This window comes from Pristiophorus japonicus, chromosome 3 (genome assembly GCF_044704955.1).
Source record: "Pristiophorus japonicus isolate sPriJap1 chromosome 3, sPriJap1.hap1, whole genome shotgun sequence".
NCBI classification, from domain to species: domain Eukaryota; kingdom Metazoa; phylum Chordata; class Chondrichthyes; family Pristiophoridae; genus Pristiophorus; species Pristiophorus japonicus.
Window position 1 is genome coordinate 317,562,308 of NC_091979.1, and position 72,089 is coordinate 317,634,396.

Here is a 72,089-nt window from a genome sequence, read left to right on the forward strand (position 1 = left end):
AGGGTTAGTTTAACACAGTCACAGACACATAGGATGTCATTTGTGACTTTGATAAGGTTCGAATCAGTACTGGAGGAAAACTGATTGTAGGGTTTCAAACATGGATCTGCGGGAATGATCAGCATGGATTTGGGAGGCGATGGCACATTCAAGGACATTGGAGAGGAAAGGATTTTGGAGATGGGTCAGTGGGTTGCAGGGACAGAGGTGTTAGGAATGATTTTTTTTGAGGAGAAGGATGATGAAAGCAGATGTGAAGGGCTGGGGGACAGTACTTGAGGAGATTTAACAATATCTGCTGTTATGGGGGCCAGGAAGGGAAGTTGGGCGGTTATCAATTTGGTAACAATGGGGTTCGAGTGAGCAGGAGGTGGGTCGAATAGACAAGGGGAGCTTGGAGTGGGCATGAGGTGAGATTGGGGAGAAATGGAGAAATATGCAAGTTCAGGGCTAGAGCAGAGGGAAACCATAGGTGAAGTTTGACCTGGTGGGCTCGGTGAAAAGACGGAAGCAGGTGATGCGGCTGAACGGATGGTTTCAATGTTTGTGACCAAAAAATCTATGACCTCCTCACACTTGTTTTTGAAGATGAGGGTGGAAGAGGCAGGAAGAGGGATTTGGGAAGACTGTGTGTCAATAGAATAGAAGCCAGGGGCTTTCAATGCCTTCCAGAAAGATCGTGGAAAGGTGAGCATTTTTGGCAGAGGAGCGCAGGGCCCGATAATACTTTATATGCTGCAGTCAGAGCTGGCAATGAATAGCGAAACCATTTGTTTACCATAAAAATTCATGTCTGCATCCCTTGGGCTTGAGGGAGCAGTGATGAGGGCCGTACCAGGGAGAAGAACCAGAGTGAAAGAGATTAATGGTTTAAATGGGGACAAGAGCATCAGAGGTGGAGGTGAGGGAGTGATTGAGCAGATCAGTAAATGAAGAAATGTTGTGATCAATGGAGGGACAAATGCGAGGCAGTTGAGAATTTGAAAGTGCAGTGTTAAGTGACTTGGGGAGAGTTTTTTTTACAGTGGCAGACACAGAACGAAGTGAAGTTGTGAGGGGAAAGAGGGATGTGTGTTGTGAGCAATACTAGGAAGTGATCAGAGATGGCCTTATCTGTGATTGACACGGGGGGAACAGCGAGGCCAAGTGAGGAGGCAAGGTCGAGGGGATGGCCATGAATATGGGTAGGGGAGTTTATATGAAGGGAAAGATTAAGTGAGGATATGAGGGTAATGAACTCAGAGGTGAGAGAGAATGTTGATTTAAGATGGAGGTTGAAATCACCGAAGATGAGAAGTCAGTTGGTGCAGAGACTAAGGGAGGAAAGCAGTGAAGATATCTCGGTAGAAATTTGGCTCTGTATTTGGCTGGGCATTAGAGAATGAGGATTTTAAATTTGAGAGAGGTAGAACAAAGTGGGATGGTCAAAGGGAGAGAAGATGCCAGAGAAGTACAGAGAACTACCTCGGTGTGATTTGGTGATAAGTATCACACCGCCACAGCGGTCGTTTGGGTGAGGCCAGTGGTGAAAGGTATAGCCTGGTGGGAAAGATTCACTTGGGGGAAGGCACCTTCAACCATCAGCCAGATTTCTGTCAAGACCCTGATGTCGCAGCAATCATCCACAGGGTTAGCATTGGGAGGGGTGAGTGGGACGGGATGGAGATTGGAAAGGTTAATGCCCAGCTCTCACACTGAGTAGTAAGCTCAGCGAAGAATAGGATGAGGCAGTTTGAGTTGTTGCTCATAAGGAGAGAATGGTGAGTGTCTTGTTAGGCTCTCCGGAGAGTGCCAAGCGAGGCACAGGGGGCAGCTGTAAGCTTATCTAAGATGCAGTCAAACCTGTGAGGGCAGCATGAGTGCAGGAAGGTGGAGGTGAGCTGTCAGATTGGAGTAGGGAATTGGGAGGGCCGAGTACCCGAGAGGGGAGAAATGATAGGGGACACGTCGACAGAAGTGAGGGATCAATGAGGGGTAAAGAGAAATAAAATAAAGTGTCAGTGAAAAGCACAAGTAGAAGTGATAGGTTCGGGTCCGGAGAGGCAGACAAAATGCTCACGAGAATGGACACAGGGAAACTCAAGTTCCATCGGCCTGGTTACATAGCAATTACCCCACTCCATTTTAACTGCCTGCCTGTCGGTTTTCGCCAGGTAGGGGGGGAGTTAAAATCGGGACCACAAAGTCAGTTACAAAGGGGGAACGGAGCCAACAACTGATTTGTTGTGTATGTTATTCTATTATCCAGATTATTTGTTTCCTGATTGTGAAATTAGAAACTTAACCTGTTCAACAAAACTAACCATAACTGTTTTGCAATCTGCCTTCTCACCAAATGAGAATTTAAAAATTGCCAGGCTGGGAGCCAATGTATATCAGTGAGCAAAGGGGTGATGGGTGAATGGGACGGTGTGAGTTAGGATACGGGCAGCAGAATTTTGTAAGAATTCAAGTTCATGGAGAATGGCAGATGGGAGGCCGGCCAGGAGAGCATTGGAATAGTCAAGGCCAGAGGTAACAAAGGCATGGATGAGGGTTCCAGCAGCAGCTGAGCTGAGGCAGGAGTGCAGTTGTGTGATGTTACTGAGGTGGAAGTTAGCAGACTTGCTGATGGAGCTGACATATGGTCGGAAGCTCATCTCGGTGTCAAATGTGACACCAAGGTTGCGAGTGGACTGGTTCAGCCTCAGACAGTTGCCAGGGAGAGGGATGGAGTCAGTGGCTTGGGAACAGAGTTTGTGGTGAAGATTCCCAATATTTAGTTGGAAGAAATTTCTGCTCATCCAGTACTGAGTTTTGGATAACCAGTGTGACCAATTAGAAACTGTGAATGGGTCGGGAGAGGTGGTAGTGAGGTAGAGCTGGGTGTTGTCAGCACAGATATGGAACCTGATGCTGTGTTGTGGGATGATTTCACCGAGGGGAAGCATGATGTAGAGTAAAGGAGGGGGCCAGGGCTAGATCCTTGGGGAGTCCAGAGGTAATGCTGTGGTAGTGGGAAGAGAATCCATTGCAGATGATTGTCTGACTATGATTGGATAGAGAAGAATGGAACCAGGAGAGTGCAGACCCACCCAGCTGGAGGAGGGAGGAGAGGTGTTGCAAGTGATATTGTGGTCAACCGTGTCAAAGGCTGTAGACAGGTTGAGAACAATGAAGAGGGTTAGGTTAACACAGTCACAGACACATAGGATGTCATTTGTGACTTTGATAAGGTTCGAATCAGTATTGGAGGAAAACTGATTGTAGGGTTTCAAACATGGATCTGCGGGAATGATCAGCATGGATTTGGGAGGCGATGGCACATTCAAGGACATTGGAGAGGAAAGGATTTTGGAGATGGGTCAGTGGGTTGCAGGGACAGAGGTGTTAGGAATGATTTTTTTTGAGGAGAAGGATGATGAAAGCAGATGTGAAGGGCTGGGGGACAGTACTTGAGGAGATTTAACAATATCTGCTGTTATGGGGGCCAGGAAGGGAAGTTGGGCGGTTATCAATTTGGTAACAATGGGGTTCGAGTGAGCAGGAGGTGGGTCGAATAGACAAGGGGAGCTTGGAGTGGGCATGAGGTGAGATTGGGGAGAAATGGAGAAATATGCAAGTTCAGGGCTAGAGCAGAGGGAAACCATAGGTGAAGTTTGACCTGGTGGGCTCGGTGAAAAGACGGAAGCAGGTGATGCGGCTGAACGGATGGTTTCAATGTTTGTGACCAAAAAATCTATGACCTCCTCACACTTGTTTTTGGAGATGAGGGTGGAAGAGGCAGGAAGAGGGATTTGGGAAGACTGTGTGTCAATAGAATAGAAGCCAGGGGCTTTCAATGCCTTCCAGAAAGATCGTGGAAAGGTGAGCATTTTTGGCAGAGGAGCGCAGGGCCCGATAATACTTTATATGCTGCAGTCAGAGCTGGCAATGAATAGCGAAACCATTTGTTTACCATAAAAATTCATGTCTGCATCCCTTGGGCTTGAGGGAGCAGTGATGAGGGCCGTACCAGGGAGAAGAACCAGAGTGAAAGAGATTAATGGTTTAAATGGGGACAAGAGCATCAGAGGTGGAGGTGAGGGAGTGATTGAGCAGATCAGTAAATGAAGAAATGTTGTGATCAATGGAGGGACAAATGCGAGGCAGTTGAGAATTTGAAAGTGCAGTGTTAAGTGACTTGGGGAGAGTTTTTTTTACAGTGGCAGACACAGAACGAAGTGAAGTTGTGAGGGGAAAGAGGGATGTGTGTTGTGAGCAATACTAGGAAGTGATCAGAGATGGCCTTATCTGTGATTGACACGGGGGGAACAGCGAGGCCAAGTGAGGAGGCAAGGTCGAGGGGATGGCCATGAATATGGGTAGGGGAGTTTATATGAAGGGAAAGATTAAGTGAGGATATGAGGGTAATGAACTCAGAGGTGAGAGAGAATGTTGAGTTAAGATGGAGGTTGAAATCACCGAAGATGAGAAATCAGTTGGTGCAGAGACTAAGGGAGGAAAGCAGTGAAGATATCTCGGTGGAAATTTGGCTCTGTATTTGGCTGGGCATTAGAGAATGAGGATTTTAAATTTGAGAGAGGTAGAACAAAGTGGGATGGTCAAAGGGAGAGAAGATGCCAGACAAGTACAGAGAACTACCTCGGTGTGATTTGGTGATAAATACCACACCGCCACAGCGGTCGTTTGGGTGAGGCCAGTGGTGAAAGGTATAGCCTGGTGGGAAAGATTCACTTGGGGGAAGGCACCTTCAACCATCAGCCAGGTTTCTGTCAAGACCCTGATGTCGCAGCAATCATCCACAGGGTTAGCTTTGGGAGGGGTGAGTGGGACGGGATGGAGATTGGAAAGGTTAATGCCCAGCTCTCACACTGAGTAGTAAGCTCAGCGAAGAATAGGATGAGGCAGTTTGAGTTGTTGCTCATAAGGAGAGAATGGTGAGTGTCTTGTTAGGCTCTCCGGAGAGTGCCAAGCGAGGCACAGGGGGCAGCTGTAAGCTTATCTAAGATGCAGTCAAACCTGTGAGGGCAGCATGAGTGCAGGAAGGTGGAGGTGAGCTGTCAGATTGGAGTAGGGAATTGGGAGGGCCGAGTACCCGAGAGGGGAGAAATGATAGGGGACACGTCGACAGAAGTGAGGGATCAATGAGGGGTAAAGAGAAATAAAATAAAGTGTCAGTGAAAAGCACAAGTAGAAGTGATAGGTTCGGGTCCGGAGAGGCAGACAAAATGCTCACGAGAATGGACACAGGGAAACTCAAGTTCCATCGGCCTGGTTACATAGCAATTACCCCACTCCATTTTAACTGCCTGCCTGTCGGTTTTCGCCAGGTAGGGGGGGAGTTAAAATCGGGACCACAAAGTCAGTTACAAAGGGGGAACGGAGCCAACAACTGATTTGTTGTGTATGTTATTCTATTATCCAGATTATTTGTTTCCTGATTGTGAAATTAGAAACTTAACCTGTTCAACAAAACTAACCATAACTGTTTTGCAATCTGCCTTCTCACCAAATGAGAATTTAAAAATTGCCAGGCTGGGAGCCAATGTATATCAGTGAGCAAAGGGGTGATGGGTGAATGGGACGGTGTGAGTTAGGATACGGGCAGCAGAATTTTGTAAGAATTCAAGTTCATGGAGAATGGCAGATGGGAGGCCGGCCAGGAGAGCATTGGAATAGTCAAGGCCAGAGGTAACAAAGGCATGGATGAGGGTTCCAGCAGCAGCTGAGCTGAGGCAGGAGTGCAGTTGTGTGATGTTACTGAGGTGGAAGTTAGCAGACTTGCTGATGGAGCTGACATATGGTCGGAAGCTCATCTCGGTGTCAAATGTGACACCAAGGTTGCGAGTGGACTGGTTCAGCCTCAGACAGTTGCCAGGGAGAGGGATGGAGTCAGTGGCTTGGGAACAGAGTTTGTGGTGAAGATTCCCAATATTTAGTTGGAAGAAATTTCTGCTCATCCAGTACTGAGTTTTGGATAACCAGTGTGACCAATTAGAAACTGTGAATGGGTCGGGAGAGGTGGTAGTGAGGTAGAGCTGGGTGTTGTCAGCACAGATATGGAACCTGATGCTGTGTTGTGGGATGATTTCACCGAGGGGAAGCATGATGTAGAGTAAAGGAGGGGGCCAGGGCTAGATCCTTGGGGAGTCCAGAGGTAATGCTGTGGTAGTGGGAAGAGAATCCATTGCAGATGATTGTCTGACTATGATTGGATAGAGAAGAATGGAACCAGGAGAGTGCAGACCCACCCAGCTGGAGGAGGGAGGAGAGGTGTTGCAAGTGATATTGTGGTCAACCGTGTCAAAGGCTGTAGACAGGTTGAGAACAATGAAGAGGGTTAGTTTAACACAGTCACAGACACATAGGATGTCATTTGTGACTTTGATAAGGTTCGAATCAGTACTGGAGGAAAACTGATTGTAGGGTTTCAAACATGGATCTGCGGGAATGATCAGCATGGATTTGGGAGGCGATGGCACATTCAAGGACATTGGAGAGGAAAGGATTTTGGAGATGGGTCAGTGGGTTGCAGGGACAGAGGTGTTAGGAATGATTTTTTTTGAGGAGAAGGATGATGAAAGCAGATGTGAAGGGCTGGGGGACAGTACTTGAGGAGATTTAACAATATCTGCTGTTATGGGGGCCAGGAAGGGAAGTTGGGCGGTTATCAATTTGGTAACAATGGGGTTCGAGTGAGCAGGAGGTGGGTCGAATAGACAAGGGGAGCTTGGAGTGGGCATGAGGTGAGATTGGGGAGAAATGGAGAAATATGCAAGTTCAGGGCTAGAGCAGAGGGAAACCATAGGTGAAGTTTGACCTGGTGGGCTCGGTGAAAAGACGGAAGCAGGTGATGCGGCTGAACGGATGGTTTCAATGTTTGTGACCAAAAAATCTATGACCTCCTCACACTTGTTTTTGGAGATGAGGGTGGAAGAGGCAGGAAGAGGGATTTGGGAAGACTGTGTGTCAATAGAATAGAAGCCAGGGGCTTTCAATGCCTTCCAGAAAGATCGTGGAAAGGTGAGCATTTTTGGCAGAGGAGTGCAGGGCCCGATAATACTTTATATGCTGCAGTCAGAGCTGGCAATGAATAGCGAAACCATTTGTTTACCATAAAAATTCATGTCTGCATCCCTTGGGCTTGAGGGAGCAGTGATGAGGGCCGTACCAGGGAGAAGAACCAGAGTGAAAGAGATTAATGGTTTAAATGGGGACAAGAGCATCAGAGGTGGAGGTGAGGGAGTGATTGAGCAGATCAGTAAATGAAGAAATGTTGTGATCAATGGAGGGACAAATGCGAGGCAGTTGAGAATTTGAAAGTGCAGTGTTAAGTGACTTGGGGAGAGTTTTTTTTACAGTGGCAGACACAGAACGAAGTGAAGTTGTGAGGGGAAAGAGGGATGTGTGTTGTGAGCAATACTAGGAAGTGATCAGAGATGGCCTTATCTGTGATTGACACGGGGGGAACAGCGAGGCCAAGTGAGGAGGCAAGGTCGAGGGGATGGCCATGAATATGGGTAGGGGAGTTTATATGAAGGGAAAGATTAAGTGAGGATATGAGGGTAATGAACTCAGAGGTGAGAGAGAATGTTGAGTTAAGATGGAGGTTGAAATCACCGAAGATGAGAAATCAGTTGGTGCAGAGACTAAGGGAGGAAAGCAGTGAAGATATCTCGGTGGAAATTTGGCTCTGTATTTGGCTGGGCATTAGAGAATGAGGATTTTAAATTTGAGAGAGGTAGAACAAAGTGGGATGGTCAAAGGGAGAGAAGATGCCAGACAAGTACAGAGAACTACCTCGGTGTGATTTGGTGATAAATACCACACCGCCACAGCGGTCGTTTGGGTGAGGCCAGTGGTGAAAGGTATAGCCTGGTGGGAAAGATTCACTTGGGGGAAGGCACCTTCAACCATCAGCCAGGTTTCTGTCAAGACCCTGATGTCGCAGCAATCATCCACAGGGTTAGCTTTGGGAGGGGTGAGTGGGACGGGATGGAGATTGGAAAGGTTAATGCCCAGCTCTCACACTGAGTAGTAAGCTCAGCGAAGAATAGGATGAGGCAGTTTGAGTTGTTGCTCATAAGGAGAGAATGGTGAGTGTCTTGTTAGGCTCTCCGGAGAGTGCCAAGCGAGGCACAGGGGGCAGCTGTAAGCTTATCTAAGATGCAGTCAAACCTGTGAGGGCAGCATGAGTGCAGGAAGGTGGAGGTGAGCTGTCAGATTGGAGTAGGGAATTGGGAGGGCCGAGTACCCGAGAGGGGAGAAATGATAGGGGACACGTCGACAGAAGTGAGGGATCAATGAGGGGTAAAGAGAAATAAAATAAAGTGTCAGTGAAAAGCACAAGTAGAAGTGATAGGTTCGGGTCCGGAGAGGCAGACAAAATGCTCACGAGAATGGACACAGGGAAACTCAAGTTCCATCGGCCTGGTTACATAGCAATTACCCCACTCCATTTTAACTGCCTGCCTGTCGGTTTTCGCCAGGTAGGGGGGGAGTTAAAATCGGGACCACAAAGTCAGTTACAAAGGGGGAACGGAGCCAACAACTGATTTGTTGTGTATGTTATTCTATTATCCAGATTATTTGTTTCCTGATTGTGAAATTAGAAACTTAACCTGTTCAACAAAACTAACCATAACTGTTTTGCAATCTGCCTTCTCACCAAATGAGAATTTAAAAATTGCCAGGCTGGGAGCCAATGTATATCAGTGAGCAAAGGGGTGATGGGTGAATGGGACGGTGTGAGTTAGGATACGGGCAGCAGAATTTTGTAAGAATTCAAGTTCATGGAGAATGGCAGATGGGAGGCCGGCCAGGAGAGCATTGGAATAGTCAAGGCCAGAGGTAACAAAGGCATGGATGAGGGTTCCAGCAGCAGCTGAGCTGAGGCAGGAGTGCAGTTGTGTGATGTTACTGAGGTGGAAGTTAGCAGACTTGCTGATGGAGCTGACATATGGTCGGAAGCTCATCTCGGTGTCAAATGTGACACCAAGGTTGCGAGTGGACTGGTTCAGCCTCAGACAGTTGCCAGGGAGAGGGATGGAGTCAGTGGCTTGGGAACAGAGTTTGTGGTGAAGATTCCCAATATTTAGTTGGAAGAAATTTCTGCTCATCCAGTACTGAGTTTTGGATAACCAGTGTGACCAATTAGAAACTGTGAATGGGTCGGGAGAGGTGGTAGTGAGGTAGAGCTGGGTGTTGTCAGCACAGATATGGAACCTGATGCTGTGTTGTGGGATGATTTCACCGAGGGGAAGCATGATGTAGAGTAAAGGAGGGGGCCAGGGCTAGATCCTTGGGGAGTCCAGAGGTAATGCTGTGGTAGTGGGAAGAGAATCCATTGCAGATGATTGTCTGACTATGATTGGATAGAGAAGAATGGAACCAGGAGAGTGCAGACCCACCCAGCTGGAGGAGGGAGGAGAGGTGTTGCAAGTGATATTGTGGTCAACCGTGTCAAAGGCTGTAGACAGGTTGAGAACAATGAAGAGGGTTAGTTTAACACAGTCACAGACACATAGGATGTCATTTGTGACTTTGATAAGGTTCGAATCAGTACTGGAGGAAAACTGATTGTAGGGTTTCAAACATGGATCTGCGGGAATGATCAGCATGGATTTGGGAGGCGATGGCACATTCAAGGACATTGGAGAGGAAAGGATTTTGGAGATGGGTCAGTGGGTTGCAGGGACAGAGGTGTTAGGAATGATTTTTTTTGAGGAGAAGGATGATGAAAGCAGATGTGAAGGGCTGGGGGACAGTACTTGAGGAGATTTAACAATATCTGCTGTTATGGGGGCCAGGAAGGGAAGTTGGGCGGTTATCAATTTGGTAACAATGGGGTTCGAGTGAGCAGGAGGTGGGTCGAATAGACAAGGGGAGCTTGGAGTGGGCATGAGGTGAGATTGGGGAGAAATGGAGAAATATGCAAGTTCAGGGCTAGAGCAGAGGGAAACCATAGGTGAAGTTTGACCTGGTGGGCTCGGTGAAAAGACGGAAGCAGGTGATGCGGCTGAACGGATGGTTTCAATGTTTGTGACCAAAAAATCTATGACCTCCTCACACTTGTTTTTGGAGATGAGGGTGGAAGAGGCAGGAAGAGGGATTTGGGAAGACTGTGTGTCAATAGAATAGAAGCCAGGGGCTTTCAATGCCTTCCAGAAAGATCGTGGAAAGGTGAGCATTTTTGGCAGAGGAGTGCAGGGCCCGATAATACTTTATATGCTGCAGTCAGAGCTGGCAATGAATAGCGAAACCATTTGTTTACCATAAAAATTCATGTCTGCATCCCTTGGGCTTGAGGGAGCAGTGATGAGGGCCGTACCAGGGAGAAGAACCAGAGTGAAAGAGATTAATGGTTTAAATGGGGACAAGAGCATCAGAGGTGGAGGTGAGGGAGTGATTGAGCAGATCAGTAAATGAAGAAATGTTGTGATCAATGGAGGGACAAATGCGAGGCAGTTGAGAATTTGAAAGTGCAGTGTTAAGTGACTTGGGGAGAGTTTTTTTTACAGTGGCAGACACAGAACGAAGTGAAGTTGTGAGGGGAAAGAGGGATGTGTGTTGTGAGCAATACTAGGAAGTGATCAGAGATGGCCTTATCTGTGATTGACACGGGGGGAACAGCGAGGCCAAGTGAGGAGGCAAGGTCGAGGGGATGGCCATGAATATGGGTAGGGGAGTTTATATGAAGGGAAAGATTAAGTGAGGATATGAGGGTAATGAACTCAGAGGTGAGAGAGAATGTTGAGTTAAGATGGAGGTTGAAATCACCGAAGATGAGAAATCAGTTGGTGCAGAGACTAAGGGAGGAAAGCAGTGAAGATATCTCGGTGGAAATTTGGCTCTGTATTTGGCTGGGCATTAGAGAATGAGGATTTTAAATTTGAGAGAGGTAGAACAAAGTGGGATGGTCAAAGGGAGAGAAGATGCCAGAGAAGTACAGAGAACTACCTCGGTGTGATTTGGTGATAAGTATCACACCGCCACAGCGGTCGTTTGGGTGAGGCCAGTGGTGAAAGGTATAGCCTGGTGGGAAAGATTCACTTGGGGGAAGGCACCTTCAACCATCAGCCAGGTTTCTGTCAAGACCCTGATGTCGCAGCAATCATCCACAGGGTTAGCATTGGGAGGGGTGAGTGGGACGGGATGGAGATTGGAAAGGTTAATGCCCAGCTCTCACACTGAGTAGTAAGCTCAGCGAAGAACAGCATGAGGCAGTTTGAGTTGTTGCTCATAAGGAGAGAATGGTGAGTGTCTTGTTAGGCTCTCCGGAGAGTGCCAAGCGAGGCACAGGGGGCAGCTGTAAGCTTATCTAAGATGCAGTCAAACCTGTGAGGGCAGCATGAGTGCAGGAAGGTGGAGGTGAGCTGTCAGATTGGAGTAGGGAATTGGGAGGGCCGAGTACCCGAGAGGGGAGAAATGATAGGAGACACGTCGACAGAAGTGAGGGATCAATGAAGGGTAAAGAGAAATAAAATAAAGTGTCAGTGAAAAGCACAAGTAGAAGTGATGGGCTCGGGTCCGGAGAGGCAGACAAAATGCTCACGAGAATGGACACAGGGAAACTCAAGTTCCATCGGCCTGGTTACATAGCAATTACCCCACTCCATTTTAACTGCCTGCCTGTCGGTTTTCGCCAGGCGGGGGGGAGGAGTTAAAATCGGGACCACAAAGTCAGTTACAAAAGGGGAACAGAGCTGGCAACTGAATTCCTGTGTATGTTATTCTATTATCCAGATTATTTGTTTCCTGATTGTGAAACTAGAAGCTTAACCTCTTAAACAAAACTGTTTTGCAATCTGCCTTCTCACCAAATGAGAATTTAAAGATTGAGGCGTTGCCAGACTGGGAGCCAATGTATGTCAGTGAGCAAAGGGGTGATGGGTGAATGGGACGGTGTGAGTTGGGGTACGGGCAGCAGAGTTTTGGATGAATTCAAGTTCATGGAGGGTGGCAAATGGGCCAAGTGAGCTGGCAAGGTCGAGTGGGTGGCCGTGAATATGGGTTGTGGAGTTTATATGGAGGGAGAGGTTAAGGGAGGATAGGAGGGCAGTGAAGTCAGAGGTGAGAGAGAAAGCTGAGTTGGGACGTACTTGAAATCACCAAAGATGAGAAGTCAGTCGGTGAAGAGGTTGTGAAGATATCTGAGTGGAAATTACTTGGTATTTGGCTGGGCGATGGAGAATGAGGAATTACATGAGATGACAGAGATGTGGAACAAGATGAGCTGTTCAAAGGAGGAGGTGTCAGAGGAGTATGGCGAGAGATCATGGTGTGATTTGGTGATGAATGTCTCCTGGCTCCCTGTGGAAACAACACCTCTCTCCTCGAGTTGACCCCCTACACCAAGGCCTCCAGTGCTGTATCCGAGAAACTTGCCACACGCTCTCTTCGCTGTTGTGACATGATTTTTCTTTTCTCCTCCTCTCACTGTCTTCCCCAGCCAGTTCAATGAGCTGCTGCAGACAGAATGCACCTCCCCTTTCAGAAATGTAGACTGCCTTTAAGTAGTGCAGGCTAGCTTTATGTGGTACTAGCCTCGCACGACCTTGGGTCCCGTGCTGAGCATTCAGCCACTCAGCAACACGTTCGACACTGGGCTGAATGCCATAACCATGGAAATGAGCAGGCAGTATGAAGTTCGTGTGTTGCTTGCATTCCCCACAACTGGCGTGTGTTGATCGCACATCGCGATCCCCGCGCCCGTTTTCGGGGGCTAACGAATTTCTAGGCCTTTATATTTTTAAAGTTTATTTTTTGCAAATTAATAACTCCAGATTGGTAGAATTAAAATGGTGACTATAGAATTAACAGTCGACTCACACATCCACCACTGAGTGAGAAACAAGGGTCTGGATTTACTTCAGTTACACCACCCAAAAATGGGGAAGGATGAAAATGGGGTGCGGAAGCCGACCGCCAGAACCTCACTCCTCAGAGCACCACCAGAAAGTCCCCCCATACCCCATTTGATATGTTGGTGGGGTGAGGGGGGCAGGGAGTGGGAAACGGGCCACCAGGTGAGGGCCGGCAATACAACAACAACTTGTATTGCTATCTAGATATATTTATAATACAGGCTGGGGAAGTAGCAGAACGCCCTTATGGACAGAGAAGGCCCAACAGTGGGCACCTCTCCCTCGCTTCTGTCCCCAGTCACTCAGTTTGTACAAATGCTGCTCATTCTGAAGCGGTAAGTAAAATTGCGCTGCTAATCTTTGGGGTGTTTCTGCCCCCGTTAATGGTGGATGTTCCTCTCTCTGGTGTTGCTGTGCGATGCCACCATTCCCTGGCTATCAGTGGTGGCTCCTTGAAGTGTAACGGAGATCCCGCTGGGAGCCTGCCCTGCGGGTCTAATGAGCCCCAACCCAGGAAAATGGGTCGGTTGACGTGGGTCAGAGTGTTCGGTGGAAGCCCCGCTTGACCCACCTCTGACACAAACCCTTCCTGGAGGAAAACCCAGCTCAGGAAGATATAATGGTATTTCAAAGCTATCATGAAAAAAGCTGCTGGGATGGTTGAAGTAGTGTTGCCAACTCTGGTTGGACATATTCCTGGATGTTTTATCACATGACCTCCCACCTCCAATAGCCCCACCCTGAGCTCCCATCAGTGATTACCGGACTCGCACATCCTCACACATTCCCCCACCAATAGGAAAGGGAACAGACTCCAGAACCTGATTGGATGATTTTTTATTGTGAGACAGCAGCCTTTTTCCCCACCTCCAATATTTATATTCCAGGTACAACGTCCAGAATCCAGAATTCCCAAAACCAGAATTGTCCGAAAATTGGACAGTTTTGAAGCGGCCAAGGTGGCAACGGAGGGCAGTGCCGGGGGGCCACGGCCAGTGAGAATCGGCGGCCAGCGAGGAGCGGGGGATCGGCCGGTGGCGAGGAGCGGGGGATCGGCCGGCGGTGAGGAGTGAAGGATCGGCCGGTGGCGAGGAGTGAAGGATCGGCCGGCGGTGAGGAGCGGAGGATTGGCCGGTGGTGAGGAGCGGAGGATTGGCCGGCGGTGAGGAGCGGGGGATTGGCCGGCGGTGAGGAGCGGAGGATCGGCCGGTGGCGAGGAGCGGGGGATTGGCCGGCGGTGAGGAGCGGAGGATCGGCCGGTGGTGAGGAGCGGAGGATCGGCCGGCGGTGAGGAGCGGAGGATTGGCCGGCGGTGAGGAGCGGAGGATCGGCCGGTGGTGAGGAGCGGAGGATTGGCCGGTGGTGAGGAGCGGAGGATTGGCCGGCGGTGAGGAGCGGGGGATTGGCCGGCAGTGCGGAGCGGAGGATTGGCCGGCGGTGAGGAGCGGGGGATTGGCCGGCAGTGCGGAGCGGAGGATTGGCCGGCGGTGAGGAGTGGAGGATTGGCCGGCGGTGAGGAGCGGAGGATTGGCCGGCGGTGAGGAGCGGGGGATTGGCCGGCGGTGAGGAGCGGAGGATTGGCCGATGGCGAGGAGCGGAGGATTGGCCGGCGGTGAGGAGCGGAGGATCGGCCGGTGGTGAGGAGCGGAGGATCGGCCGGCGGTGAGGAGCGGAGGATTGGCCGGCGGTGAGGAGTGGAGGATTGGCCGGCGGTGAGGAGCGGAGGATTGGCCGGCGGTGAGGAGCGGAGGATTGGCCGATGGCGAGGAGCGGAGGATTGGCCGGCGGTGAGGAGCGCCAACAGCGGAGTTCAGACGTTGTACCTGTACTAATAAACAAAAGGATTCAAAGAAAATGTTAAAAACACACCATTTATTTCATGTCCCCGTGAATCTTCTCCCTAGTTGCTCACAGCAGTGTGCTGGAGATTAACCTTCAATACAGACAGACTCCAGGGCAATCTGTTTGACTGATGTGGCTGTCATGGTTGAATAGCTAGCAGTGTGTGCAAGCTGTGAGATGTGAGTGTGAGGCTTGCGGCAGTGTGAAGTATGTGAGGGTGAGGTGAAGCTATGTCAGGTATGAAGCCTGACTGAGAGAGATTGTTGGGAGGTGAGTGATGGGGATGTGGTGAATTGAGCAGTGGGTGTGGCTCCTGTTGCAGTTGGGAAGACATGGCATTTGAGGTTGCATTCACTGACCTTGACCACTCATGTGAGGTCACTGAACTTCTTGCGGCACTGTATGCAGGTCCTCGGGGCTTGACTCCGGGCACTGACCACCACGGCTATCTGCTTCCACTTCCTTTTGACCGTGTGTCTGGAGGGCTGCCTTCCCCCCTGTGGATTCAGGACATCGCGCCTCCTTTCCACATCCTCCATCAAGGCCTTCAGTGCAACGTCCCAATAACTTGGAGCCCACTAGCTCCCCTGTTGTGCCTTTCCTCACTCTTTCCCAGGTCAGAATCTCTTCAACCACGACCCCCAGCACCTGCTCCAGCCACAATGCAGCACCCCTTTAAGAGGTGCCGGTTGGCGCAGCACCAAGTTGGCGTGCTGCCTGCATTTCAATCAACGGGCGTGGGTTAATCATGCTTCACGATCCCTGAGCCCGTCTTCAGGACTATCCAGTTTAGCCCCTCAGGTGACTGTGTATCATCTCCAATACCTTAAGTTCAGTTTCCAGCATTGCACGGACCTGAGAAAACCTCCACAGAAAGGCTGTTTCTGGTGCTGTTTCAAGGAGGTGATTTTCCATTCGGTGTAAATATGGTGTGAGGCATCTGCACCTCTCCCAATGTTAGGTTCTTCCACTGTCCAATTCCACGGAACTTTCCCAACCATTCCTCCCTAACCTTTCTCTAATAGCATTATGGCTACAGCTCGCAGTGTAAGGGCCATGTGTCACTCCACAATCAACAGCTGTTCAGTTTACTGCCTGTGTTAAAGGCTGGTCTGAATGTTCCTTACAGAGCTGGTACAGTTCACTATCACAAAGTATGGACTATGAGTGACACTTACTGTCAGCATTAGCGCAGATCAATGACACAAATAAAATCGTAACTACAGTTTATTTTTATTGGTTATTTTAACACTCAGTCTCTGATATTACAGCAAATTAACATTTCTGCTGGGAAAAGCTATCTCTGCAACTATAAAGCTTTATTATTTTTTAACCATTTTAATCTATTACTTTATCATTTATCCATAAGTCACGCGGTAGAAATTAACCGCTTCCATTGAAGAGGCTGGAAATCAGGGAGCTGTGGGCGGCTCATTTCCCGGAGAGAGAGAACATAATCTTTATTCAGGCGTGATACCGACCATCCCGGACAAAGCGGGGAAATCGGTGGGGACTGTACTCACAAATACTGAAGCAAAAGGCTGCTTCGAATAAAAATATTAACAGTATATATTAAATAAGGTAAGTCGGATGAGTATGCTGCCAAACTTGTTCATTGATCAGAGAGCATCACAGCATCTTTCAAACACTGGGGTAGAGTCTCTGCTAATTTGTGATAGTTTTATCAGCACAATCCAGTGAAAACTGCTCAACCAGCGCAAAAGATCACGGGAACTCGAGCATGATTTACATCAAGTGTAAATCAAGTATTCCGTCATCTTTAACACTGGTTTAAAAATCTACAAAACTGGCCCGGCCCACAGATAGAAATAACGAGGATGGCGAGTTTCCACCGATTGCACCCGTTCGAGGAAGGTTTTCAAATTAAACTAATTGCCTTAGGCACCAGGCACTAGTCGGCATGATTTAAAAGTTTTACATATTAAACATACTTTATTGACTTACAAACTGACTAGTGTATAACAATAAAACTAATAAATGGCTCAGTATAGTTTTCTTTTCAGACATTTCAGTTATCTTAAATCAGGTTTCCCACAGGTGAAAGGCTGGGCACTTCTATTAAAAATGCTTATTTTTTGTCATAATCAAACTCCAAGGCCTTTTCAAAGCATTCAATAGCTTCGCACTTCTCCCCATCCAGCTGGTGTAGTAACCCAGGAACACCAAAGGCCTTGCTGTCTCTGGGATTCCTGTCAATTTGTTTTGATACAATCTTTCTCAAATTTTCGTGACACAATTGCCAACCTTTTGTGCCTTGTTCAATTGTAAGTCCTTCCAGAAAATGGATGATAGCATTTGATTCAGATTCTTTCTAGTGCAGTTCAAAAAACCCAATCTGCAAAGACACTGCCTGCTGTTTATCAGGACATAATAACATAAGAACATAAGAAATAGGAGCAGGAGTAGGCCACCTGGCCCCATGAACCTGCTCCGCCATTTAATATTAAGGCTGATCTGATAATGGACTCAGCTCCACATCCCTGACCACTCCCCATAACTCCTTGTTCCCTTATCGCTCAAAAATCTGTCTATCTCCACCTTAAATATATTCAATGACCCAGCCTCCACAGTGCTCTGGGGCAGAGAATTCCATAGATTTACAACCCTCTGAGAGAAGAAATTCCTCCTCAACTCAGTTTTAAATGGGTGGCCCCTTATTCTGAGACTATGTGCCCTAGTTTTAGTTTCCCCTATGAGTGGAAATATCCTCGCTGCATCCACCTTGTCAAGCCCCCTAATTATCTTATATGTTTCGATAAGATACCTCTCATTCTTCTGAACTCCAATGAGTATTGGCCCAACTTACTCAACCTACCTCCATAAGTCAACCCCCTCAACTGCGGAATCAACCAAATGAACCTTCTCTGAACAGCCTCCAATGCAAGTATATCCTTCCTTAAATATGGAAGCCAAAATTGTACGCAGTACTCGATAGGTTGGCCTCACCAATATCCTGTACAGTTGTAGCAGGACTTTGCTGCTTTTATACTCTATCCCCCTTGCAATAAAGGCCAACATTCCATTTGCCTTCCTGATTACTTGCATACTAACTTTTTGTGTTTCATGCACAAGGACCCCCAGTTCCCTCTGTACAGCAGCACTTTGCAATTTTTTTTCATTTAAATTATAATTTGCTTTTCTATTTTTTCTGCCAAAGTGGATAACCTCACATTTTCCCACATTATACTATATCTGCCAAATGTTTGCCTGTCTATATCGCTTTGCAGATTTTTTGTGTCCTCACTATTTGCTTTCCTGGCCATCTTTGTATCATCAGCAAACTTGGCTACATTACACTCGGTCCCTTCATCCAAGTCGTTAATATAGATTGTAAATACTTGAGGCCGCAGCAACGATCCCTGCGGCACCCCACTCGTTATTGTTTGCCAACCAGAAAATGACCCATTTATCCCAACTCTCTGTTTTTGTTCGTCAGCCAATCCTCTATCCATGCCAACATGCTAGTTGGATCCAAAATTGGTTCAGAGGTAAGAAGCAAAGGGTAATGGTTGATGGATGTTTTTGTGACTGGAAGGATGTTTCCAGTGGAGTCCGCAGGGCTCAGTACTGGGTCCCTTGCTTTTTGTGGTATACATCAATGATCTAGATTTGATTATAGGGAGTATGATTAAGAAGTTTGCAGATGACACTAAAATTGGCTGTGTGGTCGTTAATGAAGCAGAAAGTCATGGGCTGCAGGAGGATATCAATCTACTGGTCAGGTGAGCAGAGCAGTGGCAAATGGAATTTAATTTGGAGAAGTGTGAGGTAATGCACTTTGAGAGGGCTAATAAGGAAAGGATATACACATTAAGCGGTAGACCATGGAAAAGATGAATAAAGGGATCTTGGAGTGCTTGTCCACAGATCCCTGAAAGTAAGGTGGATAAGGTGGTGAAGAAGGCATACGGAATGGTTGCCTTTCTTGGCTGAGGCACATAATACAAGAGCAGGGAGGTTATGCTTAAAATGTATAATACTTTGGTTCGGCCACAGCTGGAGTACTGCGTGCAGTTCTGGTCGCCGTATTATAGGAAGGACGTGATTGCAATAGAGAGGGTGCAGAGGAGATTTGCTAGGATGCTGCCTGGAATGGAGAAACTTAGCTATGCGGATAGATTGGATAGGCTGGGTTTGTTCTCATTGGAACAGAGGAGGTTGAGAGGAGACCTCATTGAGGTGTACAAACTTTTGAGGGGCCTGGATATAGTGGATAGCAAGGGCCTATTTCCCTTGGTGGTGGGTTCAATTATGAGGGGGCATAGTTTTAAGGTGGTTGGTGGAAGGTTCAGAGGGGATTTGAGGGGTGGCTTTTTCAAGCAGAGGGTTGTGGGGGTCTGGAACTTAGTGCCTGGAAGGGTGGTGGATGTAGAAACCCTCAACGCATTTAAAAGGTGCTTGGATGTGCACTTAAAGTGCCGCAATCTGCAGGGTTACACGGACCTAAAGCTGGTAAGTGGGATTAGACTGGATAACCTGTTGGCAGGCACAGCTATGATGGTAAGTACTGCAGGGAATCGAATATATCCAGGGTGATCTCCTGGACGAGTTTCGATTACTTGGATGGGTTGGAGAGGAATGTTCCGAGATATTTTTTTCCCAATTGACCTGGGTTTTTCTCTGTTTTTTGCCTTTCCCAGGAGATCACATGGCTCCGGTTGGGGAGGAGTGTAGAATGTTTTGGTGCAAGGGGTGTCGCATTTGTGTGGGGCTGACTGGTTGGGCTGGGTGCTCTTTACCTTTCTGCCATTGTTCATTGATCATACGTTTATATGTAACTTTCAGGGCTGCTGACTGAGGGCCGTATGTTTCTTTGTCGGCCGGTGTGGACACGATGGGCCGAAATGGCCTCCTTCTGCGTTGTAGATTTGCAATTGTGCAAAAATAAATGATGGCTTCTGCTCAAATGCCTTTTCAAAATAGTACTTGCATTGATTGATCAACTCAGCTTTCTGTTGAAAAGCAGGATTGCGAGGGGCTTTGCTGCCTGGATATTTGATCAGTTGAAATATTTTTTTTCTGTAACACTGACCTATTTGGTGGTGTATGAAGGTAGAGTTTGGGGTAATTTTTAATGCTTTCTTCAACAGCTCCACAGCTTTTTCCACATCTCCTCTTCTGTAAAATTTTGCTGCATAACGAGTTACATATGGAAGATCAGGGGACTTCTGCAATGCTTGTTCAACTAATTCGTGTTCTTCCACCTTTTGATTGAACTCTTGTAGTTTTAGAGCCAACAGCACCATGGCTACAGAGTCATCTGGATCAAGTCCCCACACGTCGCAACTGCTTCACTGATTGGCTGCGGTCACCACTCTCTGGGGTACGAGAAAACGTGTCCACACGAAACATAACAGTCGCATAGCCAACGTTCCATTCAGTGTCATCAGGATCTTCCTCCAGAGTCTTCTCAAAACATTCCTTTGCCTCTTCATAGTATTGACTAGGAGAATTCAACAGTGACCAACCCTTCTCCCCGTATACTTCAGGTCTCAGTGCTGTATACCGAGAGCCATCGGTAAATTGTTTACAGATCATCTCCAGCTTGTCGAGGTAGGACTGGGCCTCTGTCAGTTGGCCCATGTGATAATATACCCAGGCATAGTTTCCATAGGTGATGATGCTTCTTCTTTCAAATTCATGTTCCTGATTCTCCCTCAGAATCTTTTCAGCTTCCTTTAAGTTTTGAATTGCCCCTTTGAATTGCCTTGCAGACAGTTTACAAATGCGAGGTGGTTGTCAGACCTGGCCTGATAATTCACACCAGCCAGTATTAAATCTTGTAATCTATACTTCATGTCGTCCAAGTCAATGCTGTCTCTCTGTGGGCCCCACGTGAAGTGACATTGAAGCTGGCTGAGTTTTGCTTTCAAGCAATCATTCAGTGTGTTGCTGTAGGAGAACAAAATAATCAAAGCCCATCTTATGTGTATCTAACTTACATTTTTAGCTCATATATAATCAACATAGCAATGCTGGTAAAGTCAGAATAGCAGAACAGATGAGCAGCTCAGTGCACATGGGCCCGGAACACTTCCCTACAGCCTCACTGCCTGGCATCCCTCAGTTCGGGGGAAACCCATTGGAATCCTGTAATGGTCCCGGAGGCAATAACAAATGAACAATTGGCTCATGAGTGTCAGCAGAAATCCACGATCATCCATTAGTCTGATCATAGGTAGGAACATAGGAACATGTTCCACCATTCAATTTATCATGGCTGAACTGTATCACAACTTCATCTACCCACCCTGGTTCTGTAACCCTTAATACCCTTGCCTAACAAAATTCTATCATCTCAGTTTTGACATTTTTAATTGGCCTAACCTCGACAGCTTATTAGGGGAGAGAGTTCCAGATTTCCACTACCCTTTGTGTGAAGAAGAGCTGTCTGACATCACCCCTGAATGGCTGAGCTCAAATTTCACTTTCATGCCCCCTTGTTCTGGCCTCCCCCACCAGAGGAAATCGTTTCTCTCGATCGACCCGGTCAAATCCTTTAATCATATAAACATCTCAATTAGATCATCCCTTAACACTGGGGAAAGCGGGCTCGGGGAATGGGAGACTGGGGAATGGGGGCTCGGGGATAGAGAGACTGGGGAATGTGGGCTCGGGGAGAGGGAGACTGGGGAATGGGGGCTCGGGGAGAGGGTGACTGGGAAATGGGGACTCGGGGAGAGGGAAACTGGGGAATGGGGGCGCGGGGAGAGGGAGACTGGGGAATGGGGGCTCGGGGAGAGGGAGACTGGGGAATGGGAGCTCGGGGAGAGGGAGACTGGGGAATGGGGGCTCGGGGAGAGGGAGACTGGGAAATGGGGGCTCGGGGAGAGGGAGACTGGGGAATGGGGGCTCGGGGAGAACGAGACTGGGGAATGGGGGCTCGGGGAGAGGGAGACTGGGGAATGGGGCCTCGGGGAGATGGAGACTGGGGAATGGGTCAGGGGGGATCATGGTGAGGCCAGGCGGGAGGTAGAAGAGGCCAGGTTGAGTGTAATTTATTCTGTGGTGGCCTGGAGGAGCTGGACTGATCCCTGGGCTCCAGACAAGGTCACTGGGCCTCTCCAGCCCTGGCCTTCTCTCACACACCACAGCAACTCCCTTCAGCCCCCTCCCAGCAGATCCCTTCAGCCCCCTTCCAGCAGATCCCTTCAGTCCCCTCGCAGCAGATCCCTTGAACCCCTCAGCAGATCGAGCTGCCGGGGGTGGGCAGAGCTTTCGGGGGGTTGGGAGTCGGGAAGTTGGGTTTGGAGGGTGGTGGGAGAACTCGGGACCGGGAGAGGCGGGGATTATCTTTAACCTACCCGGCAACTGATGATGCAACTCGCAGTATTTGTCTGATTGGATAGTTCAATGTTTGGAAAGTTTATTTCGGCACCAACACAAACTCTCCCCGTGTCTTTTCTACCCGGAGCCTGCTGACTCACAGCCTGTTTTTATTGTAATTGGAGACAAATATACCCTCGAACCAATCAGTCCGGAGGAGTCTGAGTGTAAAACACTCTGCACTGGGCAAAGCGCACGAACAGATAGCACAGAGAGACAGTCCCAGAGACACAGTATCAGCACAGGGCACCGAGACAGTCCCAGAGACACAGTATCAGCACAGGGCACAGAGAGACAGTCCCAGAGACACAGTATCAGCACAGGGCACAGAGAGACAGTCCCAGAGACACAGTATCAGCACAGGGCACAGAGAGACAGTCCCAGAGACACAGTATCAGCACAGGGCACAGAGAGACAGTCCCAGAGACACAGTATCAGCACAGGGCACAGAGAGACAGTCCCAGAGACACAGTATCAGCACAGGGCACAGAGAGACAGTCCCAGAGACACAGTATCAGCACAGGGCACAGAGAGACAGTCCCAGAGACACAGTATCAGCACAGGGCACCGAGAGACAGTCCCGGAGACACAGTATCAGCACAGGGCACAGAGAGACAGTCCCAGAGACACAGTATCAGCACAGGGCACAGAGAGACAGTCCCAGAGACACAGTATCAGCACAGGGCACCGAGAGACAGTCCCAGAGACACAGTATCAGCACAGGGCACAGAGAGACAGTCCCAGAGACACAGTATCAGCATAGGGCACAGCGAGCCAGTCCAGAGACACAGTATCAGCACAGGGCACAGAGAGACAGTCCCAGAGACACAGTATCAGCACAGGGCACAGAGACAGTCCCAGAGACACAGTATCAGCACAGGGCACAGAGAGACAGTCCCAGAGACACAGTATCAGCACAGGGCACAGAGAGACAGTCCCAGAGACACAGTATCAGCACAGGGCACAGAGAGACAGTCCCAGAGACACAGTATCAGCACAGGGCACAGAGAGACAGTCCCAGAGACACAGTATCAGCACAGGGCACAGAGAGACAGTCCCAGAGACACAGTATCAGCACAGGGCACCGAGAGACAGTCCCGGAGACACAGTATCAGCACAGGGCACAGAGAGACAGTCCCAGAGACACAGTATCAGCACAGGGCACAGAGAGACAGTCCCAGAGACACAGTATCAGCACAGGGCACCGAGAGACAGTCCCAGAGACACAGTATCAGCACAGGGCACAGAGAGACAGTCCCAGAGACACAGTATCAGCACAGGGCACAGAGAGACAGTCCCAGAGACACAGTATCAGCACAGGGCACAGAGAGACAGTCCCAGAGACACAGTATCAGCACAGGGCACAGAGAGACAGTCCCAGAGACACAGTATCAGCACAGGGCACAGAGAGACAGTCCCAGAGACACAGTATCAGCACAGGGCACAGAGAGACAGTCCCAGAGACACAGTATCAGCACAGGGCACCGAGAGACAGTCCCGGAGACACAGTATCAGCACAGGGCACAGAGAGACAGTCCCGGAGACACAGTATCAGCACAGGGCACAGAGAGACAGTCCCAGAGACACAGTATCAGCACAGGGCACCGAGAGACAGTCCCAGAGACACAGTATCAGCACAGGGCACAGAGAGACAGTCCCAGAGACACAGTATCAGCATAGGGCACAGCGAGCCAGTCCCAGAGACACAGTATCAGCACAGGGCACAGAGAGACAGTCCCAGAGACACAGTATCAGCACAGGGCACAGAGACAGTCCCAGAGACACAGTATCAGCACAGGGCACAGAGAGACAGTCCCAGAGACACAGTATCAGCACAGGGCACAGAGAGACAGTCCCAGAGACACAGTATCAGCACAGGGCACAGAGAGACAGTCCCAGAGACACAGTATCAGCACAGGGCACAGAGAGACAGTCCCAGAGACACAGTATCAGCACAGGGCACAGAGAGACAGTCCCAGAGACACAGTATCAGCACAGGGCACCGAGAGACAGTCCCGGAGACACAGTATCAGCACAGGGCACAGAGAGACAGTCCCAGAGACACAGTATCAGCACAGGGCACAGAGAGACAGTCCCAGAGACACAGTATCAGCACAGGGCACCGAGAGACAGTCCCAGAGACACAGTATCAGCACAGGGCACAGAGAGACAGTCCCAGAGACACAGTATCAGCACAGGGCACAGAGAGACAGTCCCAGAGACACAGTATCAGCACAGGGCACAGAGAGACAGTCCCAGAGACACAGTATCAGCACAGGGCACAGAGAGACAGTCCCAGAGACACAGTATCAGCACAGGGCACAGAGAGACAGTCCCAGAGACACAGTATCAGCACAGGGCACCGAGAGACAGTCCCGGAGACACAGTATCAGCACAGGGCACAGAGAGACAGTCCCAGAGACACAGTATCAGCACAGGGCACCGAGAGACAGTCCCGGAGACACAGTATCAGCACAGGGCACAGAGAGACAGTCCCAGAGAGAGAGTATCAGCACAGGGCACAGAGACAGTCTCAGAGACACAATATCAGCACAGGGCACAGAGAGACAGTCCCAGAGACACAGTATCAGCACAGGGCACAGAGAGACAGTCCCAGAGACACAGTATCAGCACAGAGCACAGAGAGACAGTCCCAGAGACACAGTATCAGCACAGGGCACAGAGAGACATTCCCAGAGACACAGTATCAGCACAGGGCACAGAGACAGTCCCAGGGACATAGTATCAGCACAGGGCACAGAGAGACAGTCCCAGAGACATAGTATCAGCACAGGGCACAGAGAGACAGTCCCGGAGACACAGTATCAGCACAGGCACAGAGAGTCAGTCCCAGAGACACAGTATCAGCATAGGGCACAGTGAGACAGTCCCGGAGACACAGTATCAGCATAGGGCACAGAGAGACAGTCCCAGAGACACAGTATCAGCACAGGGCACAGAGAGACAGTCCCGGAGACACAGTACCAGCACAGGGCACAGAGACAGTCCCAGAGACACAGTATCGACACAGGGCACAGAGAGACAATCCCAGAGACACAGTATCAGCACAGGGCATAGAGACAGTCCCAGAGACACAGTATCAGCACAGGGCACAGAGAGACAGTCCCAGAGACAGAGTATCAGCACAGGGCACAGAGACAGTCCCAGAGACACAATATCAGCACAGGGCACAGAGAGACAGTCCCAGAGACACAGTATCAGCACAGGGCACAGAGAGACAGTCCCAGAGACACAGTATCAGCACAGGGCACCGAGAGACAGTCCCAGAGACACAGTATCAGCACAGGGCACAGAGAGACAGTCCCAGAGACACAGTATCAGCACAGGGCACAGAGAGACAGTCCCAGAGACACAGTATCAGCACAGGGCACAGAGAGACAGTCCCAGAGACACAGTATCAGCACAGGGCACAGAGAGACAGTCCCAGAGACACAGTATCAGCACAGGGCACAGAGAGACAGTCCCAGAGACACAGTATCAGCACAGGGCACCGAGAGACAGTCCCGGAGACACAGTATCAGCACAGGGCACAGAGAGACAGTCCCAGAGACACAGTATCAGCACAGGGCACCGAGAGACAGTCCCGGAGACACAGTATCAGCACAGGGCACAGAGAGACAGTCCCAGAGAGAGAGTATCAGCACAGGGCACAGAGACAGTCTCAGAGACACAATATCAGCACAGGGCACAGAGAGACAGTCCCAGAGACACAGTATCAGCACAGGGCACAGAGAGACAGTCCCAGAGACACAGTATCAGCACAGAGCACAGAGAGACAGTCCCAGAGACACAGTATCAGCACAGGGCACAGAGAGACATTCCCAGAGACACAGTATCAGCACAGGGCACAGAGACAGTCCCAGGGACATAGTATCAGCACAGGGCACAGAGAGACAGTCCCAGAGACATAGTATCAGCACAGGGCACAGAGAGACAGTCCCGGAGACACAGTATCAGCACAGGCACAGAGAGTCAGTCCCAGAGACACAGTATCAGCATAGGGCACAGTGAGACAGTCCCGGAGACACAGTATCAGCATAGGGCACAGAGAGACAGTCCCAGAGACACAGTATCAGCACAGGGCACAGAGAGACAGTCCCGGAGACACAGTACCAGCACAGGGCACAGAGACAGTCCCAGAGACACAGTATCGACACAGGGCACAGAGAGACAATCCCAGAGACACAGTATCAGCACAGGGCATAGAGACAGTCCCAGAGACACAGTATCAGCACAGGGCACAGAGAGACAGTCCCAGAGACAGAGTATCAGCACAGGGCACAGAGACAGTCCCAGAGACACAATATCAGCACAGGGCACAGAGACAGTCCCAGAGACACAGTATCAGCACAGGGCACAGAGACAGTCCCAGAGACACAGTATCAGCACAGGGCACAGAGACAGTCCCAGGGACATAGTATCAGCACAGGGCACAGAGAGACAGTCCCGGAGACACAGTATCAGCACAGGGCACAGAGAGACAGTCCCAGAGACACAGTATCAGCACAGGGCACAGAGAGACAGTCCCAGAGACACAGTATCAGCACAGGGCACAGAGAGACAGTCCCAGAGACACAGTATCAGCACAGGGCACAGAGACAGTCCCAGGGACATAGTATCAGCACAGGGCACAGAGAGACAGTCCCGGAGACACAGTATCAGCACAGGCACAGAGAGTCAGTCCCAGAGACACAGTATCAGCATAGGGCACAGAGAGACAGTCCCGGAGACACAGTATCAGCATAGGGCACAGAGAGACAGTCCCAGAGACACAGTATCAGCACAGGGCACAGAGAGACAATCCGGAGACACAGTATCAGCACAGGCACAGAGATTCAGTCCCAGAGACACAGTATCAGCACTGGGCACAGAGAGACAGTCCCAGAGACACAGTATCAGCACAGGGCACAGAGACAGTCCCAGAGACACAGTATCAGCACAGGGCACAGAGAGACAGTCCCAGAGACACAGTATCAGCACAGGGCACAGAGAGACAGTCCCAGAGACACTGTATCAGCACAGGGCACAGAGACAGTCCCAGAGACACAATATCAGCACAGGGCACAGAGAGACAATCCCAGAGACACAGTATCAGCACAGGGCACAGAGAGACAGTCTCAGAGACACAGTATCAGCACAGTGCACAGAGAGACAGTCCCAGAGACACAATATCAGCACAGGGCACAGAGAGACAGTCCCAGAGACACAGTATCAGCACAGGGCACAGAGACAGTCCCAGGGACATAGTATCAGCACAGGGCACAGAGAGACAGTCCCGGAGACACAGTATCAGCACAGGCACAGAGATTCAGTCCCAGAGACACAGTATCAGCATAGGGCACAGAGAGACAGTCCCGGAGACACAGTACCAGCACAGGGCACAGAGACAGTCCCAGAGACACAGTATCGACACAGGGCACAGAGAGACAGTCCCAGAGACACAGTATCAGCACAGGGCATAGAGACAGTCCCAGGGACACAGTATCAGCACAGGGCACAGAGAGACAGTCCCAGGGACACAGTATCAGCACAGGGCACAGAGAGACAGTCCCAGAGACACAGTATCAGCACTGGGCACAGAGAGACAGTCCCAGAGACACAGTATCAGCACAGGGCACAGAGAGACAGTCCCAGAGACACAGTATCAGCACAGGGCACAGAGAGACAGTCCCAGAGACACAGTATCGGCACTGGGCACAGGAATCACACGGTCTGAATTGGGCGCAGCTCACGGACGGTCTCTCGGAAAAGGATTGCCTGCAAACTGCTCATCCCAGCCTGTCGAGGGAAGTAACAATGTTTGGACTGACCGTGCTGGCCCTTCTGTGTGGAGAGGTGTGTGCAGGCTCTCACTCCCTGCGGTACATGCACACGGCTATCACTCCGCTCCCGGGCATTGCTGAGTTCACCGATGTGGGTTATGTGGATGACCAGCAGTTTATTTACTATGACAGTGTGAGCCGCCAGTACACCCCGCGGCAGCGGTGGATCAGGGAGAGCGAGGGCGCCGAGTACTGGGAGCGCTACACACAGATCCTGCGGGGCAAGGAGCAGGTGATGAAAGGCAACATTCAGACCGTCTTAACCCGCACCAACCAGACCGCCGGGATCCACACGCTGCAGAGGTTGTGCGGCTGTGAGCTGCGGGATGACGGCACCACCAGCGGCTTCTGGCAGTACGGCTGGGACGGGAAGGACCTGATCAGCTTCGACAAGGATCGCCTGGTGTGGGTCACCCCGGTACCGTGGGGAGAGATCACCAAGAACAAGTGGGACCAGGACAGGGCCGAAATGCAGCAGGACAAAAGTTACCTGGAGCAGGAGTGCATCGAGTGGCTGAAGAAATACCTGAAGGCTGGAGAGAGAGAACTGGGAGCTGTTGCTCCTCAAGTGTTTCCTTCTGTGGACAAGGCGTCAAATATTAAAGCCCCCCAACTCTCCTGTCTCCTCACAGGTTTTTACCCTCGCGAAATCCAAGTGACCCTCCTGAGAAATGGCGAGCCAATCAGGGACACGGAATCCACGGGCATCCTGCCCAATCACGACATGGGCTCAGATCGAGCCCGCGGATGGAGCCACCTATTCCTGTCAGTATGAGCAGAGCGGCCAAGCAGGAGGGAAGACCCGAGACTGGGACGGGACGTACCGAGTGACTCCAGGATCGCCAGAGGGAATAAATAGGGGTTTGATTGTTGGAATTGTGATTGCTGCCGTCGCCCTGATTGCTCTTGTGATCGGTGCGGTTGTGTGGAAGAGGAGAGGAGGAGAGGAGACATCTGGTTACAGCCCAGCGAACCCTGCTGAACGAGGAGAATTATCCCCAAACTCAGTAGCCCAGTCCTGAGGCTGATCCCGAAGTGAAGTTCACTGGGACTAGAATCTGGACTTGCTGTGTCGCAAGGAGGGTTCATTCAGAAGCAATCCACGATTCTGCATCTTCATTTCGTTTGATTGTCACTGGCTGCTGCCAGTGTTAATAGTAATCGGTAATGTATCTATCATTGAGTGGGTTTGGGGATATTTTCTTTTTGGTGATTGGATAGAAATCTCCAGTTGGGTCTTTTGGTGTTTAATGTAAATGAGATGTGTCGATTTCGGCACGGGCTGGATGGCCAAATGGTCGTCTTCCGTGCTGTAACCATTCTATGATTCTATGTATGGTGGCCGGGGGAGAGGGAGACTGGGAATGGGGTGGGGGGAGAGAGGGAGACTGGGAATGGGGTCTTGGGGAGACGGAGACTGGGAATGGGGGCTGGGGGAGAGAGGGAGACTGGGAATGGGGTCTTGGGGAGAGAGAGACTGGGGAATGGGGGCTCAGGGAGAGGGAGACTGGGGAATGGGGGCTAGGGGAGAGAGGGACTGGGTAATGGGGGCTCAGGGAGAGGGAGACTTGGGAATGGGGCCTCGGGGAGAGAGAGACTGGGGAATGGGGGCTTGGGGAGCGGGAGACTGGGGAATGGGGGCTTGGGGAGACGGAGACTTGGGAATGGGGCCTCGGGGAGAGAGAGACTGGGGAATGGGGGCTCGGGGCTCGGGAGACTGGGGAATGGGGGCTTGGGGAGAGGGAGACTGGGGAATGGGGGCTTGGGGAGAGAGGGAGACTGGGGAATGGGGGCTCTGGGAGAGGGAGACTGGGGAATGGGGGCTTGGGGAGAGAGGGAGACTGGGGAATGGGGGCTCTGGGAGAGGGAGACTGGGGAATGGGGGCTCGGGGAGAGAGAGACTGGGGAATGGGTGCTCGGGGAGAGGGAGACTGGGGAATGGGGTGGGTGTGGGTTCTAGTATTTCCCCCAGAGCCGGGAGCAGCAGCAACGTGGTGAGTGGGAGTGACACTGAGAGAGGAGCAGCCAGTAAAGGGGTGAGTGAAACCTGGGGACCTTACTGTGGGTAAATAGTGAAAGATTATTTCCAGTGGTGGGCGAATGGGGAACTAGGGAACGGAAACCAAAGATTCTAAAACCTAAAGGGAATGTGATAAATATTTGAAAAGGAAGAATGTTATAAGATCTGGGGGTGGGGTGGGCGGGGGGGAATGGGATTACAGAAGAGAGTGCGAGCTCCGAGGCCGAATGATCTCCTCCTGTGCAGTCATTTCTATAAATGCATTCCCCACTCTGCTCAATGTGCTGAAGTTGCAGCCCTGGTGACAGCAATCCAAATGACTTATGACATACCTGTTAATGCCTGGCCAGATAGTGCCTATGCGATTAACACTTTGTTACCTTTATCGCTGTATGCTCGGAACACGATCAGCCCCTGTTTATGTTGGTAAGAAGTCTCACTCACCATCTTTGAACTTACACACCCGGAGCAACTCACAAGCAGATCATGCTGCTACAGATGCCACCGTTAACCTCTGGCAAGCTCCTACCCCTCCCTTAAGGTCTGTCCCGAGTATTCAAGGTGGGGACATCGATCTCCCGGTCTCTAGGCCAGTTATCTTCCCTATGCGGTTGTTATTGCATGGCATCGGGATGGATGTCCGTTGTCTCAGCCCACTCCATGGGCTGTGGACACACAATTGGCTCCAGATCAGTCTGGGAAATCTGCCATCCTGTTAATGTATGGGCCCTGCTTGCGGTGGCTATCATCTGATCTCCCAGTTGTCTGTGTTCCCCCATCCATGGCACCCAAAATGTTTGATCTCCTCCATTGACACCCGGTGGGAGGACACTATTCAGCCGATGCAACTGTTCAGAAACTACGCAAATTTGCATGGCATCATAATTGTGTTACTGACGTCACTCATAGAGTGAATGTTGCCTGCCCTGTTTACAGCAAAACCCAAGTGCCACATGAAGCGAGCACTGTTGGGAAGTCCCCCTTCTCCCGAGGGGGCCAAGGTCCCACCTTCAAATTGACTTTATAGGCCCTTGCCTACAGGGCCTTCTAGGTTGTGGTATTGTCTGGTTGTAGTTGATACGTTTACAAAATGGATGGAGTCTTTTCCATGTAAAACAAACACAGTATTGACAGCAGCTCGCCTATTATTGGGTGAGGTGAGCTGCAGGCAGGGAGTGCCAATTCAGGCTGATACCGCACAAAGTTTTACCGAGCTGCAACGGACAATGAGTATGTTGCATAAACTTCACATCTCCCACCGTCCACAATCATCTGGAATGGTGGAAAGAGGAAATCGAATTCTGAAAATTATGTTAAACAAATTTGGTGCAGATCACCCCACCAAATGGTCTAGCATGCTGTCAATGTGCCAGATAGTTATTAGATCCACCCCGCATAGCACAACGGGTATTTCACCCTACCAAGCTATGACTGGGCGACTAATGCGAATGCCAGCCCATCTGTTAACCCCTTCAGTTACACCCTTAGTACAGGGAACTGCCAACCAAAAATGGCTTGAAATGTAGCCAGACAGACAGGGAAGTCAAGAAGCCAGGCATAGAAACACTTCGATAAGCAGTTCCGACCTTTTGAACATCAAGTGGGAGATATCGTAATGCTACTAAACTATGGGAAGCAACAACATTGCTTCGAACCAAGGTGGAATGGCCCCATTCCCGATTATTGACGGGGTCAGTTCTTCGGTCTATCTGTTGCAATTCCCTGGGGAAAAAGGGGAGGACCAAGGGGGCTAAATAGTACCATATCAATCAGTTGAAAACCGTGAAAGAATAAATATTGCATGTTTTATCTTATAGAACCAGTTAAGAATGATCAGTTATCGAACCCTCCTGCTGGAGGTCATCATATACTTCAGACATTCGAACAGGTCTCAGACATGCTCAGTTACTTGACAACAGAAGATGTGAAATGGTTAATGTGGCTCAGGGAAGTGAGACAATTAACACATACTCCATCGAGAATCAATCTAATTAATGACAAAGAGAGAGATTTGGAGAATCTTTTAAGTCCATGACTTGTTGATTAGATGTTAAACTTCAGCTTTCTGTACAATGTCTGTTTTCATTACCTGCATCAATGTTTGCTGGACATGTATATACTTAGTTGATGTGCTACTGATTGTCAGACTGAATTGTAACTATAATAATTATGTTTGGTAGGTAACAGAGCGTGGGAAAAGCCAGTACGAATCCAGTATGAGGGTTTTGATGCTGCCTCCTGTAGTATGTTTTACGGGTCTAAAGAGCCTCTTTCAAAACCGATACTGAAGTGAAACTGACAGTAAATGAGATACTTCAGTATAAGCTGCACAATTAAGTGGTTCAATTGGTACGACATTCAGAATGGTGGGATATTGGGCCTAATATATCAGTACATTCTTAGGTTCAAATTATTTCACACGCTCTGGTAATTATTTAACTTGTGATGATAGTGTATTTGATATTTGATTAATTGAACACAACAAAAGGGAATATGTGAAGCAACACAGAGGAAACCCCAGGTGGGGTAAGATCAGGAGAGATACAAGAAACAGAGGATAGCCCAGGCAGGGCAGAATTGGAACACCGGAACAGTGAATTGAATTTGAGAAAGGGCTCAGAGGTTGCAACTCCCGTTTAAAGGAACGGATTGTAACAAAGGGGAAAATCTTCATTTTTGTATCACCCTTAGCAAAATCTAGAGTTGGCATGGTTAGTAGAGGTACGGAAATGAGAGATCGAAATAACTTTCTCTCAAGGAGGGGAATATGTTAGAAATCAGGGATACCGAAAAATGTATAAAACTGTTATGAATGTATAAAACTGATACGAATGCTGTGTTTAAATCATTGTTTTGAACTAAAGACGGAATATCTATCAGCTACCTGTTACGATTGTATGTTTTTGCGATACAACTAATGTGTTATATTCCATCTTAAAGTCTGATTAAACACTATGGGTTAGATTTTACACTTTTGTGCATATCGCCCAAAAATTGGTGTTATTTCCGGCGTGGGCGGTAAGAAAGGGTTTTCAGATCGTCGGCTTCTCGCCCATTCTCAAAGCACCAGTCAGCATTTTTTAAATTAGGCGTTACCGCGAGCGATATGAAATGCACGGTAGCGTTAAATCTCTCTGAACTTCTGCCGTAAAGTGTCATCATCCATAGCAATGGCATGTTAGCGCTCGATTCCCGCGATTCAGGAGGTCAAGGATCACCATGACATGCACAGAAGAGGAGACAGAGAGAGGGGGAGCTGAGAGGGACTGGTGTGTGGCTGTGGTGTGGGCTTGTTTGGCTGTTGTGGGAGGCACGAGGGAGATTCACCAGCAGCAAAAATTCTACTAATCACCAAGAACATAGTTGGCACTGAGTTTTTATCCAACAAATAAGATGTAACATGAAAGGGATGGTGGAGGCCCTGGAGCTGGTAGCCAGGAACACTGATGGCAGAGCGCTCCCAGTGGTCCCAGAGCATGGCACTGCACCCAAGGTGCTGCACCCATATTGCCAATGACACATTAGAGCCACGAGCAACATCTTCTTCTAGCTTGGAGCACGTTCCCACCTTGGGATCGTCCTCTCCCGTATCCATCCACTCAGCAGCTCGGCTGTCATCCCCCCCCAACCCCCCACAATGAAGCGTCACCTGAGGAGCTCCTCGGCCAGGCGGCTTGGAGTCAAGAGGGAAAGGGGAAGGGGTAGAGGTGGGGAGGAGAAGTTGGGGGGGGGGGGGTGTGGGCCGGCAAGGGGAAGGGATGTTTTTTTACAGAAATACTGATGATTTCAGACAACTGTTTGGTATAAATGTTTTTTATTTAAAAAAAACTTGTTGCGCATTGGCTCAGGTAGCTGCACCGTTACATGCTGGTGATTCCTCAACATCAAAGGGTATAATTACACTTAACTTCCATCAACTTAAACTTTAACTGTCACCAAGGTGATGCCCACCATTGATGTATGACCTGCACACCCAGCAGTGTGTCAGCCTTGTAAATAACACCAACATTCTTTTAGGCAAAGTGATCATTGATGAGCTCCTAACCTAAGGCTCTTGCAGCTATCATGCCACCATGGACCCTTTCATGCAATCTACAGGGGGCAGGGGCATGGCTTCAGCATCAGCCTGATTGTCTGGTCCGATGTCAGCGTCTGCCTCCTTGTCCTCCTCTTCCTCTCTGTGGTGAGGTGGACTGTCAGACTCTTCAGGCAATTCTAGTCCCCTCCTGATAGCCAAGTTGTGCAGCATGGAGCACACCACCACGAATTGAGCTACCTGCTCAGGGTGGTATTGGAGCTCGCCTCCTGAGTGGTCAAAGCATCTAAAGCGCTGCTTAAGCACTCCAATGGTTTTCTAAATTTGACTAATTCTGGTTTCATTAAAGCAGCATATCCTTCGAGTAACCATTAGCAACACACTTGGAGATTGCTGATTGTAAGAATTGGCGGAAATATCAACAGACTTCAAAATATTTTGTACTTTAATTTTTGACTTTTGCTTTTCCATATTTTCTGTTACTGCAGAAGAGCAGACAGCGGACTTGGGATAGGTCCATACATGTTCCAAAGGGATACACATCAGGTGGGTGGGGATGGGTCAATGACTAAAATCGCAGGAAGATGGCTGATGGGACCCTTTGTCATCAGTGAGAGACCAAGTAAATCGAAATGACGGCGAGCCCCAGAGCACAGGAACCTCAGGACAAAGGAAGCCATTTGGCCACCCAGACTCATTGGAGCCTTTATCCCCAGAATGGCCCAGTAACAAAGACACAGGATTCATGGCTCTTTCAGTTGGATTGCCTCAGGCAAAAGACTGGTTTTTGGCGCAAAGAATTCGGAAGTATTTTCAGGTATAAGAGAAACGGCAGTTGCAGCCATCGCTCTCTTCTTCCAAGCTTACTTGTTTCATTCAATGCACACAAGGACTGGGACGGAGAGAAGACACCACCAGCTACGAGCAAAGAGAGCCTCCCTCATTGGGAGAAGCAGCGAGTAAGCCAGAGGGGTAACTGGTGAGCATTATCCCAGCCCACACATGTCTTAAGACCACCGCATGGTGTGAAGAGGTGTTGTGTGTCCCAACCAAGCCTTAGGGATTTAATGGAGAGGTTTCTGCGTGGATCATAGGCATATGTACAATCTGTTGGACAGATTCGGTGGTGCCCTATTGAGCCAAGCAGGAGTGTTTTAGTCATGGGTACTTCGCGATGGAGCCTGTTCAGATGAGCCAGTGTTGTGTGTTGTACTTTATTTTTTTCATGCCACCAGATTAATATGGCAGGGGGATGGGATGGGAATCTATGCAGGGAGACAGAGGGGAATAAAATGGAGACAGAAGCAAAAGATAGAAAGGAGAATGGTAAAAGTGGAGGACAGAGAAACCCAAGGCAAAAAACAAAAAGGGCCACTTTACAACAGAATTCAAAAGGGTCAAAGTATGTTAAAAGACAAGCCACAATGTGAGGAGTATTCAGAATAAGGTGGACGAATTAACTGCACAGATAGCTGTTAATGTATACGATGTGATTGGCATCATGGAGACACGGTTCCAGGATGATCAAGGCTGGGAACTCAACATCCAAAGGTATTCAGCATTTAGGAAGGATAGACGGAAAGGAAAAGGAGGTGGGCTGGCGTTGCTGGTTAAAGAGGAAATTAATGCAATTGTAAGGAAGGACATTAGCTTGAATTATGTGGAATCGGTATGGGTGGAGCTACGGAATACCAAAGGACAGAAAACACAAGTAGGAGTTGTGTACATGCCACCAAACAGTAGCAGTGAGGTTGGGGACAGCATCAAACAAGAAATAAGGGATGTGTGCAATAAAGGTACAGCAGTTATCATGGGCGACTTTAATCTACATATTGATTGGCCTAACCTAACTGGTAGCAATGCAGTGGAGGAGGATTTCCTGGAGTGTATTGGGGATGGTTTTCGAGACCAATATGTTGAGGAACCAACCAGAGAGCTGGCTATCCTCGACTGGATGATGTGTAATGAGAAGGGACTAATTAGAAATCTTGTTGTGCGAGGCCCCTTGGGGAAGAGTGACCATAATATGGTAGAATTCAGTATTAAGATGGAGAGTGACAAAGTTAATTCAGAAACTAGGGTGCTGAACATAAGAAAAGAATTGGCTAGATTAGACTGGCAAATGATACTTAAAGGGTTGACGGTGGATAGGCAATGGCAAAACACAAAGATCATATGGACGAACTTCAACAATTGTATATCCCTGTCTGGAGTAAAAATAAAACAGGGAAGGTGGCTCAACCGTGGCTAACAAGGGAAATTAAGGATAGTGTTAAATTCAATGAAGAGGCATACAAATTAGCTAGAAAAAGTAGCAAGCCAGAGGACTGGGAGAAATTTAGAATAAAGCAGAGGAGGACAAAGGGTTTAATTAAGAGGGGGGAAATAGAGTACGAGAGGAAGCTTGCCGGAAACATAAAAACTGACTGTAAAAGCTTCTATAGATATATGAAGAGAAAAAGATTAGTGAAGACAAACGTAGGTCCCTTGCAGTCGGATTCAGGTGAATTTATAATGGGGAACAAGAAATGGCAGACCAATTGAACAAGTACTTTGGTTCTGTCTTCGCAAAGGAAGACAAAAATAACCTTCCGGATGTACTAGGGGACCGAAGGTCGAGTGAGAAGGAGGAACTGGAGGATATCCTTATTAGGCGGGAAATTGTATTCGGGAAATTGATGGGATTGAAGGCCGATAAATCCCCAGGGCCTGATAGTCTGCATCCCAGAGTACTTAATGAAATGGCCCTAGAAATAGTGGATGCATTGGTGATAATTTTCCAACAGTCTATCGATGCTGGATCAGTTCCTATGGACTGGAGGGTTGCTAATGTAACACCACTTTTTAAAAAAGGAGGGAGAGAGAAAATGGGTAATTATAGACTGGTTAGCCTGACATCAGTAGTGGGGAAAATGTTGGAATCAATCATTAAGGATGAAATAGCAGTGTATTTGGAAAGCAGTGATAGGATCGGTCCAAATCAGCATGGATTTATGAAAGGGAAATCATGCTTGACAAATCTTCTGGAATTTATTGAAGATGTAACCAATAGAGTGGACAGGGGAGAATCAGTGGATGTGATGTATTTGGACTTTCAAAAGGCTTTTGACAAGGTCCCACACAAGAGATTGGTGTGCAAAATCAAAGCACATGGCATTGGGGGTAATGTACTGACGTGGATAGAGAACTGGTTGGCAGACAGGAGGCAGAGAGTCGGGATTAACAGGTCCTTTTCAGAATGGCAGGCAGTGACTAGTGGAGTGCTGCAGGGCTCAGTGCTGGGACCCCAGCTATTTACAACATATATTAATGATTTAGATGATGGAATTGAATGTAACATCTCCAAGTTTGCAGATGACACTAAACTGGGTGGAGGTGTGAGCTGTGAGGAACATAAGAACATAAGAACTTAAGAATTAGGAACAGGAGTAGGCCATCTAGCCCCTCGAGCCTGCTCTGCCATTCAACAAGATCATAGCTGATCTGGCCGTGGACTCAGCTCCACTTACCTGCCCGCTCCCCTTAACCTTTAATTACCTTATTGGTTAAAAATCTATCTATCTGTGATTTGAATACATTCAATGAGCTAGTCTCAACTGCTTCCTTGGGCAGAGAATTCCACAGATTCACAACCCTCTGGGAGAAGAAATTCCTTCTCAACTTGGTTTTAAATTGGCTCCCCCGTATTTTGAGGCTGTGCCCCCTAGTTCTAGTCTCCCCGACCAGTGGAAACAACCTCTCTGCCTCTATCTTTTCTATCCCTTTCATTATTTTAAATGTTTCTTTAAGATCACCCCTCATCCTTCTGAACTCAGAGTAAAGACCCAGTTTACTCAATCTATCATCATAAGGTAACCCTCTCATCTCTGGAATCAGCCAAGTGAAACGTCTCTGTACCATCTCCAAAGCTAGTATATCCTTCCTTAAGTAAGGTGACCAAAATTGCACGCAATACTCCAGGTGCGGACTCACTAATACCCTATACAGTTGCAGCAGGACCTCCCTGCTTTTGTACTCCATCCCTCTCGCAATGAAGGCCAACATTCCATTCGCCTTCATGATTACCTGCTGCACCTGCAAACTAACTTTTTGGGATTCATGCACAAGGAGCCAACGTCCGCCACGCGGCCGATGCCATCGAGTCGCTAAAAACAGCTCTGGGCCCTGACTCCGTTAGGTGCATCGAGGAGGCTCAAGCACGTGGGGAGATCCCGTCCGAACTGACCCCCGTCCGGACGGAATTCCTCATCGGCGCCAAACCCCGGAACCTCCCTCGGGGGCCGGCGCCTCACAACTTGAGCCGCCTCCGGGAAATCCCCTCCGTGCCTTTCAGTTCCGCGCGGAGGGGTTTCCTGTACGGGCTGCTCCTGCACACCCTCAACTTTGCCATCCTCGCCGGCCGTCCGGACACGCCATGGCGCACCATCTTGCCGTCCGGAGGAGGCGGGGGTCCCCGATGGAGGGCACTCTACGCAGGGGTCCTCCCACTATTCATCGGGGACTTGGCCTGGAGGGTGGTGCACGGAGCAGTGCCGTGCAATAAATTTTTAAGCCGGTTCACGGACTCCCAGGCCGCTTGCAATTTCTGCGGTCTGGAGGAGTCCGTGTTCCATGTTTTTATTGAATGCACGAGGTTGCAGCCCCTGTTCCACTATTTGAAGGGGCTGCTCCTGAAATTCTGGCTGCACTTCAGTCCCACTCTCCTGATCTTTGGGCACCCTGTGCGGAGGGGAGCGGGTAGGTCCGAAGGCCTCCTCGTAGGACTGCTCCTGGGCACGGCCAAGGGTGCCATCAGCCGGTCCAGGCAGCGGGCGGTCGAGGGGGTCGTTCAACCTGACTGCCTGCCTCTCTTCCGCTCTTACATCCGGTCCAGGGTGTCCTTGGAGATGGAGCACGCGGTGTCCACCGGTACGCTCGCGGCCTTCCGCGAGAGGTGGGCACCGGAGGGACTGGAGTGCATCATCACGCCCGGCAACCAAATTTTAATTTGATTTTACGTTTTAAAGTTTAATTTGTTTTAATTGCCGGTGCTTTTAGTGTCCCCCTTCCCTTTTATAGGGGGCACTGGGGAAAAATTGTGATTTTAGTGCCCAAAAAAAAAACAAAAGAAAAAAGAAAAAACACAAAAAAAAAACAAAAAAGGGGGGAAAAAAAGGGCCTTGTAAATGTCTGGAGTGTCACCCAGGTCGGGTGGCACCGTTTAATGTCTTTATGTTTTGCAGGTAAACTCAAAAGAGTTTCATGCACAAGGACCCCCAGGTCCCTCTGCACCGCAGCATGTTGCAATTTCTCCCCATTTAAATAAGATTCCCTTTTACTGTTTTTTTTTCCAAGGTGGATGACCTCACATTTTCCGACATTGTATTCCATCTGCCAAACCTTAGCCCATTCGCTTAACCTATCTAAAGCTCTTTGCAGCCTCTCTGTGTCCTCTACACAACCCGCTTTCCCACTAATCGTTGTGTCATCTGCAAATTTTGTTACACTACACTCTGTCCCCTCTTCCAGGTCAACTATGTATATTGTTAACAGTTGTGGTCCCAGCACCGATCCCTGTGGCACACTACTAACCACTGATTTCCAACCCGAAAAGGACTCATTTATCACGACTCTCTGCTTTCTGTTAGCCAGCCAATTCTCGATCCATGCTAATACATTTCCTCTGACTCCGCGTACCTTTATCTTCTGCAGTAACCTTTTGTGTGGCACCTTATCGAATGCCTTTTGGAAATCTAAATACACCACATCCATCGGTACACCTCTATCCACCATGCTCGTTATATCTTCAAAGAATTCCAGTAAATTAGCTACAAGAGTTCAATCAAAAGGTGGAAGAACACAAATTAGTTGAACAAGCATTGCAGAAGTCCCCTGATCTTCCATATGTAACTCGTTACGCAGCAAAATTTTACAGAAGAGAAGATGTGGAAAAAGCTGTGGAGCTGTTGAAGAAAGCATTAGAAATTAGCCCAAACTCTACCTTCATACACCACCAAATAGGTCTGTGTCACAGAAAAAAACTACGTCAACTGATCAAATATCCAGGCAGCAAAGACCCTCGCAATCCTGCTTTTCAACAGAAAGCTGAGTTGATCAAACTATGCAAGTACTAGTTTGAAAAGGCATTTGAGCCCCGCCCATTAACATCTATTGCAGCACAACTGGATTTTGCAAGAATCTGTATACTTGATGAAGAATATCCTGAAGCAGTGAAGATCACAGCAATCTAATGAAATTAGAATATATTCATCCAGAAAATAAGCAGAAAATATGTTTACTGGCTGGGTTATTTCAACTGAACCAGAAAAGATAAAACCAGATGCCATCAGCCATTTTCTGGAAGGTGTCAAAGTTAAATATGACTCAATACTACGGAAAAAAGTGTTGCAAACATTTGAAGAAGATAGCAGAATGACGACTTTGCATAAATTCAAAAGACAGCAAGGCCTTTGGTGTTCTTGGGTTACTGCACCAGCTGGATGGGGAGAAGTGTGAAGCTATTGAGTGCTTTGAAAAGGCCTTGGAGTTTGATTGTGACAATGAAGAATATCTAAGTGTTCTCTCTGAATTACGCCTTTCTATATCGGCAACGCTGATTTTCCCAGCTAAAACTAAACACATTTCTGAAGGATGCATTAATAGTCTCTGATCTATGAGAAGGTTTGTTCGGGTACTCACTTCACATGTTATATTCTGCTGGCACTTGCTTTCGAATGAACATTTTACTTGTGTGTATAATTTTCAAACGATGATCTTATTGTAATTATTTTAAATTCCTGTGCTTCATTCAAGAATATTGACACCACTGGAGCACTACCCAAATAGGATGTGTTTCCATATCCTTAGACCTTTTGCTATGTGTGGAATTAAACAAATCAATGTAGGTTTGGGGGAATTAGAGTTAATTGGGCCAATTGGACAGAGCCACAATAGTTGTTTATGAATTGGAGGAACTGTTTTTAAAACAAAAATACACATTACATGGGCCTGATTTTAACTCCAGACGGGTTTTGGGTGGGTGAGTGGTGAGGGGAATGGGAAACTCACCTGTTGCTGCAGATATCGGGCCCGGGGTATTTTAAATCCCCAACTTCATTATCGTGCGGCCAGTCCACTTCCCTCCCGTACGGCGTGCAGGTCGGTGCGTTGAAGGAGTTTCGGGGAGGGTCTCGGGGGAAGGACTGATGAGGGGGAAAATGTAGTTGTGCCTCGTTCGGGAGCAGGAACACTCGCGAGGTGTGAGACTTTGAACCAGGCGCACAAGTCTTGCCTCTCGTGAGAAATTGGGTTTACCACCACAAAAGGAAGTGGGGCACAAAATAACGCACTCCACTTCCTTTCTGGGGCGGTAGTGAGGTGAACGGATTGGGAGCAGGGCACAGCACTACACACTGGGCCACTTACTGCTTCCACGTAGGAGGGACTCTTCCCTTAATGAAAGGGAAGCGACCAAGCTTCAAACTCTGCAGGAATGACAGGGTCCTACCTGGACCAGTGAGGAGTGGGGGTGCTGTGTCCAAAGCAGAGTGCCGCACTGAATGATCGGGGCATGGACCGTATTCAAAGCACCAATGGGGTTCAGGATAAAATCGCCATCATTTTTTCTTTAATGACCCACACCTCCCCGGTACATGTCCCCTGAAGCTGTCGATGGCATTGCTTGGCACAGCTTCAGGGGCTGATACCTAATTTACAGTCCGGGGCACTAACGGGACACAGCGGAGAGGGGCACTACAGGTTATTGCCACCACTAAACGCTCGCGGAAATTAGTGGGACCAGTTCGTGGAGCCGCGCACAGGCTAAAAGTCATTTGCACCCCAATGGGGCACTAACGGGAGGCGCTAATGCCCCAAATTACCAGGCCATATTCTTTTTATGGTAATGATGGTGTAAAAAAAATCTCCAATCCAGCCCATAGAGGGTGCAATAAAACCACTCTGTCGACCTATCTTTCACTTGCTGCCTCTTCACAATAAAGTCCCCCATCGGGTGAAAGGCTTTCCATGTGTACCAGCTGAGAGAGGACCAACGACCACTGCAGGCCCTTCAAATAAATCATCAGCTTGATTCTGTTGCTGTGAAGCTTTGCTGACAGACGATTGGGCTCCCATCCAGAGCGTTCATTCAGATCTCAGCCTCTGTCACTGGGAGTCTCCCTGCCCTGTAACTGGTCAGCTGCACCTGCTCTTCATCAAACCTTCTGTGTCCCTCATTGGCCAACACAGAGCAGCTTGGACAATACCCGGGAAAGTCCCTTTTCCAGAGACTGTCACTATCACGATGAAGGGAAACGCAGTGGAGGGAGGAAAGTTAAAGGATATAGAAATAGGTTCAAATGGGTTAAAAAGCAATAAAACGCAATGGCTGCAGACACTGATTGTCCAAACAGAGAATGTAATATGAGAGAGTGAATATTAAATAACCAATAAAATAAAACTGTGGCAAAGATTTAATTTCTGTTGTTGATCTGATGGGAAAAACCTGCACGATATTTTCTGGCAGTCGGTAATGTTTATGGCCATTTGCCACCATTTGGCGAACGGCAATTCATACATTTCATCTTGGTCACCACAGAGCCGATTGGGCCAAAGATGAGCAGAAGTCCATTTTATGGAGACTGTCGTCATCTCAGCTAAAGGAAGACACAGTAGACGGAGGAAAGCTAAGAGGATATAAGAAGAGTTTCAAAATAATGAAAACGTTATCATTACAGACACAGATTCTGCCAACAGAAGTCACACACGCCAATGATACTTGCCGGTTACAACCCAGACAGCAATGATCCTCTGCCAGTGAGGATGGTTTACAATCCCCCATTTGCCGATTTGGCAATTTTGTAAAGAAAAGGTAAAGTTCATTGAAACATTTTGTTCCTCCTAGTAGTAGATTCTCTGCTGCTGACGAGAAAATTAAGTTTTAAAATTAATTCCCAAAGGAAATAGAGAATAAGTTGCAATAAAATTGAACCAATGAACCTTCCTTTTTTGTCAAAATATTAAAAGATAATCCAATGCCCAAGCTCATTATAGAATCCAATGTATTTGAAAATGCACAAAATAAGTTGTTAAAAAGCATTTTGGAGTTCACATCTTTTTTGAGGGTTGAGTCAGGTTCTTTGAAAGAGTTGATGAGCTTTTGCTACTTGTCGAAGTGTGGAAATTATGGGAAGTGCATGTGATTGGCTGTTGATGGAAGACAGGATGGACATTGGTGTGGTGTCCCACATAGTCAAACACCCTGCTACACTCGATGGTCTCCCATCAATAATGGGCCCCTGGGTGAGGTACTGGAGGGTGACCAGTGCCCATGGGACTGTGTCCCACAAGGGAGTCAACACCTTAAGGAGCGGAGAGAAGGGCAACAAATAGCAGAGAAAACGGGTAAGAAACAAAAACCTTTCTGGTTACTGGGTGTTCCCAGGCCCCAGGATGTATTTTCTGGCACTGCACAGGTGTCCTCTCCACCTCTAACCCAGAGGTGACTGCTGGGATGTTCTGGAAAACTTACACATTCATACATTCACACAAAAGTGCAGAGCAACAGTGTGAGTGAGAGCCACAATGTGATCCGATTGTGAGCTCCCTCAGTGCATTCCCACTGCAGCCTTCCTTCCTCCTTCCTACCCTCGGTGTGGAAGAAGTGCTTCCTGATTTCTCTCATCATAAGTGTAACTAATTATAAGACTCTGCTCCCTTGTTCTGAATTCCCCACCAGAGGAAATAGTTTCTCTGTATTGACCCGATCGAATCCCATTATCATTTTAAACACCTCAATTAGCGGTGAGGCCATTGAGGGATTTGAAAACAAGGATGAGAATTTTAAAAGCGAGGCGTTGCCGGATGGAGCCAATGCAAGTCAGCGAACACAGGGGTGATGGGTGAATGGGACTTGGTGCGAGTTCGGATACGGGCACAGAGTTTTGGATAAGCTCAAGTTTACAGAGGGTGCAAGGTGGGAGGCCGGCCAGGAGAGCATTGGAATAGTCGAGTCTCGAGATAATTAAAGCGAGGATGAATGTTTCAGCAGCAGATGAGCTGAGGCAGAGTCGGAGACGGTAAACGATACGATATTACAAACACTGAGCAATGCTGGTTCCTGTCCAGAGGGGACGACTGTTTTACATTTCTCTCGAGTTCAAATGAATTAAAATCAGGAGAGATGTTTAACAGGCCGTCGACTCACTACTACCCAGTTTACGCAGTCGCTCAAAGTCAAGCTCACTCCAGAGTCTGGGGTCAGGGAGCTAAAATGGCCCAGCCCTCACACTGAGGAGTCCGTGGAGATTTCCCTCTCTACTCACAACCCAGGCCCCAAGTTAAAATCAGGGCAATTAAAGCCTGTTATAAAGTGGAAACGAGTATTCTGTAAGTGACTTGATCCTCTTTTCAGACTTTGAAGAAGGGTCTATTCTGTGACAAATGGTAATGTAGCAGGGACTTCCTAATGACAGTCGAAAGCAATCTCAATTGTCATTTATTTCCATGGCAACAGAAAATAAACACGACTTTAAATTCCTGCCTAAGGTCCCATGGAATCTGACTGCACTTACTGTCGATTCACAAATAAAACCAACCTCCAGATGGAAAGAGATCAGATGTCGTTAGTTTGACTTTCCAGGTCCAGTTTCTGAGTTATCAATTCTGGTTGGAGGCATTGCTGGAGATTTGATCATGTGACATTTGATCACATGTCACCTGACCGTGTGATGCCTGACCATATGGCATCTGACCACATGACATCTGATCATGTGACGCATGATCACGACATCTGATCATGTGACACCTGATCACATGACTTGTACAAAGGCGATTGGGAAGGAAATTGTGGTCAGGCATCCTTTGGACGAACGCCTCGGACCCGGAAAAATTTTCGGAAAATAGCTGGTAGTCATGGAGGAGCCTACGATTGCGGTCGGAGGCTTTCATTCGCTGCACAGCGTACGGGGAGATGACTTCCCCGTACGTACGGAAACGCTGGAGTCACATGGGCCTGGACCGCCAATCACTGGGTAGTATTCTCATTGATAAAAATGGGAACTCGGTTTTTACAAGTTCCCATTACTATCGATGAGGAATCCCTCCTAAAACAAGAAACACAGCATAATAAATTAAAAACAACTCACATATTTAAAATTAATTGAAATTAAATGTAACTAAGTGTTTTAGAAAAAATATATATTTTTTGAATTTTTTTAATGTATTTGAATAGAGTTAAAAAAATTAACTTATCTTAATGGAGAGGGATTTTACATAAAATTGAATAACTAAATAAAAATGTTATATGTTTCGAAAGTGTTACGCTGGTAAAAGTAAGCTATGCGCCTGCTTTTACCAGGAGTAAAAGTTTGAAGGACATTCGCTGGGCATGAGTTGGGCAAATAGCCCAATCTCTGCCACACAAAATTTCCTTATCCCGGGATGTGCTCGTTGACGGATCGGAAAAGCCGGTTTTCAGCGCATGTGCATCTTGCCACGAAAACCGACTTTTGTGATCCCTCGCCAGGTCTGTGCGCACATCGTACGGACCCGGCAAGGCTGCAATTTTCAGCCCAATTGCGTTTACCTTATAACCGTTACGTTCCCTGGAGTTGAGTATTTTTACTTGTGGTTACATGCCAGCAGCTGGTGGGCGATAACTTCCAAGAACCAGGAGACCACCCGTGAGCAGACGGATAAGGGAATCCGAGGGTGGAAAAAGGGGGAATCTGAGGACCGGGAATAGGGGAAACCGAGGGCGGGGTACCGGGGAAACCGAGGGCAGGGTACAGGGGAAACCGAGGGTGGGGTACCGGGGAAACCGAGGGTGGGGTACAGGGGAAACCGAGGGCGGGGAATGGAAGAACCGAGGGTGGGGTACAGGGGAAACCGAGGGTGGGGTACCGGGGAAACCGAGGGTGGGGTACAGGGGAGACCGAGGGTGGGGCACAGGGGAAACCGAGGGTGGGGTACAGGGGAAACCGAGGGCGGGGTACAGGGGAAACCGAGGGCGGGGCACAGGGGAAACCGAGGGCGGGGCACAGGGGAAACCGAGGTTGGGGTACAGGGGAAACCGAGGGTGGGGTACAGGAGAAACCGCAGGCGGGGTACAGGGGAAACCGAGGGCGGGGTACAGGGGAAACCGAGGGTGGGGTACAGGGGAAACCGAGGGGGGGGGGTACAGGGGAAACCGAGGGGGGGGTACAGGGGAAACCGAGGGTGGGGTACAGGGGAAACCGAGGGGGGGGTACAGGGGAAACCGAGGGCGGGGTACAGGGGAAACCGAGGGTGGGGTACAGGGGAAACCGAGGGGGGGGTACAGGGGAAACCGAGGGGGGGGTACAGGGGAAACCGAGGGTGGGTGAGCAATTTGCAGAGGGGAAACCAGAAGTCAAAGGAATTTTTTTCCACCAGTAAAGAATGGTAACTCACTGAAATTGTACTGATGACTAACAGTAATACTGGTATCACTCAGATTCCCCTCACAATCAACAGTAATACAATAACTGATTGATAGTCTATATGTTACAAGCAGTAATAGGTGTAATGTCTCTCTATCCTACATGTAACTAGCAGTAATACTTTAACCCACTGATACTCACCCTGAAACCATACCCAGAATCCCCCTGCACTGCACCAGGTGAGGTCAGGCTCCTCAGTTGAAGCCACATTTAACAGGCCCAGTCGCTCTCTCTCTCTCTATCTCCTTGGAATCTGGTTTGGTCTCCGGTTCCGTGTGAAGATGACAATTCTGAACTGGGAACCTCAGTCTGAGCTGATCTGTACTTGGACTTCACACGTCAAACCCGGCCGACACAGACCCACCTGAACCAAACCGAGAGATTGCACAAAGGCCAGTGAGCTCAGTGTTTGGGGCACTTCTCACAGGGCACATTGTCCTAAACTCAGCTCAGCACCAACATTTCTAAACCGCTCCATGTGCTCGGTCTCAATAAAGGAGGGTTTGCATAGAATTATAGAAATGACTGCACAGGAGGAGACCATTCGGTCTCGGAGCTCGCACTCTCTTCTGTAATCCCATTCCCCCCCCAGATCTTTTTATATTCTTCCTTTTCAAATATTTATCCCATTCCCTTTAGGTTTTAGATGCTACCTCAATAGCTACATGTAGTGAAGGATCCCACGGTCCAATAGCCCTTCCTCCTCCCTGCCCCCTTGTTTCTTCCAGTGAGAATCCTTGGTTTCTGTTCCCTAGTTCCCCATTCGCCCACCACTGGAAATAATCTTTCACTATTTACCCACAGTAAGGTCCCCAGGTTTCACTCACCCCTTTACTGGCTGCTCCTCTCTGTGTCACTCCCACTCACCACGTTGCTGCTGCTCCCGGCTCTGTGGGAAATACTGGAACCCACACCCACCCCATTCCCCAGTCTCACTCTCCCCGAGCCCCCATTCTCCAGTCTCCCTCACCCTGAGCTCCCATTCCCCAGTCTCCCTCTCCCCGAGCCCCCATTCCCCAGTCTCTCTCTCCCCAAGCCCCCATTCCCCAGTCTCCCTCTCTCCCCGAGCCCCCATTCCCCAGTCTCCCTCTCCCAGAGCCCCCATTCCCTAGTCTCTCTCTCCCCGAGCCCCCATTCCCCAGTCTGCCTCTCCCCAAGCCCCAGTCTCCCTCTCTCCCCGAGCCCATATTCCCCAGTCTCCCTCTCTCCCCAAGCCCCCATTCCCCTGTCTCCCTCTCCCCGAGCCCCCATTCCCCAGTCTCCCTCTCCCCGAGCCCCCATTCCCCAGTCTCCCTCTCCCCGAGCCTCCATTCCCCAATCTCCCAAGCCCCGAATCCCCAGTCTCCCGAAACATGAACCCCCATTCCCCCGAACCCCCATTCTCCAGTCTCCCCGACCCCCCATTCCCCAGTCTCCCTCTCCCCGAGCACCCATTCCCCACTCTCCCTCTCTCCCCAAGCCCCCATTCCCCAGTCTCCCTCTCCCCGAGCTCCCATTCCCCACTCTCCCTCTCTCCCCAAGCCCCCATTCCCCAGTCTCTCCCCTTCCCCAAACCTCCCAACTTGTCGCTGCTCTCGTTTTTGTGGTCGAGTGACATCACCGAGCCAGAGGTCCCACTGAGCAGCAGCCAGTGAGGTCACGGAGCGGGGGAGGGGTGGGTGGATGCACTGCGGCGGGAAATTTAAATCACTGATCTCACGTGGTGTTGGAGGCTGTGCTCGGGAGAGAAATCCACAAAACCCATTCTAAGCCCCAAAGTTAATCCTGAAAGGTGAGGACAGAGGGACATGGAGGCTTTTCATAATACTACTAACTTCCGGATGGCTATTCTCAGACTTGGTCAGTGTTACTTTCCAGTTTCACTTTCAGGAACCAATTCCTCAAAATCATGTGATTCCGGATGGTATATAAAATATCCGGGAATACAAACCTTGCAGTGTTCCGGCTGATCGGCTAACTGAAGGTGAAATCCAGATCAGCATCATGAGGTCAGTGATCACTTCGCGTTACACAAAGTTATTAGATGTACTGACATTTTAAGAAAATAACAGTGACGTTTTAATGGGGTTCCTCATTGCCATTTTACTTCCGGGTTTCGTGTCCCCAATGTACGTAAGCGGGCGTGACATGGACCCGCATGATGCGATTTCACCTCGACCACTGAAAGGGCCTGTTCACAGAGGCAATGGAGGAGTTAGCGACATTGGACTGGAAGGAGTGCAGGCAGAGTTATGGAAGGAAGGAGGACAAAGGATGCGCCCAGGTTTAATGAGGCATCCGTGGATATCATTGGAATGAAAATCCAATGCCCATGCTCATTATCGAATCCAAAATACTTGAAAATAAACAAAATAAGTTGTTAAAAAGCATTTTGGCGTTCTCATCTTTTTTGAGGGTTGAGTCAGGTTCTTTGAAAGAGTTGATGAGCTTTTGCTACTTGTCGAAGTGTGGAAATTATGGGAAGTGCATGTGATTGGCTGTTGATGGAAGACAGGATGGACATTGGTGTGGTGTCCCACATAGTCAAACACCCTGCTACACTCGATGGTCTCCACATCAATAATGGGCCCCTGGGTGAGGTACTGGAGGGTGACCAGTGCCCATGGGACTGTGTCCCACGAGGGAGTCAACACCTTAAGGAGCGGAGGGAAGGGCAACAAATAGCAGAGAAAACAGGTAAGAAACAAAAACCTTTCTGGTTACTGGGTGTTCCCAGGCCCCAGGATGTATTTTCTGGCACTGCACAGGTGCTCTCTCCACCTCTAACCCAGAGGTGGCTGCTGGGATGTTCTGGGAAACTTACACTTTCATACATTCACACAAAAGTGCAGAGCAACAGTGTGAGTGAGAGCCACAATGTGATCCGATTGTGAGCTCCGTCAGTGCATTCCCACTGGAGCCTTCCTTCCTCCTTCCTTCCTTCGGTGTGGAAGAAGTGCTTCCTGATTTCTCCCATCATAAGTGTAGCTAATTATAAGATTCTGCTCCCTTGTTCTGGATTCCCCACCAGAGGAAATAGTTTCTCTGTATTGACCCGATCGAATCCCATTATCATTTTAAACACCTCAATTAGCGGTGAGGCCATTGAGGGATTTGAAAACAAGGATGAGAATTTTAAAAGCGAGGCATTGCCGGATGGAGCCAATGCAAGTCAGCGAACACAGGGGTGATGGGTGAATGGGACTTGGTGCGAGTTAGGATACGGGCACAGAGTTTTGGATAAGCTCAAGTTTACAGAGGGTGCAAGGTGGGAGGCCGGCCAGGAGAGCATTGGAATAGTGGAGTCTCGAGGTAGTTAAAGCGAGGATGAATGTTTCAGCAGCAGATGAGCTGAGGCAGAGTCGGAGACGGTAAACGATACGATATTACAAACACCGAGCAATGCTGGTTCCTGTCCAGAGAGGACGACTGTTTTACATTTCTCTCGAGTTCAAATTAATTAAAATCAGGAGAGATGTTTAACAGGCCGCCGACTCACTACTACCCGGTTTACACAATCACTCAAAGTCAAGCTCACTCTGGAGTCTGGGTCTGGGAGTTAAAATGGCCCAGGCCTCACACTGAGGAGTCCGTGGGGATTTCCCTCTCCCCACGCAACCCAGGCCCCAAGTTAAAATCAGGGCAATTAAAGCCTGTTATAAAGTGGAAACGAGTATTCTGTAAGTGACTTGATCTTATTTTCAGACTTTGAAGAAGGGTCTATTCTGTGACCCATGGTAATGTAGCAGGGACTTCCTAATGACAGCCGAAAGCATTCTCAACTGCAATTTCCATGGCAACAGAAAATAAACACGACTTTACATTCCTGCCTAAGGTCCCATGGAATCTGACTGCACTTACTGTCGATTCACAAAAACAACCAACTTCCAGATGGAAAGAGATCAGATGTCGTTAGTTTGACTTTCCAGGTCCAGTTTCTGAGTTGTCAACTCTGGTTGGAGGCATTGCTGGAGATTTGATCATGTGACATTTGATCACATGTCACCTAACCGTGTGATGCCTGACCATATGGCATCTGACCACATGACATCTGATCATGTGACGCATGATCACGACATCTGATCATGTGACACCTGATCACATGACTTGTACAAAGGCGATTGGGAAGGAAATTGTGGTCAGGCATCCTTTGGACGAACGCCTCGGACCCGGAAAAATTTTCGGAAAATAGCTGGTAGTCACGGAGGAGCCTACGATTGCGGTCGGAGGCTTTCATTCGCTGCACAGCGTACGGGAAGATGACTTCCCCGTACGTACGGAAACGCTGGAGTCACATGGGCCTGGACCACCAATCACTGGGTAGTATTCTCATTGATAAAAATGGGAACTTTGTTTTTACAAGTTCCCATTACTGTCGATGAGGAATCCCTCCTAAAACAAGAAACACAGCATAATAAATTAAAAACAACTCACATATTTAAAATTAATTGAAATTAAATGTAACTAAGTGTTTTAGAAAAAATATATATTTTTTGAATTTTTTTAATGTATTTGAATAGAGTTAAAAAAATAAACTTATCTTAATGGAGAGGGATTTTACATAAAAATGAATAACTAAATAAAAATGTTATATGTTTTGAAAGTGTTATGCTGGTAAAAGTAAGCTATGCGCCTGCTTTTACCAGGAGTAAAAGTTTGAAGGACATTCGCTGGGCATGAGTTGGGCAAATAGCCCAATCTCTGCCACACAAAATTTCCTTATCCCGGGATGTGCTCGTTGACGGATCGGAAAAGCCGGTTTTCAGCGCATGTGCATCTTGCCACGAAAACCGACTTTTGTGATCCCTCGCCAGGTCTGTGCGCACATCGTACGGACCCGGCAAGGCTGCAATTTTCAGCCCAATTGTGTTTACCTTATAACCGTTATGTTCCCTGGAGTTGAGTATTTTTGCTTGTGGTTACATGCCAGCAGCTGGTGGGCGATAACTTCCAAGAACCAGGAGACTACCCGTGAGCAGACGGATAAGGGAATCCGAGGGTGGAAAAAGGGGGAATCTGAGGACCGGGAATAGGGGAAACCGAGGGCGGGGTACCGGGGAAACCGAGGGTGGGGTACCGGGGAAACCGAGGGTGGGGTACAGGGGAAACCGAGGGCAGGGTACAGGGGAAACCGAGGGTGGGGTACAGGGGAAACCGAGGGTGGGGTACAGGGGAAACCGAGGGCGGGGAATGGAAGAACCGAGGGCGGGGCACAGGGGAAACCGAGGGCGGGGTACAGGGGAAACCAGATCCAGTTTCTGAGTTGTCAACTCTGGTTGGAGGCATTGCTGGAGGTTTGATCATGAGACATTCTGATCACATGCCACCTGACCATGTGATGCCTGACCATATGGCATCTGACCACATGATGTCTGATCATGTGACGCATGATCATGACATCTGATCATGTGACTTGTACAAAGGCTATTGGCTGGGAAATTGTGGTCAGAGGCATCCTTCGGACGAATGTCTCGGACCCGGAAAAATTTTAGGAAAATAGCTGGTCACGGAGGAGCCTACGATTGTGGTCGGAAGCCTTCATTCGCTGCGCAGCGTACGGGGAGCTGACTTCCCCGTACGTACAGAATGCTGGAGTCACATGGGCCTGGGTAGTATTCTCATTGATAAAAATGGGAACTCTGTTTTTACAAGTTCCCATTACTGTCGATGAGAAAACCCTCCTAAAACAAGAAACACAGCATAATAAATTAAAAACAACTCACATATTTAAAATTAATTGAAATTAAATGTAACTAAGTGTTTTAGAAAAAGTATATATTTTTTGAATTTTTTTAATGTATTTTAATAGAGTTAAAAATAAACTTACCTTAATGGATTTTACATTAAAATGAATGATTAAATAAAAATGTTATAGGTTTTGAAAGTGTTACGCTGGTAAAAGTAAGCTATGCACCTGCTTTTGCCAGGAGTAAAAGTTTGAAGGACATTCGCTAGGCAAGAGTTGGACAAATAGCCCAAACTCTGCCACACAAAACTTCCTTATCCCGGGATGTGCTCGTTGACAGATCGGAAAAGCCGGTTTTCAGCGCATGTGCATCTTGCCACGAAAACCGACTTTTGTGATCCCTCGCCAGGTCTGTGCACACATCGTACGGACCCAGCAAGGCTGCAATTTTCAGCCCAATTGCGTTTACCTTATAACCGTTATGTTCCCTGGAGTTGAGTATTTTTACTTGTGGTTACATGCCAGCAGCTGGTGGGCGATAACTTCCAAGAACCAGGAGACCACCCATGAGCAGACGGATAAGGGAATCCGGGGGTGGAAAAAGGGGGAATCTGAGGACAGGGAATAGGGGAAACCGAGGGCGCGGAATGGAAGAACCGAGGGTGGGGTACAGGGGAAACCGAGGGTGGGGTACAGGGGAAACCGAGGGCGGGGTACAGGAGAAACCGAGGGTGGGGTACAGGTGAAACCGAGGGCGGGGTACAGGAGAAACCGAGGGTGGGGTACAAGGAGAAACTGAGGGTGGGGTACAAGGAGAAACCGAGGGTCGGGTACAGGGGAAACCGAGGGCGGGGTACAGGAGAAACCGAGGGTGGGGTACAGGAGAAACTGAGGGTGGGGTACAAGGAGAAACTGAGGGTGGGGTACAAGGAGAAACCGAGGGTGGGGTACAGGGGAAACCGAGGGCGGGGTACAGGAGAAACTGAGGGTGGGGTACAGGAGAAACTGAGGGTGGGGTACAAGGAGAAACTGAGGGTGGGGTACAAGGAGAAACCGAGGGTGGGGTACAGGGGAAACCGAGGGCGGGGTATAGGAGAAACCGAGGGTGGGGTACAAGGAGAAACTGCGGGTGGGGTACAAGGAGAAACCGAGGGTGGGGTACAAGGAGAAACCGAGGGTGGGTGAGCAATTTGCAGAGGGGAAACCAGAAGTCAAAGGAATTTTTTCCACCAGTAACTAATGGTAACACACTGAAATTGTACTGATGATATACAGTAATACTGGTATCACTCAGATTCCCGTCACAACCAACAGTAATACAATAACTCATTGATAGTCTATATGTTACAAGCAGTAATAGGTGTAAAGTCTCTCTATCCTACGTGTAACTAGCAGTAATATTTAACCCACTGATAATCACCCTAAAACCATACCCAGAATCCCCCTGCACTGCACCAGGTGAGGTCAGGTTCCCCAGTTGAAGCCACATTTAACAGGCCCCATCTCTCTCTCTCTATCTTCTCGGAATCTGGTTTGGTCTCCGGTTCCATGTGAAGGTGACAATTCTGAACTGGGAACCTCAGTCTGAGCTGATCTGTACTTGGACTTCACACGTCAAACCCGGCCGGCACAGACCCACCTGAACCAAACCGAGAGATTGCACAAAGGCCAGTGAGCTCAGTGTTTGGGGCACTTCTCACAGGGCACATTGTCCTAAACTCAGCTCAGCACCAACATTTCTAAACCGCTCCATGTGCTCGGTCTCAATAAAGGAGGGTTTTCATAGAATTATAGAAATGACTGCACAGGAGGAGACCATTCGGTCTCGGACCTCGCACTCTCTTCTGTAATCCCATTCCCCCCAGGTCTTTTCATATTCTTCCTTTTCAAATATTTATCACATTTCCTTTAGGTTTTAGACGCTAGCTCAATAGCTACATGTGGTGAAGGATCCCACGGTCTAATAGCCCACAGTTCAATGACCTTCCTCCTCCGTTCCCCCTTGTTTCTTCCAGTGAGAATCCTTGGTTTCTGTTCCCTAGTTCCCCATTCGCCCACCACTGGAAATAATCTTTCACTATTTACTCACAGTAAGGTCCCCAGGTTTCACTCACCCCTTTACTGGCTGCTCCTCTCTCAGTGTCACTCCCACTCACCACGTTGCTGCTGCTCCCGGCTCTGTGGGAAATACTGGACCCTGCACCCACCCCATTCCCCAGTCTCCCTCTCCCCGAGCACCCATTCCCCAGTCTCTCTCTCCCCGAGCCCCCATTCCCCAGTCTCCCTCTCCCTGAGCCCCCATTCCCCAGTCTCCCTCTCCCCGAGCCCCCATTCCCCAGTCTCTCTCTCCCCGAGCCCCCATTCCCCAGACTCCCTCTCCCCGAGCCCCCATTCCCCAGTCTCCCTCTCCCCTAACCCCCATTCCCCAGTCTCCCTCTCCCCGAGCCCCCTTTCCCCAGTCTCCCTCTCCCCGAGCCCCCATTCCCCAGTCTCCCTCTCCCCTAACCCCCATTCCCCAGTCTCCCTCTCCCCAAGCCTCCATTCCCCAGTCTCCCTCTCCCCGAGCCCCCATTCCCCAGTCTCCCTCTCCCCAAGCCCCCATTCCCCCTCTCCCTGAGCACCCATTCCCCAGTCTCCCTCTCCCCGAGCCTCCATTCCCCAGTCTCCCTCTCCCCGAGCCTCCATTCCCCAGTTTCCCTCTCCCCGAGCCCCCATTCCCCCTCTCCCCGAGCCCCCATTCCCCAGTCTCCCTCTCCCCGAGCCCCCATTCCCCAGTCTCCCTCTCCCCGAGCCCCCATTCCCCAGTCTCCCTCTCCCCGAGCCCCCATTCCCCAGTCTCCCTCTCCCCGAGCCCCCATTCCCCAGTCTCCCTCTCCCCGAGCCCCCATTCCCCCTCTCCCCGAGCCCCCATTCCCCAGTCTCCCTCTTTCCTCCACACTTGATTTTCTTCGATTTCAGAGTACCCCACTTTCAGAGCAACCCCCGTTTTGAAAGACACAAAATTTCAAAGACCCCTAAATTCAGAGAACAGGGGGCCGGTCACAACGTGCTGTGTCTCCCTGTGCCCCCCGCCACCCAGCCCCCGTGTCAGCCACCCCCTGCCCGCGATTTTAACTACCAGGTTTTTGGGGATAGTATAATTCAACTAAGTTCCAGATGGGAATTATCAGACATGGTCAGTTTCACTTTCACTTTCCAGTTTCAGGAACCATTTCCTCAAAATCAGGTGATTCCGGAGGCTATAAGAATATCCGGGAAGACAAAGCTTGCAGTGTTCCGGCTGATCGGCGAACTGAGGTACCGGTGACATCCAGACCAGCATCATGAGGTCAGTGATCACTTCGCTTTACACACAGTTATCAGATGTACTGACATTTTAAGACAATAACAGTGACATTGACCCTGATATTAACCAGAGACGGGATCGGGGAGGGGGGGGAGGAGCAATCGCGGGCGACAAAAACACAACATCGTGGGACGTGGGAATTTCCAATTCAATGGGGATTCCTCATCATCATTTTACCTCTGGGTTTCATGTCTCCTGTCCATGTGACCAGTGGTGACACGGACCTGGATGGTGTGATTTCACTTTGACTATTTAAAGGGCCAGTTCCCAGTGGTGATGGAGGAGGAGATTTGCAGTTAGCTACATTGGGCTGGAAGGAGTGCAGGCAGCGTTATAGAAGGAAGGAGGACAAAGGCTGTGCCCAGGTTTAATGAGGCGTCTCTGGATGTGTTGCTGGGTACAGTAAGGGCAAGAAATGAGTCCTGTTTCCCAGCAATGGTAAAAAGAAAGCTGCAGCCACTTCAAAGAAGTTGTGGCTGGAAGTGGTGCAAGAAGTAAGCAGCAGGAGCCTCATAATGAGGAGATTGATTCAGTACAGTGTAAAGTCCTGTCCCCTCGGTACAGATTCACACGAGGCATGAAGTGAAGTCAAGGTCACTCTGGACCTGCACCTTTATTTCACAGCTCTGGAATGATGCACTTGCCTGAGACCTGTCCTTATATACCTGTCTCTTGCAAGTGTACACCTGGTGGTAAGGTATGCTGGTGGTTAAGGTCATATCTTATTACAGTCATGTATAGCATGTTAGGATACAGTTATATATAATAATGTAAGATACATGACATCACCCTCCCCCAAGATCTTATTGTCTTTATAGGTTCAGTCTCTCAGGTGGTCTACGCTCTCGCGTGGAGCGACTGAGTTGTGGTTCAGCTGTTTGCCTTGGTGTCTGTTTTGATTTTTGGGTGTGATTGTTGTTGACTCGCCTGGGCTGTTTGTTGGGATTGCCCTTTCCTCAGGTTGTTCCCTCTGCCTGTCCATCAGGTGTGGTGCGAGTTCCACATTGTCGTCTGCCTCTGGTTCCGCAGTGTTGTTGGTAAATCTGCTTTTGACTTGGTCTACATGCCTCCGGCAGGTTTTGCCATTGTCCATTTGTACTACCAGTAGCCTGTTTCCTTCCTTGCCCGTTACTGTCCCTGCAAGCCATTTGGGACCCCTGCCATAGTTTAGTACAAACACTTTGGCCCCGATCTCATTCCATTTCACCCTCGAATTTCTGTCATGGTATTCAGTCAGCTTACAGCGCTTTGCCTCAACGATTTCGTGCATGTCTGGGAGGATTAATGAGAGCCTTGTTTTTAAAGTCCTTTTCATCAACAGTTGCGCGGGGGGGATCCAAGTCAGTGAGTGCGGACGAGATCTGTATGCCAGCAGCAGTCGCGTCAGGCGACCCTGCAGCATGGGACCTTGGATTTTAAGCATGCCTTGTTTAATGATTTGCACTGCTCTCTCCGCCTGGCCGTTGGAGGCTGGCTTGAACGGTGCCGTCTTGACGTGATTTATGCCGTGGTCAATTATAAAGTCTTGGAATTCTGCGCTGGTGAAGCACGGACCATTGTCACTGACCAATATGTCAGGGATTCCGTGCATTGCAAAGATGGTTGCGAGGCTCTCCACGGTGGTGGAGGTTGTGCTCGAGTTTAAAATGGTGCATTCGATCGACTTTGAAAATGCATCTACAACTACGAGGAATATTTTGCCCATGAATGGGCCGGCATAGTCTACGTGTACCCGCGACCACGGTTTGGTAGGCCAGGGCCAGGGGCTCAGTGGAGCCTCCCTGGGGGCATTGCTGAATTGGACACAAATGGTGCACCTTCGGATGCAGAGCTCCAAGTCTGCGTCAATACCAGGCCACCAGACGTGGGATCTGGCTATGGCCTTCATGACAACGATCCCCGGGTGCTCGCGGTGGAGCTCCCGGACAAATGCCTCTCTGCCTCACAGAGGCATGACTACTCGGCTGCCACACATCAGGCAGTCTGCTTGTAGTGATAGCTCATGCATGCGCCTGTGAAAGGGTTTTAATTCCTCGGGGCAGGCATCGCGAGCCTCTGACCAGTCACCGGTTAGGACACATCTTTTTACTAAGGATAATGAGGGGTCGCTGGCCGTCCAGGCTCTGATTTGGCGAGCCGTCATGGGCAAACCTGTGGACTCAAAGGCATTGATTGCCATGACTATCTCACAGTCCTGTTTGTCAGACCCTTCCGTGGTCGCCAGGAGTAGCCTGCTGAGCGCGTCGGCACAGTTGTCTGTGCCTTATGGTATAGTCGTAGGGTGCCAGCATGAGTGCCAACCGTTGAATTCGCGCCGAGGCGTTGGCGTTTATTGCCTTGCTCTCGGATAGGAGGGATGTGAGGGGCTTGTGGTCGGTTTCTAATGCAAACTTGGCCCCGAAAAGATATTGGTGCATCTTTTTGACACCGTACACGCACGCGAGCGCCTCCTTCTCTACCATTCTGTATCCGCACTCCGCCCGCGAAAGTGACCTGGAGGCATAAGCTATGGGTTGTAATTTGCCCGCACTATTGACATGTTGCAAAACGCACCCGACCCCATACGCTGACGTATCGCATGTGAGAACTAGCTTTTTACCTGGGTCAAAGAAAGTCAAAACACTGTTGGAACACAGAAGGTTGCGTGCCTTATTGAAGGCGCGTTCCTGGGCGACCCTCAAAACCAATCGCACTCCTTCCTGAGTAGCACGTGGAGAGGCTCCAGCAGCGTGCTTAAGTTCTGCATAAAGTTCCCAAAGTAATTGAGTAGCCCGAGAAAGGCGCGCAGTTCTGAGACATTCCGGGGCCTGGGTGACAGGCGAATTGCTTGTTTTGGACTCTGTTGGGCGGATTCCATCAGCGGCAATCCTTTAGCCCAAAAATTCAACCTCGGGTGTGAGAAACAGGCACTTGGATTTCTTGACTCGTAGGCCTACCCAATCGAACCGCTTTAGTACTTCCTCCAAATTACGGAGATGGGAGTCGGTGTCCCTGCCCGTGATAAGTATGTCGTCTTGAAATACAACCGTCCCCGGGATGGACTTGAGCAGACTCTCCATGTTGCGCTGGAATATGGCAGCTGCCAACCTGATGCCGAATGGGCATCGATTGGACTTGAAAAGGCCTCGATGTGTGTTGATGGTGGTGAGTAGCTTGGATTCCTCGGTCAATTCTTGCGTCATATATGCAGATGTGAGGTCTAATTTTGAGAAAAGTTTACCTCCACCCAATGTGGCAAATAAGTCCTCCGCTTTGGGCAGCGGGTACAGGTCCTGTAGGGAGACTCTGTTTATGGTAGATTTGTAGTCCCCACAGATTCGTACGGATCCACCAGGCTTCATGACTGGGACGATGGGACTTACCCAGTCACTAAATTTCACGGGTGATATAATGCCTTCCCGCAGAAGCCTGTCTAGTTCGTGTTCAATCTTTTCCCTCATCACATAGGGTACAGCTCTGGCCTTGTGATGGACCGGTCTAGCATCCTGTGTGATGTAGATTTTGACTTTGGCCCCTTTGAAAGTGCCCACACCTGGCTGAAAGAGATGTTCAAATCGCTTTATAACTGTTGAGCAGGAGGTCCGTTCCTCTAATGACATGGCATGGGCATCATCCCATTTCCAGTTTAGTTTTGCCAGCCAGCTTCTCCCAAGCCGTGCTGGGGGGTCTCTGGGGACAATCCACAGAGGAAGTCGGTTCACTGTCACTTTGTGTGTGACAGAGAACATGGCGCTGCCGAGGACTGGTACGATTTCTTTGGTATAGGTCCTTAGTTTGGTGTCGACCCTTGTGAGTTTTGGTCAGTCTCTTTTATACGGCCACAGTAGTTCAACTTGTTGAGCGCCCATGACAGATTGACTCGCTCCCGTATCCAGCTCCATGTTGACAGATATCCCATTGAGTAGGACCCTCATCATTATAGGAGGAGTCCTGTTGTAGGAGCAGCGGCCATTGATCGTGTTGACCCGCTGTACACCGGTGTCCCGGGTACTGTCCCCACCATCTTCTGGTCCGCTTTCTGACCCATCTGATTCGTATACTAGCCGAGCTGCTGTTTTTTTGCGGGCCAAATGCCCTGTATAGTCACAGTTCCTGTAAACAGCCTGCTGAAATCGACATCCCCTTGACGAGTGCCCACCCCCACACCTCCAGCACAGACCTGTTCCATTGTTCAAAGTGTTCCCAAAGAATGAGCTGCGTCTGGCTGATCTCTCTTGAGCTTCTCTCAGTTTATAGTTGATTGTGGGTTGATGAGGTGTGAACGGCCGTTCCTGTGGCCCTTGATGGCTTCTGCCTGCTGTCGACTGCCTGTTCTCCCGGTTTTGTCTGAGTGTGTGGGTAGCAGCTTGTTTAGTGCTGTGAACTTCTTGTTCCGATATTTCGTTAGTTGTCGTACCTGCATTGTAAATCCACCTCGTTTCTTCTTCCCCTACCAAGAATGTCTGTGCAACCAGTGCTGCTGCCTCTAAGGTCAGGTTCTTGGTCTCTATGAGCTTTCGGAATATGCCTGCGTGGCCTATTCCTTCAATGGAAAAAGTCTCTCAGCATTTCTCTCCTCAGTTCATCGGAGAACTCACATAAACTAGCCAACCTCCGAATTTCCGCCACTAAGTCGGGTATGCTCTGGCCCACACAGCGTCTGTAATTGTAGAATCTGTGTCTGGCCATGTGTAGGCTGCTCGCTGGCTTCAGGTGGTCTCTTACCAGTGTGCTCAATTCTTCAAACGACTTGCTTGCTGGTTTCTTGGGTGCCAACAGATCCTTCATTAAAGCGTATGTTTTCGAGCCACAGCTGGTCAAGAGATGGGTTCTTCTCTTGTCTGCCTTATCATCGCCTAACCAGTCTTTGGTTACAAAGCTTTGCTGGAGTCTTTCTATAAAGTCTTCCCAATTGTCTCCTACATTGTTCTTTTCATCTGTTCTGTTGTTCGCCATTCTGTGGATTCTGTAATCCCGTAACCCGTCACCACTGTAAAGTCCTGTCCCCTCAGTACAGATTCACACGAGGCATGTAGTGAAGTCAAGGTCACTCTGGACCTGCACCTTTATTTCACAGCTCTGGAATGCCGCACTTGCCTGAGACCTGTGCTTATATACCTGTCTCTTGCAAGTGCACCCATGATGGTAAGGTATGCTGGTGGTTACAGGTCATATCTTATTACAGTCATGTATAGCATGTTAGGATACAGTTATATATAATAATGTAAGATACATGACATCCAGGAAGCATTTTAATGACCTAACTTGGTCAGGAAATGTGAGCAAAGTTGCAGATTCACCAACATCCTGTAGTCCATCCCCTCTCACTCGGTCTTGTTACACACCACTCCTCACACCTACTTACATTTCAGCAGCAACCTGCATTCCATTCCAATACAAGGGAGAGGGTGAGGACTGGAAGTGGGCCATCACAGACTGTGGAGCTTACCACAGCGGAAGAGGAGGCCTTGGAGATCACCGGCCTCTCTGCCTCTCAGCATCGGAGATGGCCAGAGGTTGCACATTACTGCAGGGTGACAGAATTCATCTCTCACACCCAAATCCACCTTGTCTCTCCTCCACAGATATCACGTGAAGAACAGGAGCCCCTGCCCGTTGATGGTGAGCATTCCTCAGAGAAGCTCATTCCTGCTGAGTGTGCATCGGCAGAGGACACATGCGGGCCAGGCACCAGCGCAGACACAAGCATTTCAGTGGGTCCTCTTAGAAAGTTAGGTGGGATGTTACCAAGTGAATCGCACTTCACAAGTGAGCACCAGCAGAGAGTGATGGTAGGGACAGCTATAGAGAGGCCATGTCGGAGGGCGCAATCCTTTCCAAGCTCTGCTCAGCTGGAGAGAGATGTGGAACCTGAGGATTTATCAATGAAAAGGAGAATGACAGAGGGTCAGCAACACCTGTGTGAGGTATTGGTAGCCCTGGAGATCCCAGGGCTATCCTGGAGGGTTGGCATCTCAGATTGAAGGCAGTCACGGCATGTACAGGGTTAAGATTAAGTCTTGGCAGCTGATTCATCAAGCTTTGTGGAATTTTCCATCACTGAGGGAAGACGATGGAGGAGACAATTTGACATACTTCAGTTACTTCCAATGTGAAGCACCCTGTTTGAAGTAGACACCAGAATTACTGCTTGAGAACGAGAAAGATTTGTTCTATAATTGGTTCCATTGCTGTGTGTAACCCCATCTCTTCTGTTATTATTAGTGGATTTCAAAGTGGGGTCATGTGCTTTGGAGGCAGACAAATCGTTGAATACATAAGATTTAAATTCAAACAAACTAGTCTCTCATGATTGCCTCAGGGTGAAGGTGTCGTGCATTGTCCATTCACCATTGGGTTAATTTTCTGGAATCACACAGCACTGTACTTTGAGGAGACAAAAGTATTTTGCTTGCTGTACCTCTGCCTGTGAGCTTCAACTCAGTGAGCCCTTGATTAGAGGTGGGTACGGTGCCTGCCCAGTACCAAAAAATACAGCATGGGGCCTGGAAGGACCCAAGAACCTGAGAGGTTATTGTTTCTCATATAATATGCTCTGCCAATTTTTCCATTCTTCCCCTCTCCTGAAGGAGTTGCCTCATCAGTGGTACAGTCCCGTGGGCACTGGACATCCTCCAATACCTTAAAACCAGTTTCCAGCATTGCACATACCTCCAGAAAAAGGATGAAACTTCCAGGGGCTGCTTTTCCAATCGGTCTAAGTATGATGTGAGGCCTCTGCAGCCTCCCCCAATGTTAGGTTCTTCCATTGTCCGAATCCTCTGGACCAACGGCGAGAGCGGGATCAGGGCAGCAGAGGGCATGGGGATAAAATCAGCAGTGACCGAGACCAATGGCAAGAGTGGGATCAGAGGAGCAGCGGTGGTTGGGATAAAACCATCGAGCTGGGAGTAGAGTGAACGGACCTGTGAGGGGGGAAATCAGTGTGACATCACAGGAAAGCAGGTAAGTTATTGGTTGGAGAGGATTTCTGGTTTATTGTCTTTTTTTCTAAACTATGGCATTGGTTTAAATTAAGAGCCCTGAGTGTAGATTTGAAAAATTCCGAGATAATTGATATTTCAAAACTTGAAAACCTAATTAGCTAAATAAAATACAATCGAGATGGCAGGGCAGGCGATGTATTGCAGCTGTAGCATGTGGGAGCTGCTGGACACCGGTGTGATCCATAGTGACCACATGCGCAGTAAATGTTGGCAGCTGGAGGACATTCGGCTCAGAGTTGATGAGCTGGAGTCCGAGCTGCAGACATTGTGATAGATCAGGGAGGGGAGAGTTATCTGGACACTTTGTTCAAGGAAGCAGTCACACCCCTTAGGTTAAATACTTGAAATTTGTTCTGTGGTCAGGGACAGGAGGGTGTGACTACGAGCGAGGCAGGTATGGGGATCCAGAAGGTGGCATTAGAGAAGCCTCAGCCCTTGCTCTTGTCCAACAGGCACTGTGCTGTTACACCCTGTGGTGGACGGGAGCATGAACTGCAGGAAGGCTGAGCAAACTGACCAGAGCACTGTGGTACTGGGGGCCAGTCAAGTTGGGAGAATAAAAAGGAATGTAGTGTGGTCGGGGCAGTATAGTAAGGGGAATAGATACTGTTCTCTTCAGTCGAGGGCGTGATTCAGGGTTAAGGACATCTCCTCAGGCCTGGAGAGGAACATGGAGTGGGAGGGGGTAGATCCAGTTGTTGTGGTCCACGTAGGTACCAACGAGACAGGTAGGACTAATAAAGAGGTTCTGCAGAGGGCGTATGAGCAGTTAGGGGCTAAATTAAAAAGCAGAACCACAAAGGTAATAATCTCTGGATTAAAACCTGAGCCATGAGAAAATTGTCATATGGTCAATAAGATCAGAGAGTTGAATGCATGGCTCAAAGATTGGTGTGGGAGAAATGGGGTTTGATTCATGGGTCACTGGCACCATTACTGAGGAAAGAGGGAGCTGTTCCATTGGGACAGGCTTCACTTGAACCATGCTGAGACCAGTGTCCTGGCCAATCAAATAACTCGGGCTGTGGATAGGGCTTTAAACTACAGAGTCGGGGGGAAGGTACAGATGAGGGGAAATTTAGAAAGTTAAAGAGAAAGGACAAGGCAATAGCGTAGGATAGCGACAGGGGTAATGATAACCAGAGTGTGGCTGGAAGGGACAGAGCAAACTAACATCGCAGTGCCCCAGAAAATAGGGTCAGAGTAGGGAATACTTGTAAAAAGATAAAATTACAGACTCTATCTGAATGCACGCAGCATTCGTAATAAGAGAGATGAATTGACGGCACAAATGAAATAAATGGGTATCATCTGATAGCCATTGCAGAGAAGTGGTTGCAAGGTGATCAGAATGGGAACTGAATATTCAGAGTTATTTTGACATTTCTGAAGAATAAGCAGAAAGGAAAAGGAGGTAGGGTAGCTCTGTTAACAAAGGATGAGATCAGTACTGTAGTGAGAAAATATCTTGGCCCGGTAGATCAAGATGTAGAATTAGTTTGGATGGAGATAAGAAATAATAAGGGAAATATGTCACTGGTGGGAGTAGTCTATAGGACCCTAACAGTAGCTACACTGTAGGACAGAGTATAAATCAAGAAATAATGGGGGTTTGTAATTTAAATAAAAGCAATTACAAACGTATGAAGACAGAGTTGGCTAAAGGGGACTGGGAAAATAGATTAAAATGTAAAATTTTAGATAAGCAGTGGCAGGCATTTAAGGAGATATTTCATAATTCTCAACAAAGATATAATCCAGTGAGAAAGAATCTACAAGAAGGATGAACAATGCATGTCTAACTAAGGAAGTTAAGGATGGTATCAAATTGAAAGAAAAGGCATACAATGTTGTGAAGATTAGTGGTAGGCCAGAATATTGGGAACTTTTTAGAAACTAGCAAAGGATGACTAAAAACATAATAAAGAGGGAGACAATTAATTATGAGAGTAAATTTGCAAGAAATATAAAAACAGACAATAAGAGCTTCTACAAGTGTATAAAAAGGAAGAGAATAGCTGAACTAAATGTTGATCGCTTAGAGGATGAGACTAGGGAATTAGTAATGGGAAAAAAGGAAATGTCAGAGACTTTGAACAAATATTTTGTATCTGTCTTCATGGTAGGAGACAGTAAAAGCATCCCAATAATATTGGATAATCAAGGGGCAAAAGGGAGGGAGGAACTTAAAACAATCACTATCACTAGAGAAAAAGTACTAGGCAAACTAATGGGACTAAAGGCTGACAAGTCCCCTGGACCTGATGACCTGCATCCTAGGGTCTTAAAATAAGTGGCTGCAGAGATAGTGGATGCATTGGTTGTAATCTTCCAAATTTCCCTAGATTCTGTAAAGGACACAGCAGATTGGAGGGAGACAGAAAGCAGGAAAATATAGGCCAGTTAGCCTAATATCTGTCATTAGGATAATGCTGCAATCCATTATTCATCATAGGCGGTCCCTCGTATTGAGGATAATTTGCTTCCACGCCAATAACGGATGAGTTCACAGGTGTTTCAATGAAGGACCCAGTATTCCAGGTTCCCGAACTGCATCCTGAAGGGTGGAAGATGCCTCTTTGTGGATTTTTTCACTGTGTGGTGGCCGTTGCACACCAGCCACCACACGGGCTTGACAGAGCTAGGTCTTGGTCCAGTGACAAGGATTAACCAAGACGGCTGGAGACCAGCTCTGCTGCATGGACCTAGTGGGCTGGCCCGTGCTACCTCTGGGCCCTCGCCTCTTCTGGGCCCTGAACCCACGCCTCTCCTTAGCTCGATCACATAAAGGTGCAGCAGTTATAATGGGTGACTTTAATATGCACATAGATTGGGTTAACCAAACTGGAAGCAATACGGTGGAGGAGGATTTCCTGGAGTGCATAAGGGATGGTTTTTTAGACCAATATGTCGAGGAACCAACTAGGGGGGAGGCCATCTTACACTGGGTGTTGTGTAATGAGAGAGGATTAATTAGCAATGGCAGACATTTAGAGACCGCATGGATGAACTAGAACAATTGTACATTCCTGTCTGGCGTAAAAATAAAAAAGGGAAGGTGGCTCAACCGTGGCTATCAAGGGAAATCAGGGATAGTATTAAAGCCAAGGAAATGGCATACAAATTGGCCAGAAATAGAGCGAACCCGGGGACTGGGAGAAATTTAGAACTCAGCAGAGGAGGACAAAGGGTTTGATTAGGGCAGGGAAAATGGAGTACGAGAAGAAGCTTGCAGGGAACATTAAGACGGATTGCAAAAGTTTCTACAGATATGTAAAGAGAAAAAGGTTAGTAAAGACAAACGTAGGTCCCCTGCAGTCAGAATCAGGGGAAGTCATAACGGGGAACAAAGAAATGGCAGACCAATTGAACAAGTACTTTGGTTCAGTATTCACTAAGGAGGACACAAACAACCTTCCGGATATAAAAGGGGTCGGAAGGTCTAGTAAGGAGGAGGAACTGAGGGAAATCCTTATTAGTCGGGAAATTGTGTTGGGGAAATTGATGGGATTGAAGGCCGATAAATCCCCAGGGCCTGATGGACTGCATCCCAGAGTACTTAAGGAGGTGGCCTTGGAAATAGAGGATGCATTGACAGTCATTTTCCAACATTCCATTGACTCTGGATCAGTTCCTATGGAGTGGAGGGTAGCCAATGTAACCCCACTTTTTAAAAAAGGAGGGAGAGAGATAACAGGGAATTATAGACCGGTCAGCCTGACAGTGGGTAAAATGATGGAATCAATTATTAAGGATGTCATAGCAGTGCATTTGGAAAGAGGTGATATGATAGGACCAAGTCAGCATGGATTTGTGAAAGGGATATCATGCTTGACAAATCTTCTGGAATTTTTTGAGGATGTTTCCAGTAGAGTGGACAAGGGAGAACCAGTTGATGTGGTGTATTTGGACTTTCAGAAGGCTTTCGACAAGGTCCCACACAAGAGATTAATGTGCAAAGTTAAAGCACATGGGATTGGGGGTAGTGTGCTGACATGGATTGAGAACTGGTTGTCAGACAGGAAGCAAAGAGTAGGAGTAAATGGGGACTTTTCAGAATGGCAGGCAGTGACTAGTGGGGTACCGCAAGGTTCTGTGCTGGGGCCCCAGCTGTTTACACTGTACATTAATGATTTAGACGAGGGGATTAAATGTAGTATCTCCAAATTTGACACTAAGCTGGGTGGCAGTGTGAGCTGCGAGGAGGATGCTATGAGGCTGCAGAGCGACTTGGATAGGTTAGGTGAGTGGGCAAATGCATGGCAGATGAAGTATAATGTGGATAAATGTGAGGTTGTCCACTTTGGTGGTAAAAACAGAGAGACAGACTATTATCTGAATGGTGACAGATTAGGAAAAGGGGAGGTGCAACGAGACCTGGGTGTCATGGTACATCAGTCATTGAAGGTTGGCATGCAGGTACAGCAGGCGGTTAAGAAAGCAAATGGCATGTTGGCCTTCATAGCGAGGGGATTTGAGTACAGGGGCAGGGAGGTGTTGCTACAGTTGTACAGGGCCTTGGTGAGGCCACACCTGGAGTATTGTATACAGTTTTGGTCTCCTAACCTGAGGAAGGACATTCTTGCTATTGAGGGAGTGCAGCGAAGGTTCAGCAGGCTGATTCCCGGGATGGCGGGACTGACCTATCAAGAAAGACTGGATCAACTGGGCTTATATTCACTGGAGTTCAGAAGAATGAGAGGGGACCTCAGAGAAACGTTTAAAATTCTGACGGGATTAGACAAGTTAGATGCAGGAAGAATGTTCCCAATGTTGGGGAAGTCCAGAACCAGGGGTCACAGTCTGAGGATAAGGGGTAAGCCATTTAGGACATAGAAACATAGAAACATAGAAAATAGGTGCAGGAGTAGGCCATTCGGCCCTTCTAGCCTGCACCGCCATTCAATGAGTTCATGGCTGAACATGCAACTTCAGTACCCCATTCCTGCTTTCTCACCATACCCCTTAATTCCTCTAGTAGTAAGGACTTCATCTAACTCCTTTTTGAATATATTTAGTGAATTGGCCTCAACAACTTTCTGTGGTAGAGAATTCCACAGGTTCACCACTCTCTGGGTGAAGAAATTCCTCCTCATCTCGGTCCTAAATGGCTTCCCCCTTATCCTTAGACTGTGTCCCCTGGTTCTGGACTTCCCCAACATTGGCAACATTCTTCCTGCATCTAACCTGTCTAACCCCGTCAGAATTTTAAACGTTTCTATGAGGTCCCCTCTCATTCTTCTGAACTCCAGTGAATACAAGCCCAGTTGATCCAGTCTTTCTAGATAGGTCAGTCCCGCCATCCCGGGAATCAGTCTGGTGAACCTTCGCTGCACTCCCTCAATAGCAAGAATGTCCTTCCTCAGGTTAGGAGACCAAAACTGTACACAATACTCCAGGTGTGGCCTCACCAAGGCCCTGTACAATTGTAGCAACACCTCCCTGCCCTTGTACTCAAATCCCCTCGCTATGAAGGCCAACATGCCATTTGCTTTCTTAACCGCCTGCTGTACCTGCATGCCAACCTTCAATGACTGATGTACCATGACACCCAGGTCTCTTTGCACCTGCCCTTTTCCTAATCTGTCACCATTCAGATAATAGTCTGTCTCTCTGTTTTTACCACCAAAGTGGATAACCTCACATTTATCCACATTATACTTCATCTGCCATGCATTTGCCCACTCACCTAACCTATCCAAGTCGCTCTGCAGCCTCATAGAATCCTCCTTGCAGCTCACACTGCCACCCAACTTAGTGTCATCCGCAAATTTGGAGATACTACATTTAATCCCCTCGTCTAAATCATTAATGTACAGTGTAAACAGCTGTGGCCCCAGCACAGAACCTTGCGGTACCCCACTAGTCACTGCCTGCCATTCTGAAAAGTCCCCATTTACTCCTACTCTTTGCTTCCTGTCTGACAACCAGTTCTCAATCCATGTCAGCACACTACCCCCAATCCCATGTGCTTTAACTTTGCACATTAATCTCTTGTGTGGGACCTTGTCGAAAGCCTTCTGAAAGTCCAAATATACCACATCAACTGGTTCTCCCTTGTCCACTCTACTGGAAACATCCTCAAAAAATTCCAGAAGATTTGTCAAGCATGATTTCCCTTTCACAAATCCATGCTGACTTGGACCTATCATATTACCTCTTTCCAAATGCACTGCGATGACATCCTTAATAATTGATTCCATCATTTTACCCACTACCGATGTCAGGCTGACCGGTCTGTACTTCCCTGTTTTCTCTCTCCCTCCTTTTTTAAAAAGTGGGGTTACATTGGCTACCCTCCACTCGATAGGAACTGATCCAGAGTCAATGGAATGTTGGAAAATGACTGTCAATGCATCCGCTATTTCCAAGGCCACCTCCTTAAGTACTCTGGGATGCAGTCCATCAGGCCCTGGGGATTTATCGGCCTTCAATCCCATCAATTTCCCCAACACAATTTCCCGACTAATAAGGATTTCCCTCAGTTCCTCCTCCTTACTAGACCCTCCGACCCCTTTTATATCCGGACCGAGATGAGGAGGAATTTCTTCACCCAGAGAGTGGTGAACCTGTGGAATTCTCTACCACAGAAAGTTGTTGAGGCCAATTCACTAAATATATTCAAAAAGGAGTTAGATGATGTCCTTACTACTAGGGGAATCAAGGAGTATGATGAGAAAGCAGGAATGGGGGACTGAAGTTGCATGTTCAGCCATGAACTCATTGAATGGCGGTGCAGGCTAGAAGGGCCGAATGGCCTACTCCTGCACCTATTTTCAAAAAAAAACATCGCTCCATGATCACCCGCCACTCCTGCGCCCTGACCTCACTGCTCCTGCTGTACCTGCCTACGCCCCAATCACCAACCTGGATCTTGATGATGTCCAATCCAGTGACCCTCTTCGCTTCTATCATCCTCCTGCACCAGCTCGCACTGTACCTTGCAGTGGTGTGCCACCACTCGCCACTCCAAGGGTCACTCACCACTCCTTTTAAGGCCCCGACCTGCCCCTGATGTTCCCTCACAGGTCGGGGCCACCACGCTGTCCAGGGGCAACTCGCCGGTCCTTTTTTTTTCAATCCATTATTAAGGGAGTAGGAGCAGGACATTTAGAAAATCATAATACAATCAAGCAGAGTCACATGGTTTTATAAAAGAGAAATCGTGTTTGACAAATTTATTATTGTTCTTTGTGGTTGAAATGAGCAGGGTGGATGAAGGGGAATCAGTAGATGTAAAGTATTTGGATTTCCAAATGTCATTCGATAAGGTGCCACATAAAAGGTTATTGCAGAAGATAAGAGCTCACGGTGTTGGGGGTAATATATTAACATGGATAGAGGATTTGCTAACTAACAGAAAACAGAAAGTCGGGAAAAATCAATCATTTTCAGTTTGGCAAACAGTAACTAGTGAGGTGCTACAGGGATCAGTGCTGGGGCTTCAACTATTTACAATCTATGTTAATGACTTGGATGAAGGGACCGAGTGTACTGTTGTCAGATTTGCTGACGGTACAAAGATAGGTGGGAAAGCAAGTTGTGAGGAGGACACAAAGAGGCCAAAACTGCTCATTTCATTAAGGTATGTAACCACTGTAAATTGGCGGCCACGCTGTGGAGTGGAGTGGCTGCTGACTTTTCATGGAATGACCACTGCTAGCCCAATTACCCTCCCGGGATTCCCCCCTCACCGCTCCGCTGCTGCCGATCCCCACGGCCAGCACGTCATCACCGTGTGTACCACCGATCTACCCCCATCCCCCATTCCCCCCCCCCCACCATTCCCGACGGCGACATTTCCCTCCAAAAATCTTTGGCCCGCCCAGTGGTACCAAAACTAGCTTTTTCCGGCTGGTCGAGTGAGGCTGAGGCCTCCTGCAGCGATGGTGCAGCTTCCCTTAAAGGGGAGGATGCACTGCCGCTGACGCCATGTTTTTTTTCCGGCAACTGCCATGTTGGCCTGACAAATAGGCCCCGGGTTCAGCCGGGCCGCCATCAGGCAGCCTGGCATGCCCTCTTGAATGCCAGGGCACCAGCCCAGCCAAAACTCTCCCTGGTGGCCCAGTGGGCTGAAGTTTTAAGAGCGCGGAGGCTCTCCCCTTTAAGTGAGGGGAAGAGTCGAGTGACACGATGCCATGATGACATCATCGCGGCAGTGACACCGCGGACCCCCCAACTTCCGCCCCTCAGTTGTTGTTACGGCCACTTTTTTGCCTCTCGGGTGTTGTCACCGCTCCCATTAGGATCGACTTTCGGATCAAAACAGAAAAAGCCAAAGAGCCGCAGCTGCGGTAAAAAACATCCCCTGAAGTCCCAAGGGATCCCAGCATCCCTTGGGAGCACTGTATATAAGCCGACCCTAAGGCCTGTTCCTCACTCTGAAGTGTCTTATTAAAGACTGAGGTCACTGTTACTTTAATCTCCCTGTGTGCAGCCTCATCTGTATTAGGAACACAATAACTGGCGACGAGAATACGAATCCAATGCAAAGATGCAGCAAACTGTGGGTATCCTGGAGAAGTTCTCGGAGGGTGAGGACTGGGAAGCCTATGTCGAACGGCTAGACCAGTACTTTGTAGCCAACGAGCTGGACGGAGAAGGAAGCGCTGCAAAAAGGAGAGTGGTCCTCCTCACTGTCTGCGGGGCACCGACCTACAGCCTCAGGAAGAATCTTCTGGCTCCATTGAAAGTCATATGAGGAGCTGTGCACACTGATTCGGGAGCATCTTAACCCAAGGGAGAGCGTGCTGATGGCGAGGTATCGGTTCTAAACGTGCCAGCGATCTGAAGGTCAGGAAATGGCGAGCTATGTCGCCGAGCTAAGGCGACGAGCAGGACAATGTGAGTTTGATGGCTATCTGGAGCAAATGCTCGGAGACTTTTTTGTACTGGGCATTGGCCATGCGACCATCCTATGAAAACTTTTGATTGTAGAGACACCGACCCTCAGTAAGGCCATTGTGATAGCACAGGCGTTTATGTCCACCAGTGATAACACCAAACAAATCTCTCAGCACACAAGTGCTAGCAATGTTCATAAATTAACTGGAACTCTGTATGCAATCAGAAATGTACAGGGCAGAACCCATGAGTCTGCAACTGCCAGCAGGCCTCAGGTGACCCAGATGACTGAGTCCCCAACAACGGATGAATGCAAGGCAATTCACACCTTGTTGGCGTTGTGGAGGCTTCCATTCAGCCTATTCATGCCGCTTCAAAGGGTATGTTTGCAAGAGCTGTGGAACAATGGGGCACCTCCAACGAGCTTACAGATGAGCTGCAAGCTCTGCAGAACCTGCTAACCACCAAATGGCAGAAGAAGATCGGTCCATGGTGGATCAAAGCAATTTCGAGCCTCAGAGAGAGGAGGCAGATGCTGAAGTACACGGGGTGCACACATTTTCGACAAAATATCCACCTATAATGCTAAACGTAAAATTGAATGGCTTGCCCGTAGCCATGGAACTGGACACTGGCACTAGCTAATCCATCATGAGTAAAAAGATGTTTGAGAGACTGTGGTGCAACAAAGCATTGAGACCAGCCCTGAGCCCCATCCACATGAAACTGAGAACGTACACCAAAGAGCTTATCACTGTCCTGGGCAGTGCCATGGTCAAGGTCACCTACGAGGGCACAGTGCACGAACTGCCACTCTGGATTGTCCCGGGCGATGGCCCCACACTGCTTGGAAGGAGCTGACTGGGCAAAATCCG

At 48.8% G+C, this 72,089-nt stretch overlaps 1 pseudogene; it reads left to right on the plus strand.

Moving 5' to 3' along the window:
- Positions 1–18,335: 18,335 nt before the first annotated feature.
- On the plus strand, positions 18,336–28,902 carry LOC139256155 (class I histocompatibility antigen, F10 alpha chain-like; annotated as a pseudogene).
- The last annotated feature ends 43,187 nt before the right edge of the window (positions 28,903–72,089 follow it).